Source organism: Spermophilus citellus (genome assembly GCF_964194105.1).
Source record: "Spermophilus citellus genome assembly, chromosome: 1".
In the NCBI taxonomy this organism is placed as follows: domain Eukaryota; kingdom Metazoa; phylum Chordata; class Mammalia; order Rodentia; family Sciuridae; genus Spermophilus; species Spermophilus citellus.
The window spans coordinates 150,079,883-150,151,971 of NC_138182.1; the positions used below are offsets into that span (position 1 = coordinate 150,079,883).

General features: G+C 38.6%; 1 protein-coding gene across 5 annotated transcripts; it reads left to right on the plus strand.

The window, feature by feature from the left end:
* Positions 1-26,607: 26,607 nt before the first annotated feature.
* On the plus strand, positions 26,608-50,610 carry ZFP62 (ZFP62 zinc finger protein). Of its 5 annotated transcripts, XM_081301831.1 has the most exons (4): positions 26,608-27,003; positions 37,438-39,783; positions 48,919-48,988; positions 49,971-50,610. In XM_081301831.1, coding segments are annotated over exons 1-4 (2,427 nt in total). In that variant the 5' UTR covers positions 26,608-27,002; the 3' UTR covers positions 49,981-50,610. The 5 variants fall into 5 exon arrangements, with proteins under 5 accessions (XP_081157957.1, XP_081157954.1, XP_081157953.1 ...); XM_081301828.1 differs by lacking the exons at positions 48,919-48,988; positions 49,971-50,610 and adding an exon at positions 28,437-28,535 and having other exon boundaries at positions 26,612-27,502; positions 37,438-41,469; XM_081301829.1 differs by lacking the exons at positions 48,919-48,988; positions 49,971-50,610 and adding an exon at positions 36,658-36,796 and having other exon boundaries at positions 26,952-27,003; positions 37,438-41,469.
* Positions 50,611-72,089: the final 21,479 nt, after the last annotated feature.

A 72,089-nucleotide genomic window follows, 5' to 3' on the forward strand; every position in this document is an offset into this window, starting at 1 on the left:
TGGTGCATAATCAACAAAAGACAAGTGAGTCCTACATGTAAATACCCAAATAAGTGAAATTTTAAATTTTTAGTTTAATTATTTCTTGTTTTAAATATTTTATAAATAATTATAAAATGTATTTTATCATGCATCTTCAAGAAGAGTCTTATTAAATAAAATGAGCCCATTCAGGATGATCTCTTACCATCTGCTGACATGAAGTAGCAGATCCTGAGGTCCTGCTCCTCACTGTCCAACTCTGAATTTCCCTGCAGTAGAATGGAAACTTTCCCTGCCCACTGACAACTCCACTCCAGAACTTGACTTATGCCTCTCTGTTGAGATCTTCTCTTGCCATTTGGAATAAGTTTATTCAAGGTGGAGGACAGCACCCAGAATATGCCAGGTTCCAACTGATTCCTCAGTTAAAGGTCTGGACCCATTCCCTCCTTTGTTTCTATAATCACAAGCATTCCCAACTCAGCATGTTCACAGCTGGACACATTGTTTTCTCTCAAACATCCTAAAAAGTCAACCAAGTCAGACATGTGGGTGCTCTACTAGAGACCCGCCTGTACTAAACCCCCACAGTTCAGCTGAGACAACATTAAATTTATTCATCTTAACATATTTAGTGTATCCCTTTCCCATTGTCATAGTCTCTCTTCAGCTGTCCACTCTCATTATTTCTGGGCTACCATAATTATTTCCAGAGTGCCTGAGTCCTTCACACTGCCCATCCTCTCAGAGCCCCTGGAATTGGTAGATGCAGCTAGGAGGTAAGGAGAAGCAGAGAGAATACAAATAACAAAGATGCCTTTGTCCCATTGTGCCAATAATCATTGTAGTTGAAGAAATCAAATTGTTCAACAGTATGTGGGTAGAAAGCAGTCCCATATGGATGGCTTACCTGACCCAAACTGGAGGAGACTGAGAGCCAACATGAGCATGAGGTCCATGGAGATTTCTGCCAGATCAAGCTCATGAGACAGCAGGAGGGATGGATGGATGGATTTGAAAGAAGAGAAGATCAGGACAGCAATCCAAGTTTCAGGTGTCATAGTGAGGCTTAGCATAAGTTGATAGAAAACTGCACTATTCTCCTTAGAGTCTCCCTGATACAGACATGACTCGGTCAGGAATGGGAACTGTAGACTGTGAAACTGTACATTTATTGACAGATCATAAGCATCAATCTCAAACTAGAAAAGAAAAGACAGAAAAAAGATGGGTAGGACACAGTGGGGAAGACTTTGTCCTGGGTCTAGACTTTCTATGGACTAAAGTAGCATGGAAATGTCAAATGTAGGGATATTTTCCATCCTAGTCCAGCAGGTTGATCTATACAGGGAATTAAGATCTAGTCCTGAAAGAGAGGTCCTCTAAGTACAAGGTAATGGGTTGTCCAGGCAAACGGTTGGTGCTCCATGAGGAGTAACTAGACACAGGTGAAACCACCATTTCCTGGCATAGTCTGAAGGAATCCCATAAACCCCTCCCCTGTGCTGAGCTCAGGAGTAGGACTCTGATCATAGGGCCAGATTGGAAGGAGTTGCTTTAAAAAGACAGGATCTTGGTCTCCAATAATTCAAGGTATTGGAAAAGGTATCAGGCAGTGATTCAGGCATGAGAAAGGCAAAGACTCATTCATTCAGTCACTAATTTGATATACTAAGTTAGGGCCCTACAATTTCAGAACATGTAATCTTTTTAAAGTATATATGAACTCACAATAAGTAGTCAATCACATCCTAGACCAGAAAGTAATTTTACAGGAGATCCAAGATGGTGGCCTAGAGGGAGGCTGCATTCCTTGTCACTCCATGACCTAGGATTCAAGCACTGGTAATACTGTTTCTCTGCAAGTTATTAGAGGACCCCCTGTGCAGGAATCCTGGCCACCATGCCTGTGCAGGTCTCCTGGTCTCAGCATCTGTGCAGGACCCTTGGCAGTTTGCCAATTTAGGACCCCTGGCCATGACTTCTGTGCAGGATCCCCAGCTGCCACTCCCATGTGTACCCCCATCTACCAATGTGGGGCTCCCAGTTGCCTCCATCTAGGGACACTGCAACTGCTACCTTCATGTGGTAGCCTGCACCTGGGGACACTGGACAGGGTCTGGAGACAGCTGCTAGCTACAACACTTCACACCACAGAGCTGCATCTCTGAACATGCCACCCAATGCCACCATCCAGCCTACCCCAATGCCCCATCTCTGAAAGCAGCCACCTCTATCTTGGGACACCTTTGATGCCACCATTAGCCTTGCTACCACCATTGCCATCTATAGTTGGGGTAACTCCCAGCTTGGGATACCAGCTGGGGCCTAGAAGCAATATCAAGGAACCTATAGTTCCTCAACTCCCCCAGTCCCCATAGCCACTAACTAGGCACAGTGCTTGCATCTGCATGGCCAGTCTGTAGCTTGAAAAGACTGTCCCTCACCTGCCCGATACAAAACAGTTTTCCTCGACAGGTGTACAGGCTTCAGAGGATGCAGCCCACAAGAAATCTGGATTGGGAAGTAGAAAGGGAGGAGTTGAGTGAAATATAGTGAGACTAAATTAGAGACCAGGAATTGTGAGGTCTATAGGTGATATAAGGAGACCAGGTGCCCCCATCACATGATCAGGTCCCAAAGGAGGTCCTTGGGGTGCAGTCTCTCATCAGGGACTGGCAAGTGCTATACCCCACCTCCACCCCCAATACCAAACCTCCCACTCAAATAACCTTCACCAGCCTGAGGGTGGAGATACCAGCAAACAACAGATAACTTTGCCTACTGGATGAGAAGGGAAGCAGGAAAGATGCTGAACTCCAATAGAAACAATCGTTTAATTTTCCTTTAAGATTTCTTTTTCTTTTTCTTTCTCTCTCTTTTCTCGCCCTCACATCCCCAACATTTGTAAAATCAAGTACTTTACATGCATTAGTCTACTGAGGACTGGGATGTCTGAACTGCATATTACAGTTGTGTTGTATATTCTTTTATCTTCTATTTTTACATATTTTCTTTTTCTTAATTTTTATTGTTTGTTTGTTTCTTGAACTCTCTCTATTGTCTTTACACTTACTTGTCTCCCCAAAATATTTTCCTCTCTTTTCTCCTGCTACTAGCCAGCTTCTTTGGATTCCTCTTTCATGCTTCCTAAGATCCAATAATTCTATATCCTCCTACCTCCTTATCATCCCATCCTATACCTCCACTGTCATTCTCTCTTTGTCTACCATTAAAAATTGTAGACTCTTTTGCAAACCTACTGTTTATATTGTAGATAATAATTGAATTTATATTTCTGTATAAGGTGACAAAATTAGGTTTAAGGCTGTATATAGGTTGTGTTGAGCTCTGTTAATATTGATCTCCCCCTTAAAGGAGAGGTATTGGAATGCTGCAGGGACACTATAAGTCTATAGGGCAGAAACAGTAACACCTCAGATCTGCACTGATAGAAAGGAAGAAACATGAGCAACATGAAAAAAACAAGGGAATAAAGTGCCCCCAAATAAACCAGAATACTACATAATTAGAATGCATGTCTAGCACAGCAGAAGAAATATCAGAGAAGGAGTTCAGGAGGTATATAATTTAAATGTTCTGTGAATTAAAGGATGAGATAAGAGAGCAAATATAGGCAGCAAAAGATCATTTTGATAAAGAGCTACATAAGCAAATATAAGAAGCAAAAGATTAATAAGGAGGTAGAGACTCTGAACAAAAAACACTCAGAAATTCTTGAAATGAAGGAAATAATAAACCAAATTAAAAACTCAATAGAAAGCATCACAGACTGATTAGACTACTTGGAAGATAGAACCTCAACAATGAAGAGAAAATATATAATCTTGAAAATAAAGTTGACCACACAGTGAAGATGGTAATAAACCATGAGCAGAAAATCCAAGAATTTTGGGATAACATGAAAAGACTAAATTTAAGAATTATTGGGATAGAGGAAGTCATAACCAAAGGAATAAAAAATCTATCCAATGAATAATATCAGAAAATTTTCAAAACCTGAAGAATGAATTGTAAAATCGATTACAAGAAGCTTAGGACACCAAATGTACAAAATCACAACAGATCTACACCAGGAACATTATAATGAAAATGCTTAGCATACAGAATAAGAAAGTATTTTAAAATCCACAAGAGAAAGGAATCAGGTTACACATAGCGGGAAACCAACTAAGATCTCTGCAGATTTCTCAACTCAGACCCTGAAAGCTAAAAGATCCTGAAATAACATATACCAAGCTCTAAAGGAAAATGGATGCCAACCAAGAATCTTATATCCAGCAAAATTAAGCTTTAAATTTTATGACAAAATAAAAACCTTCCATAATAATCAAGTTAGAAGAATTTGCAACTAGAAAGCCTGAATGACAAAATATCCTTGGCAAAATATTCAATGAGGAGTAAATAAAAATCAACAATGGAACACAGCAAAGGGAGGCATCACACTAAAGGAAAAACTAATCAAAGGAGAAACCAAGTCTAGTTTTAAAACAAAAATTATAGAGAATACAAACCATGTGTCAATAATAGCCCTAAATGTTAATGGCCAAACTCATTAATCAAAAGACATAGATGGGATGATTGGATTTAAAAAAAAAAAAAGACCCAACAATATGCTGCCTTCAAGACACTCATCTCATAGGAGAAGGCATCCACAGACTGAAGGTGAAAGGTTGGGAAAAAACATGCCACTATGTAAATAAGCAGGGGTTTTCATCCTCATATCAAATAAAGCAGACTTCAAGCCAAAGATTTCAAAAGGGATAAAAAAGAACACTACTAATTAAATCAGAGCTGAATAATTAAAATCAGAGCTGAAGTCAATAAAATTGAAACAATTGAAAAAATTGACAAAAGGAAAAGTTAGTTCTTAGAAAAAAATAAACAAAATTAATAAACCCTTAGCCACACTAACAAAGAGAAGGAGAGAGAGAATTAAAATTACTAAAATCCATGATAAAAAGGTAATATCATGACAGACACTACAAAAAGACAGAAGATAATTAGAAACTATTTTGAAAATTTGTACTTCAATAAAATAGAAAATATCAAAGACTTCAACAAATTTCTAGATTTACCCAAACTGAATCAGGACAATATACGCAAATTAAACAGATCAATTTCAAGCAATGAAAAGATGATGTCATCAAAAGCCTACCAACCAAGAAAAGCCCAGGACCAGATGGATTCACAGCTGAGTTCTACAAGACCTTCAAAGAAGAACTAACACCAATACTCCTCAAATTATTTAATGAAATAGAAAAAGAGGGAACGCTTCCAAACTTATTCTATGAAGCCAATGTCACCCTGATTCCAAAACCAGAAAAAGACATATCAAGAAATCAAAACTTCAGACCAATATCTCTAATGAACATAGATGCAAAATTCTCAATAAAATTCTGGCAAATTAAATAGAAAAACATATTAAAAAGATAGAGCACCACGATCAAGTAGGGTTTATCCCAGGGATGCACATTTGTTCAACATATGGAAATCAATAAAAGCAATTCATCAATAGGCTTAAAGATAAGAATCATATGATCATCTCAATAGATGCAGAAAAAGCATTTGACAAAATACAGTTCCCCTTCATGTTTAAAACTCTAGAAACTCTAGAAAGACATATCAAGAAATCAAAACTTCAGACCAATATCTCTAATGAACATAGATGCAAAATTCTCAATAAAATTCTGGCAAATTAAATAGAAAAACATATTAAAAAGATAGAGCACCACGATCAAGTAGGGTTTATCCCAGGGATGCACATTTAAAAGCAATTCATCAATAGGCTTAAAGATAAGAATCATATGATCATCTCAATAGATGCAGAAAAAGCATTTGACAAAATACAGTTCCTCTTCATGTTTAAAACTCTAGAAACACTAGGGATAATAGGAACATATCTCAACATTGTCAAAGCTATCTATGCTAAGCGGAAGGCCAACATCATTCTAAATGGAGAAAAATTGAAAGCATTCTCTTTAAAACCTGGAACAGGACAGGGGGTCCCCTTTTTTACTACTTCTCTTCAACACAGTCCTTGAAACTCTAGTAAGAGCAATTAGACAGATGAAAGAAATTAAAGGGATACAAATAGGAAAAGAAGAACTAAAAACTATCACTATTTTCCCATGGCATGATTGTATACTTAGAGCATCCAAAAAATTCCACCAGACACTTCTAACACTAATAAATGAATTCAGCAAAGGATATAAAATCAATACCCATAAATCAAATGATTTCTGTATATCAGTGACAAATCCTCTGAAAGGCAAACAAGGAAAAGTACCCCATTTATAATAACCTAAAAAAATACTTGGGAATCAACTTAATGAAAAAGGTGAAAGACCTCTACAATGAAAACTACAGAATGCTAAAGAAATTAAAGAAGACATTAGAAGATGGAAAGCTATGATATATCTTGTTCTTGGTTAGGCAAAATTAATATTGTCAAAATGACCATACTACCAAAAGCACCATACAGATTTAATGCAATTCCAATCAAAATCCCAATGACATTCCTCATAGAAATAGAAAAAGCAATCATGAAATTCATCTGGAAAAATAAGAGACTCAGAATATCTAAAGCAATCCTTAGAAAGAAGAGTGAAGCAGGTAGCATCACTATAACAGACCTTAAACTATACTACAGAGCAATAGTAACAAAAACAGCATGATATTTGCAACAAAATAGACTTGTAGACCAAAGGTACAGAATAGAGGACACAGAGACAAACCTACATAAATACAGTTATCTTATATTAGACAGAGGCACCAAAAACATACATTGGTAAAAAGATAACCTCTTCAACAATGGTGCTGGGAAAACTGGAAACCCATATGTAGCAAAATGAAATTAAGCCCCTATCTCTCACCATGTGTAAAAGTTATCTCAAAGTGGATCAAGACCTAGGAATTAAACCAGAGACACTGTGCCTAATAGAAGAAAAAGTAGGCTCAAAACTCTATCATGTCAAATTAGGCCTCCAATTTCCTTAACAAGACTCTTATAGCACAAGAATTAAAATCAAGAATCAATAAATGTGATGTATTCAAACTAAGAAACTTCTAGAGAGTCTACAGAATGGGAGAAAATTTTTACCACATGCACATCAGATCTTTTTACCACACTAATCTACAGGATATATAAAGAACTCAAAAATCTTTACACCAAAAAAACAAATAACCTAATCAATAATGGGCTAAGGAAATGAACAGGCAGTTCTCAGAAGAAGATATATACTCAATCAACAAATATATGAAAAAATGTTTAACATCTCTAGCAATTAGAGAAATGCAAATCAAAACTACTCTTAAGATTTCATTTCTCTTCAGCCAGAATGGCAGTTATTAAGAATATAAGCAACAATAAGTGTTGGTGAGGATGTAGAGAAAAAGGCACATTCATACATTACTGGTGCAACCAATCTGGAAAACAGTATGAAGATTCCTTGGAAAGCTGAGAATGGAACCACCATTTGACCCAGCTATCCCACTCCTCAGTCTATACCTGAAAGACTTAAAACAGCATATCACAGTGACACAGCACAATTCACAATTCACAACAGCTAAATGAACAACCAATTGATAAATGGATAAAGAAACCGTGATACACACACACACACACACACACACACACACACACACACACTGAAATATTATTCAGCATTAAAAGAGAATACTATCATGGCATTTTCAGATAAATGGATGAAGTTGGAGAATACTATGCTAAGTGAAGTAAGCCAAACCAAAACTCCAAAGGCCAAAGATTTTCTCTCTTAAGTGGATGCTGATTCATAATGAAGGTTGGAGGGAGCATGGGAGAAATTGAGGAACTTTTGGATAGAGAAAATGGAAGGGAAGTGAAGGGAGGGGGCATGGGAGTAGGAAAAATGGTGGAAAGAAATGGACATCATTACTCTAAGTACATATATGAAGACACTAAGGGTGTGACTCTACTTTATGTACAAGTAGAGAAGTGAAAAATTGTGCTCCCTGTGTGTACTATGAATCAAAATACATTCTGCTGTAACAAATTAGAACAAAAATAAATAAATATTTTTTTAAAAAAGCAATTTTACAGAGACACCTTTTAAAGGATATTCTCTAATCAAATTCAGATAAATATCAACAGGAAATTCTATACAATTAGAAGTCATTAATGACACAATTTTAAGTAAATCACAGGTAAAAAAAAACATAATAAAATCTAGATAGCATTTAGAGGAGAACAAGAAGGGAAATTACTTCTAGGCTAAACCCCCAAGACAGGGACAAAATCAAGTTCATGAGAAGATGTGAAATGAGTGAAACTTCCATTCACTGTTGATGGGAATGCAAAATGGTACAGCCATTCTGGAAGAGATTTTAGCAGTTTCTAGAAAAGCTAAAATAATCTTACTGTACAATCAGGCATCCTGCCCCTTAGTATTTATTTGAATTAGATGAAAACTCAAGTCCACATGAAAACCTGCATATGGATGTATATAGTAGCTCTATTGTAAATTGCCAAAACTAGAGCAACCCAAATTTTCAATAGGTGAATGGATAAAATATATTATACCCATACAATGGTACATTATTTAGTGATAAGATAAATAACCATAATGCTACAAAAATACATGGAAGAAATTTACATGTTTATTGCTAAATGAAAGAAGACAACCTGGAAAGGCTACTTACTGTATGATTTCAACTATATGACATTCTGGGAAAGAAAAACTGTACAGAGAGTGAAAAGATCAGTAGTTGCAAGGAGTCCAGGGATGAAGGAGCAGAGGAACAGTTGGAGTACAGGGGATGTTTGGGACAGTAAATTATTCTTTGTGATACCACAAGGAGGAACAATGCTGGAAGATTGATGAGGGACATAGTGAAATGTGGTGCTTACCAGTGTGCAAGGTGATGTGGACAGGAGGACAGAGTATGTGGTATTGTCTTACATCAATGGGTACTGGGTCTTGATACTAGGAACAGAAGATGGGTATTTCACATTTTCACAATAGAAATTCCCTTAGAATCAACCTCTCCCCACTAAAAAAACCCCTTACAGTAGGGAGGTCTTCCTAGACTATGAGGATGAGATCATTTCCTTCATTATTCCTCTCCTTCATTATTCCTATCCTACTGGTATAACTGTTCACTCCCAGGAGTGAAGAGGATGATTTATTAGTGTTATGGTTTGGATGTGAGGTATCCACCAAAAGCTCATGTGTGAGACAATACAAGAAGGCTTAAAGGTTAAATGACTGGATTATGGGAGCCTTAACCCAATCAGTAAATTAATCCCCTGATAGGGATTAACTGAGTGGTAACTGAAGATAGAAGAGGGGCATTGCAGTTGTGCCTTTGGGATATATATTTTGTATCTGGCAAGTGGAGTCTGTCTCTGCTTCCTGATGTGATGTCTTGAGCCACTTCCCTCAGCCACACTCTTCCGCCATGATATTCTGCCTCTCATTCAGTCCAGAGGAATAGAGCCACCTATGAACTGAGACCTTTGAAACCATGAGAAATGAAATAAACTTTTCCTCCTAAAATTGTTCTTGTCAGGTAGCTAAAACAAAACAAAACACTTACTAAAACAATAAGCAAAGCTCCCTCTTCTCCATTTGGGGGGCACTGAATAAAGCTTTTCTGTTTCCCCAAAATTCGTCTCTCAGGCATTGATTTTTCATGGATAAACTTTCAAACTTGGGTTCAGTAACACTTTCAGGATTTGGAGAACAAGATACTTGACAGGGGTCCCTTTAGTTCAGCAGGAAGTAATAAAGACAAGACAGGAACAGGCAAAGCATGGAATGGAACAGAGGGGTGCTGACTGGGATTGTTAAGAATAAACTAATCTTCCCCAGGAAGGGTGTGAGATGAAGCTAGGAGAAACTTAGCTTGGGCTGAACTTAGTTCAGAACAACAGTGTGGGTCAGAAAAATACTTTGAGCATCCAAAGAAGAACTTGACTACATAGATAGTGTGCATATAGGTGGTTTTCTGAGTATTTTTTTCAGGATAATTCTTTTCTAATCAAATAACCAGCTGAGCCCTACAGTTGAAAAGAGTCTCTCTTCCTCACCTAATTCCTGATGTATTCTTTCACTTATTGCAAAGAGTGGAAACTGATTTAAGTAGAAGCAAGAAGAGAAATTCCTTAAAGGCTATTGGGTAGATCAAAGCATCTCCAGGTACCAAGAGAACCTAGAGGCTGCACTCTGAGGAACTTACCCCACATGATCTGGAGACAACCCATGGTTGCCATTGATGGTGATGAATCAGTGAAATTCACACAAACAACATGGTTACTGCAATACTTGCCCCATTTCTACACCATCTATTACAAAGTGGCTTACAGTGATAACAGGAGCCAGGTCATATATTCCTGAGAGGACAGTGGGAAATTGGCATTTATATCTTTGCCCATGAGAGATGATCTCTGCCCCAGACATAAAAAAAGGAACCATAGATGTTCCTGTTTGGGTGTGCTGTATGATCTCTATTCCAAGAGAAACACCAAAGCAGTGTTACAGCAGAGTGAGGTTAGGCATGAAGTGAGGAGGAGTTGAAGGTCTGCAGCAGGTAGGTTTAAAAAACAAGAAAGAAAGCCCATCCATGAGTGGGAGGAGTGGAGTCACAGGGATCTCCTGCGGAGAAATGAAACTAAAAGAGGCTCAAGAGAGAGAAGGAAATGTTTCCATTACATTCAAAGATCAGAATGTTTTTATCAATGGTTTACAATGAACGAAAGTGAGAGATAAGGTTAGGAAAGAATGGAAATGGCAGGAGATGATGATAGCTTGATGGGCAGAGGTAGGGAGGAGAGGTCATGAAAAACCAGCCTCTACCTCAGAGCAAAGCCTGTCCAAGGAAGGGACATGGCCTTTTTCCTTGGAAAGACCCACAGAGCACTCCTAGGCACATTCCCACCCTGCTAAGTGGTTTATCTACAAATAACAGGAGAGATCTGCTGTGCCAGGTGTCCCTGACTCAGTCAGGCTAGGTGGAGACCCATAGCAACCCCCTAGCAGCCACCAATCAGCATGAGACAGGGAAATACCTGGGATGCCAGATGACCCTCCCAGTACTTTATGGTTATTGAGAAACCATGTAGTTCAGCACATACACCCCTCTTGGCTTAAATCAATCAGTTCAAATGAATACCCCTTTTGTACTGACCAATCACCCCTACCCAACTTGTTCCCTCCAGTGAATGTGTTAATCATGTTTTAGAGTTGTTACTTGATTTTCCCGCGGTGTGTGATGATTTGCTAAGAGATGCTATGATGTATGTGAAGTCCCTGCCTTCTCCAAAGAATGCATAAAACTGCTGCAAACCCTGGGCTCGGGGCCTCTCAGCGTCACCAGTTGCTGTGTGTGCGCGCGCAGAGGACCAAGCTAGCTTGCAATAAACACCTCTTTGCTGCTTACATCGATCTTGGATCTCTGGTGGTCTTTGGGGGTCCCGAATTCGAGCATAACAGTCACATGGTACAGGCAAATGAATCAGGACTTTGGTCTCCACATTACAGTTTCACCAGCTCACCCTTAGATTCAGACCTACTCTCCATTCCAAGAGAAACACCAAAGAAGTGTTAGGGCAGAGTGAGGTTAGGTTCTGGGTGCAGCTTCAATGTGAAGGTTTGCCCTTTGCTTGATGTTCACATTCTGATCCTTTCACTCCACTTAATCATTCAACAAATAGGCCTATGATAAGACTTCAGAGATTACTAACTCACCTCTCTAATGGAAAAAGGCTCACATACAAACTCAAATAAAAAGCATGTGGCAGATTCTGCAGAGGCACATGGGACCACAAAGGAAGAAGTAATAACAAGAGGTATTAATGAAATGAGTCTGTCAGAGGAGAGACCCTCTGGGTGATGAGAACTGACAGGCAAAGAGGGAATGGGAATTGCTGGCTGTAGGGCTCAGAAGACAGGTCAGAAGCATTTGGAAGATCAAAAGAAAACCCAGTGTGTGTTGAAAGAGGGACCAGGAAATAAAATCAGTGACTGGAATCAGATTATTGAAAGCCTTATATATGGTATCAAAGGGTTGAGCACAGGAGGGTCTTAAGAATTGGGAGTTAGCAAAAGCCTGGTTTAAAAAGTTAAAAGACTGCCACTATAACCTATGAAAAGAGATGAGGCATTGGCAGTGAGAACAAGAGTCAAGCACTTTGATTCCAGGTTTAGAGACCAAATTCATAATATGTGGTGATAAGATGGAGTAATAGAGATGGAAAATTAAGGTTTTTATACATGTAACAGTGTGGTGAAAAACTTATCTATTCATTGAGATAACACTGTTCTCAATCACTTAAGCAACAAGGATTTTTAGAATCATCTTTTGTACAAGTATCTTTAAAACGTGTTTTAGTGGAGGAAAAGTTCTCTCCTTCCCAGCATCCAGAAGGGGAAAGAATATGGAAGAATGTCAATGGGAGGGTCATGTATGCCATGATTTGGTCATGACACACACCAATCTCACTCACAAACCACTGGCCAGAGCTGTCACATGGCCACACTCATCTGTGAGAGAAGATGAGAAATGTGGTCCAGCATATACCAGAAGTAAGAGAGACAACAGAAGCAGCTTTTTCCACAAGCAGAAATGATCCCTTGTGGTAGGTAAAACAATCTGGCCCTAAAGATATCCACATCCTAAACCCCAGAACCCGTGAAGATGTATCTTACATGAAGAAGAGACTTTGGTGATGTAATTAAGGATATATATCTTGAGATGGGAAAATTCTTTCATGATGTAGATGTGCCTAACATAATAATACAAAGCTTAAAAGTACGTTAAAGAGATTAGACTGAAGGAGGAGAGAGGTTCAAAGCTTGAGAAGCACTCAGCCCACATTTTTCAGCTTTGAAGATGCAGAAAGGATTGTAGCCAGTCATGAAATGTGGGCAACCTTAGAAGCTGGAGATGGCCCTGAGCTGGCAGCCACCGTGGAAAAAGGGATTTCTATTCTAAAACTTAAACAAACAGGAAATTATGTCTTCCCCTATAAAAGGAAACACAGCCTTGCCAACACCTTGACTTTAAGTCAATGAGATCTCTGGACAGATTTCTGACCTACAGCACTGTAGTATAATTTCTTTGTGTTGTTTAAGTCACTGTAGTTATAGTGATTTGTTATAGCAGAAAGAAAACTAATGCATCCTTGCTTCAGGCAGGCATGCTTTAAGTAATCACTAAACATTCAGGAACAAATTTCCAGGAAACAGTTGGGAATGTAGATTTGGGAACCATGGTGATTAAACCCACAGAAATGGATGAACTTTCCCAAACAATTTGGATCAGGAAGAGTTGAGAACGAAGAGCTGAACCCTATAGAACAACAGCCTTCAGAGATCCAGTGGGATGACAGAAGTCAGAGGAGTTACCTCCAAGGTGATCACATCAGCAGATCAGCAAAGCATATGTGACGGCTTCCAAAAAGGGAGGGATCTTCGGTGCTAAGTATTATAGGAAGGGAAGCAAATGGGGCCTATGTTCATCCTCCATTCAGCTGCTGTTATTTGCCACATCACTAGTCTCTCCCACTTAGAAGAAAGCTCTTCAACCTATTCCCCTATGGACCAATGGTTTTCCCATCAGTAAGGTGATACCGAGGGGATCAAAGTGTTAGTGCTTTTTCTTTTCCTCAGCTTTAGGCTTCTCGCCAGTGCTTTGGGTACCCCTTCCTCTTAGAAGGTTTCAGAGAGTGAGCATAAGTGTCAGATCCTAAGAGTGGAGACTCGGGTGAACCTGAATTTTCTCTACAACCCGAGATCTGATTGTGGTTCCCAAGATCTGATTTTGGTTCTGTTAAGTCCTAGGAAACTTTTCAGGGAGCTCTCTCTATATACCTAGTGTGCCCCTATTGTTGAATTCTAACAGAAACCAAGAAGCATCATACTAAGTGATAGATTTTCTTTCTTCGAAACACAAAGTGTTCATTTTCAATTCCAGGAAGATGGAGCAGACATACTTTCCTCTATTTCTCCCACTAAATTTTGTGTGTGTCACAAGCCATCCATGGGCTGTGTGTGTGAACTATTGCACATAATAGCCATATGAGAGGATAGGCCTGGCACTGAAAATCCCTGTCAGGGATTGATGGCTTGATGCAGGTGTGCCTCCTCCTCTAGCCCTGCCTAAGACCCCACACAGCACCTAAAGTGGGTGTGACTTGCCAAGATTCAATCAATCTTCGGACCACAAGACATCCAGAAGCAAGACTCTACCCTTGAAACCTTATTCCTGCCTTATTTGGTGAAGAACATTCTATAAAAAATCCTTTGTTAATCCCCCTATAAATAAACAGATCTCAGTTTCTTGTGCTCTTTCCAGTGCTCTCTCTTTCTAGCGTGGAAGCTGACTCCCAAGCTCAAAGAGCCGTCCTGCCCCCATATGAAAATTATGTATGTGTTGCATAATTTCTTGCCACCTTCTTCTTAGCTCAAAGTTGCAGCCAGCTTGTTTAAATTCAGTTTATCTTGTCTAAGCAGATCGTGGTCAAGATATATGAGGGGAAAAAAATCTTCAAGTCAAGAAAACACAGACACACCAATGTATCCAGGGGACGACAGTCAGCATCTCATTAAGGGGTTGCCCAGGATAATCCAAGCCACCCTAAAACTTACAATCTCAAATAAATTAGTGAATAACAAAGCAAAAATACTCAGAAATATATTTACACAAGATGAAGCCCCTGATAGATCTAGTCCACATGGGTTTTGGAACTAGACAAAGGGAAAATGGCCCCGGTGGTTTATTTAACGGGGTACATCAAAGGCAGGGATAAGGTTTCAAGGGTGGAGTCTTGTTTCATGATTTCTTGCACTTGATAGACATCTGGCAGATTGATTGACATCTTGGCAGGTAACACCCATATCAGGTGTTGTGTAGGCCTTGATTGACATCTTGGCAGGTCACACCACAGAGCGGGAAAAAGATTCACATTGTCCCTGAGCACTTGACAAGAGAAAATGTCCATGGTCCTTCCTAGACACAAAATGTCTCTATCCATGAGGCTTCCATGCACGGTGACCCATGTGCAACCCTTGGACAGGTCCTGACACCAAGGATCTCAGGCTCTTAAAGAAGCAATTTAAAAGAAAAAAGAAAGTTGTATAGATACACACAGAAAAATACATAACACAACAAAGCCTTTTCTCTTGAGCCAAGTACCAGGAAAAGAGGAAGTCTATCAAGAGAAAACCTTGAGACAATAAGCTGTATACTCCAGAGAAAACACCAGAGAAAAGTCCATGACCACTCCCACAGCAGCAAAGTCTGAATGAGGATTTTTCTAGACATTCTCATAAGCTCTAATGAGTCCCCTAACCTCTTTGTAATAAGGGCTATCAGGAAAGGCTGGTAATGAATCCTTGCCTTTTAACACACCCCAAGTAGATCCAGGACTTTCACCCACATCCAGCAGTAATGAGGCACTCCTCACCCTCCCTAGGGAGTGAGGGTATTACAAGAGGCTGCTGGAAAGTCAGGACTTTCCCAGAAAGTCAGCATATCCCAGAAATATGAGGCCACTATCTGTGCTTTCAGTGGAGACTACAATGGAAAACAGTAAGAGAGCCAGTATGGCCTAGGTGGATACCTAGTGGGGATCTGCAACTCTTGACACCACCCAATTGTAATGAAAAGCCCATCCCCTCTTGGGTATCAAGGGAGGAACCTGGACTTCCATCTCTACCCTTCAGCAATGATCCAGCACCCCACAGGCCCTCTCTGAGGCCCTTTGAACTTAAGAAAGTTCTATGTGCCCTCATCATTATCAGACTTAGCATTATAAAACCGTGCACCTGCCATTAACCGATGGAAGAATGATTGCTGTAAAAAGTCCAAGGTTGAGCTCCTCCTGCAAACCCCAACTCTCCTCAGATCCTTTTTAACTTTCAGTTTAGAAATGTTCAAACAAAAACAAAATAAAATGTAATGAACCCAGATGCATCCATCACTAGCTTTAAAAATTACCAACTCCTAGCCACTTCATGCTATCCAAGTTCCTACCTACTTCTCCCTACCTACTTCTCCACAGCCCTCCACATGATTTTGAAGCAAATATCAGTCATTCTATTGTTTCACCTATACATATTTCATAGATACATATAAAAGAGGATACTTTGAAAAATAACCACAATACTGTTATAATTTCTTTAAATATGAATAATACTTATGTTGTATCATCAAACATCCAGTAATTGTTCTCTTTTCTACAACTGTCTTACACAGACAATATATGTTTAGTTTGTATGTTTAATCAGCATTCAGATAAATCCCAAACATTATTAATTAATTGATAACTCTGAAGTGATTTTTAATCTACTGTTCTCTCTCCCTTTTCTTGCAATTTTGTGTTGCTGTTGTTGAAGAAATAGAGTCAATTTTCTGGTAGTTTCTCACAATTTTCCTTGTTGCTGGCTGAATCTCTTTTAACATATTCCTCTATCCCTTTATTTCCTTTGGTCTAGAGGTTTGATCAGATTCAGGGACTTCTTTATTTGGTTGGCTGGTTTTGGGTTTTGGTTTTGGTTCTGGTTTTGTTTAGGGAATGACAATGACATCTTTACTCCACTGATTACCAGGAAAGCTTTCATAAAGGAAAAATTGTGTCAAGCATTTGGCAATACTCAGGTTCAGGCTAAGTGCTTTATATTCTTCCTCTTTACTGGTTTACGTAAAAAATTAAAAATGAGGTTATTCCCTAACACCCCCAAATGAGGTAGCTAGCAACATTACGAGTTCATTTATTTAAACATATGAAATTTGTATGTGTCCATTGCAGTTGTAAATCTCACCGAGCCTTCAATCTGCCTCCGAGGAGTCTCTCCTTTTCTCCTGCCAGAACCAGGTGTAGTTGAAGTGTCCTCACTACTGATCAGGAGAAATCTTGTCAAAAATCACTCCCTCCTCAACCCCAAATCTGCCCAGTCTCCTAGACTGGTTCCTCCTGGTTCCTTTGTGTGGCTAATGGGATTTATGTGTCGTTCATGAATATTTACAAGCCTTTGGTTTTTCTGTGCCAAGATTTCAGGACCTAAGAAAATACTAGTCCTCATTCTTCAGAAATTTCAATGTTTCTAATGGGTCACGGTCACACGGGCTCCATGTTTAACTTCGATGTATCCTAAATGAAAGCCACTGCCAGGAGGGCGGCAAGGGGGCCAGAACGAGTGACACCGCATCAGCCCAGGCTTCTGGAGCGGAACGGGCGCTGCGCTGCTGTGGTTCGCCAGCCTTGGTTCTGCGGGTGCCACGCGGAGTAACTGCGGCCGCTGTCGTCTGGGGCTTCGTCTAGCGGCCACGCGAGTGTGGACTTCGGGATCTATTGGCCGAAGTATGGAAGGAACCGCAAGGCGAGAATGCACGCCTCCGCCCTCCAGCTGCGGGGAGAGGAGCAGAGGAGCGGCGGGGATTGCCAGTGACCTTCCAGAGAAGGATGCTTGCCTTGTCCTCTGACGCAAGGCGGGCGCGCTCCCCCTGCGCTGCCTGCGGATCGGCGCCGGGTCGCAACCGAAGGGCAGAAGCCAAATCCCAAATCTTGGCGTCCAGGTAGTGAGAACTTCAGGTCCCTCTCTGCTTCGTCCCCTGGGCAGTCACGCCTGCATTGTGAGCTATATAGTATGTCCTTTTCAGAGAAGACCAATTTCCATGCGGCGGTGTGAAATTCATTTTTCCTGAAAAGTTAGAGAATTCTCTAAGTAGGGCTAAAACAGAATAGATTTGTCAGGCCCTTGGTGCTTCTGGAAATGGCAATCCACGGTGAGGCATAAAGCCTTTTAAGCTCACAGGCAAATCCGGTCCAGCTTGGAAGCATCCCGGGACCTAAAACCTTCATTCTCAAATACTTTACTCCTGTAGCTTCAGCGTTTTCCGGGATATTTTGTCTTTTCATCTTTGAGATTGGTGTTGGGATTCCTAGTAGTTACTAGGAATATATATATATATATATATATATATATATATATATATATATATATATATTTCTATGAAAGAAACAGAAATGGGCTTGAGAGGAGAAAGGATCTCTAAACTTTAATGAAAGATTTCTATCTCACTTCAATTTAGGTTTCACCAGCCCACGCAACAAATGGGGCCACACTGAGCACATTGCTGGAAGAGTCCAGCTTGTGGTGTCAGTTTACTGTGCCCCATGGGGCTTCTTTTCCCATATTTGAGTTTCCCTTGCTATTGAAAGACTATCATTGTCCACCAAATATCCACAAGCTCCTCTTTTTTCTAGCCTCCTTTGCAGTTAGTTAGCATTATGACTTGGTCTGGTCAAAGACATATGGGTGTATCATAAGGTACTTTCAGACCTAGCCCTTAAAAATATTCTATGAAATCTTCCAGCCTTTTCTTCCCCTACAGTGGTAACTCTGAATGCCACACATTTCAGTTATGGCTACCATATAGAAGAATGAAAACTGACTTTTATTGAGGATTATGTAAACAATCAATAAATCTTGGGCCATCAGAATGGAAGGTTTAGTTGTTCCTGAAGCCTACTCTTAACTAATCTTAACTAAATTATTATCCCTTTCCAGTGTTTCTGGGTCTTTTGGGGTATTCTCTAGGGCTACTCCAGGATGTGTGTGTGTCTACATTGCTACATTTCTGTCACCTTCCCTCCAGTTTAGAGTGGATTTTTGTTTGTTGTTTATTTTGCAGTGCTAGGGATTTAACCATAAGCTAATGCTAGGCAAGCACTCTACTACTGAGCTATAACCCAGCCAGTTAGAGTACTTTGTACAGATAGATTACTTCCAGAGTTGTAGGAAACCTGGGACACACCTTGTAGACCCAGATGAAGACTCAAGTCTTTCCTGTAACTTCCCCTAGCCTAGACAAAAGCAAGTCATCATGTTTTCTTAAGACTTTATTATTAGGGGAATAACCCTAGCACTTGCTACTTTTGACACTCACAGGCCCTGGGTGGTTTCATGAGGCCCCTGCAGGGCACTCCATCCCCACCCCTACTATCACTTAACCTCCTCCCTTGAAGTGCTTCTCTGGGCTTTGAGAGAACACTTGACTCAGCCTAAAGCTGCAATTTCAAGTCCTTGGGTCCTGGCTTTCTCTTCCACTCTTTTCAAGAAACCCAAAACCTATAGGAGTGTAACCACAGTGAAAATAGTTAATGTTTATATAATATTTACTCACACTAATTTAATTTTCACAGCAATCCTATGAAATAAGTACTGTTATTATCTATTTTTACAGATGAGGAAATTCGAGACCCAGGAAAGTTAAGTATCAGCCCAAAGTTACATAACTTACCAGTCCTTTAAGAGACACAAGGCCCAGTACTGATTCAAGAGAAATAACTTGTACTAGGTTGCCATTTATTTCCCTACAGCTAAAAATAACTGAATTAGTCCACTTGCATAATGGGAAATTCAATTTTCTTTTTCATTTATACTTTACCAAAAACTAAAATGATAATAAGTACAAGGACAAATGATAAGAAGTAATGGCAAGGATGTGGATAAAAGGAAGCCCTTGCACATAGCCATTATGGAAAAGAGTATGGAAGTTCCTAAAAAGTTAAAGATAGTATTATTATATGATCCAGCAATCTCACTACGGGGTCCATATGAAAAGGAAATGAAATCAGTATGTTGATGAGCCATCTGTACTCCCTTGTTTATTGTAGCTGTATTTGCAAGAGACATTGAATCTCTAAGTGTCCAAAAACTAATAAATGTATAAAGAAAATGTGGTGTTGTGTATGTGTATATGTGTGTGTGTGTGTGTGTGTGTACACAATGGAATGTTTTTCAGCCATAAATAGGATAAAATCCTGTCATTTCTGGCAACATGGACAGAACCAGAAATCATCATTGAGTGAAATAAGGCAGGCACACAAAGGAAAGTACTGTATAATCTCCCTCATTGGTGGATCTAAAAAAGTTGATCTCAGAAAATTTGAGAGTAGAAATGGTGGTTACCAGAGACTAGGAAGAGTAGGAGGGAGGAGAGATGGGGAAAGGTTGATCAGTAGGTACTAAGTTATAATTAGGTAGAATCAAGAAGTTAATTAGGTAGAATCAAGTGTGCTATTACACTACAGGGCAACTACAGATAACAATAAGTATAAAGCTAGAAGAAAGTATGCTAAATGTTTTTACCATAAAAGAAATGATAAATGTTTTAGGATATAAATATATTTATGCTGATTTGAACATTATATAGTGTGTCCATGAATCAAAACATCACATAGTATCCCATAAGTATGTGCAATTTTTACGTTTTTATGTATCAGTTACATAAATTTAAATTAAAAAAAAATTCTTACTGCTTGTGTGCCAACACAACAATCATCTGCTTGGTGCTCTGTGGTCTCCGAGTTATAACTATATTATCTCCAGGAAGAGAAGGAGCAGCTGAGGTTTGATATGCAGGTGCTAAAAACAGAGCATCTCAAAAATACCAAAGACCAAAAAAAAGAAATACACACATACATATGCGCACGTGCACGCGCGCGCGCGCGCGCGCGCGCGCACACACACACACACACACACAGATGTCAAATATCCCAGCTTCAAAACTGCCCAATTGTGTGTCCTTGGACAATTTACTTACTTTCTGTTTCTCCATCTGTAGGAATGGGGATATATATGGTGCTTTCATCATAAAGTTGTGCAGAAGATTCAATATATCAAAATATATAAAGCACTTAATAATAGTACTTGGCACAAAATAAGTCCCCCAAAAGGTCTTGCCATTGCTAATTATCATTTTAGATGAAATTTCCAATCAAGAATTCTGGGAAAAAATAAATCTCCTTTGCATAGAGATCAGAAATGAGGTTGGCAGAAGGGCTGCTTGTTCCTTCTAGATTCCCCCCCAGGGATTGTGATTTATCCCTTAACAGTGTGGATGACTCAAGTTTTTCCAGGTTCATCCTCTCTCCTTTCCAGCTCAAAGCTCAACAGCGCCACCTGCCACACAGATTTTTATGTGAAAGAAATCCACTGTCCACACCAAAGAGCATGCAATAAAGAGGACAGCAACATTCAAAAGGTGAACTTCTTTAATTATATAATATGCTCTCACAGTGATGAAAAACTCCACAAAAGACATCAAGAAAATACTTGATCTCAGATCAGGACAGGCAGTCCCTAGAGGAGATCACTGAGGATTAACAAACAGCAAATGAAAATACATGCTTGGCCTACTCATTTAGAGAAAAAAATAAACCTGTCAAACTTAATCCCCAGGAGGCTTTTTACTTATGGTTGGAGGACCTCATAAATATAATCATTCTCAGGAACAGTTTAACATTCTGAATCAATTTAGGTTTTATTATGTTTAAATTAATTTTTGAATAACTAGTTCATTCTCATGATTGGAAATGCAAGGTATATAAAAAGGACGTGCATTCAAAATTCTCCTTCCCATCCTTCCCTTTCAGCAACCCAGGAACCTCCCCATATTACCATTTAATAAAGAGCCTTCTCTTTATTTTTTATTGCTAAAAGTAGTATAGGGTTGTTGTGCTCTTCCTCAAATTCATATATTTAAGTTCTAACCCAAAATACCCAACAACACGAACTTATTTGTAAATAGGGTCATTTCAGACATAATTAGTAAGTAGAGGTCATCCTGGAGTAGTTTGTGACCCTAATCCAACATAACTCTTTTCTTTGTAAAAGGTAGAAATACGCACATAAACACAAACACAGAGGTGATATGTCCACAAGGAACACCAAAGATTTTTAGCAAACCACCAGAAGCTAGGCAAGATTCTCTCTCACAGCCCTCAGAAGGAACCAACCCGTCTGACTCCTGATTTCGTACTCCAAGCCTCATGGACTGTGAGATAATAAATTTCTCTTTAAGCCACCTAGTTTGTGCTACATGTTACAGCAGCCCTGGCTAAGTAATACAAGTGGATGTACAATAAATCATTTAATCATTTCCCTATTTTGGACTTTTAGGTTTTCCCCAATCCTTTACTTTAAAAATGCTACAGTGAATAAGCTTTCCATGTACCATTTCACAATTACATGTGTGTGAGTTGGCTTTCTGTCACTGTGACAAATCCCTGAGATAATTCAACTTAAAGGTTTATGTAACAGTTTCAGAGATCTCAGTCCATGGTCACTTGACTCTACTGTTTGGGGCCTGTGGCAGCAGAGTACACCATAATGGGAGCATGTGATGAAGGAAAACTGCTTGCCTCACATGGCCATAAAGTAAGGAAGAATAGAGAGGAAGTAGTTGAGGTCCCAAAGTCCTTTTCAAGGGCATATGACCAGTGATCCAACTTCCTAGGCCCCACTTCCTAAGGGTTCTCTATCAGCTCCCAGTAGTGCTGCAGTCTGTCTTTAACTATGGGACTCTCAGGGACATTTCAAATCCAAACTATAGTAGTGTTACTACACCAGCATGGGGAAATTTCTAGAACAGAAATGCCAAGGATACGTGCATGTTAGTCTGTATTGTCCAGTCCCCTGGGTCAGTCTATGCTCCCTACAGCAGGCAGAAGAGTGCTTTCCCTTGTGATATGACTACCACACTGTGTTATCAAATTTTTGAATGCTTGTCATTCTGATAGAAATAGGGTATTTATGTGTAATTTGGATTTAAATTTTTATTGAGTCATTTGTATATACTTTTCTGTGAACCTATTTTTCTAGTGGGTTTTTCATCTTATCAGTTTTGGAGATGACCTTTGTGTATCAGGGAAATTTGCCTATAAAAGGCAAATATTTTTCCTAGGTAGTCATTTGATTTTTTTTTAACTTTGCTTATGGTGGTTTTGCCACAGAGTATTTCATTTTTATTTATTTGAATTGGCTATTCTTTACTTTTACAGTTCCTGGATTTGTTATAGGAAAAACAAGAAAAACAACCTTCTCTATTCCAATATGATCAAAGAATTCACCTGTACACTGGTGATGGTCAACGTATATACATTTCTATTTATCACTTATTTATTTGAGAGGGGGTTTCACCATGTTGCCCAGGCTGCTCTCACTCTCCTGGGCAACAAGCAATCCTCCTGCCTCAACCTTCTGAGTAGCTGGGACTACAGGCACATACTTCTGGCTTGTGTATGGCATTTTACACTTCATTCTTTTATATATATGTAGTTTATCCCAACATAAGGGCTAAGATTTCAATCTAACTTTATTTTTTTAATAAATAAACTTCCCAGTTGTTATATCTTTCTGCCCAAATTCGTCACCTTTATCAGATATACCCATAACCACATAGGTCTATTTTTAGGGTTCACTGATAAGCCTCAGAATTACACCAGCTTAATTATCAATATGCTTATTACCTGAAAATAGGATAGTGATACCCTTGTTTTCCAATATTTACATTCTACATTTTTTTCTTATCCAGTTGCAGGGGGTGTTGGTGAGTAACATCTCTTACTGTTTCTTTAATCTGTTTTCAATATTCCCCCCACTAAGCTTACTAGTGCTTTTAATTCTCCACTGTTGTTATTTTCTTTTGATCCAAGAATTTCTATTTTTGTCAACTATTCCAAGGAAAATATGGGAAGAACTTTGCACAGAATTATTTATTACAACACAGACTTATTTTTTAAGACAATTTTAAAGAATCTCACTGATTAACAACAGGAGAAAAGGAGAGTATAGTTCAATATAAAATTACAGACATAAAAATATTAATATTTTACATTTTCTTCCTACTTAGCTTGAAAATCCAGAGTGAATTTTATATTCACAACATATCTCAGTTCAGACTAGCCACCATGTGCTCAATAGTCAGATGTGAACAGTAGTACCATATTGGACAACTCTAAACACTACAATGATCTGTAAATATTCCAAAGAGACAGTGTTGGAAAAGTGTGTGTGCGCGTGTGTGTGTGTGTGTGTGTGTGTAAGCATAAGGACAAACAAAAGGTGCTGCAGTATTACAAGACTCATGAAGAGAAAAAACATTATCTAAAAATCATCTGAAACAATTTCTTAGGTTTCTCAATGATATCTCTCTCTCTCTCTCTCTCTCTCTCAAACTACCTTTTATTGAGCAAAGCCCTCCAACCTGGACATAAATATTTTAAACTTTGCTGCTGTCTTGGTTGGCAGGCCAGCTTAACGCAGCAGCCTTCAGTCTGAATTTTTCTGAAAGCTTAGAACTGCCCAAAGCTCCTTCTAGGGCTATGCTGTCCAATAACATGGTCACATGAGACTATTTAAATTAAATATAATTAAAACTTCAGATCCTCAGTTGCACTAGCCACATTTCAAGTGCTCAACAGCTACATGTGTCTAGATTACTGGTTAGGGCAGCTCTAGGAGAATCTCCTCCCAATCTTCAACTTGCTTGTGCTCCTATTCAAAACTTCCTGGCCTGAACAGGGTTTAAGGATCTGCTTCCTACTAGAGTTCACCACTGCCTGCTGCTCAAGGACAAAGCAAACCTCCCACTGGCCCAGACTTACTTTTGAGTATGTGGAATTCTGGCATGCAGTCCAAATACAACCAAAGGATTATTGCTACAAACAAAATTCCTATACTGCTATTTAAATGTAACATCACTCCACTGAGTTACTCTGTTTTGACTCAGACCTTCCATAGATACAAAAGAAAACTAAGCATAAAATTGATGCTGAGCCCCAGCTCATTCCAGCCATCAGTACAATTCACCCTAGTATAATTTGAACTTAAAAAAAAAGTTATACTTCCAAAGCATTTAAGTTTTGGTGTAAGAACTGAACATAAGATTTTACAACATACTTACACAGCTTTGTTAATAATAATTAACACTTTAAAGTAAGAAAAAAAATTGTGAAGTAATCATTTCATTATGGAGATGTCTGCTAGAGTGTGTTAAACCAAAATCCTAAACAACCAAGGGATCTATGGAAATAAGAGGGTTTATTGAGCCACTACAGATGCTAACCAGAAAAAGGTCCAACCAGATACTGGGATAATTTCCCCTAACTACCTATAGCAGGGCTATGTAATTGGAAAATTTTCCACCAGCACAGAGCCAAGAGCATTTTTAACTTTGGGGAAAGAAAGGACTCTACCCCACATTAGCTATAGAAAGACTGGTAGGGACAAGGCCAAGCCAGGCATTTTGGGGACAGAAGGATAGCCAGCAAGGAAAAGTACTTGTTGCTTCCTAAGTTTTGAGTTAAGGGTTTAATTATGAAGCCAGAATTATACAGGCAGTCAGTATAGACAGGTAAATGGAGTCAGGTTGGATCAAGGAAGCTAATTTTTTATTTATTTATTTTTATTGGTTGTTCACAACATTACAAAGCTCTTGACATATCATATTTCATACATTAGATTGAAGTGGGTTATGAACTCCCAATTTTACCCCAAAGGTAGCAGAATACAACAATTACTAATAGGGCATTATGTAAAAAGGAAGCTAATTTTGAGTAAGCCCAAGAGTTGGAGCCCTTCCTCCACCCTTATCAAGAAACTGTCCCTGCTCCAACCTGTTGCTGAGGTAAACTGTCCCAGGAATTGCCCCTCCCTACAGGGAGCTACAAGGTTGTTAATTAATAAGTCCTGGGCGGCACCATCCTGCCCTTACCCCTTCAGCCCACCTGTTTCCCACCTTTTGGCCATCCCACCTAGTCACATATGCAGGAAGGAGCAAGATAAGAGGAAGCAGCCTAGGACATATAAAAAGGGCAAACCACCTCTCTTCTTGGGATATCAGAATACCAGCTATGGCCCCCTTCTCCCTCCTGGGAAACGTCTATATTACCCTTTTTTTTATTACCCTTTTTAAATAAACCCTGCTTTATATGCTTGCCTTCACATGCTTCTCCAATGTTCAAACTTCAACATGTGAGAACTCCTCACATAATGGGTGGTATCAATTATACACTCAAGAATGTGAAGCAGTTTAGTGGGTTTTTGTGCGAGTGTTTTGTTTTTGGTCTGAAGCTGTTAGCTAAATAGCTTCTCTGATTTCTCTTCTCCATCCTCTTTCCTGGAACTACATTTTAGGTCATCTCAAGTTTTTTCTTTTATCAGATGAATAATAAAACCCAAAGCAGAAAATATTTAACAGGATAAAATTCAGTGAAGCATGTGGAATAAAAACGTTTTAGATTAGGATAAAAGTCCCCCTGAGAAGCATAAAATAAAAACACAAGTTCAAGGTTAAAAAAAAAATCCCCAATTACAAAAATGTCTGTTAAAAGTGGATGATAGTATCAAATCCTCATGGGTTTTTAGATCTCACTGAATCCAGTTAAATGGAAAAAAAAAAAAGTTAAATGTCAACACTAATAGCATGGGAAGAACACATTCTTTGCAGTTATTTTAAGCTTTGGGTTTTGGAGCCCGCACCAAGACAGGGTGTGGAAAGGCCGGGTAAGTGCGAAAACAGCAAGCCAGCATAGTAAAGGGTCTGGTCTAGAACCCAGGGGTTAGCTCCTTTCCTCACTCCAGCAGGCCCAGAGTGGGGTTCTTTGGGGGTTCTCAACCCAAACAATGGATTTGCACTCTCGGCCAGCTAGGTCCGTGCCCCACTAGGTTCTGGAAACAGCTTACAGGAACCCCAGCCCCAGGTTCTCCTCCGACCCCATCTGGATGCCCCCCACTCCCCAGGTCGTTCTCCTGGCTTCATTCGATAACTATGTGTTCCAGTACATCGGTAGGAAGTTAGGTATTTATCCTACCAATCCACATGCTTATTACTTGTGCTCCCCTCCTACCGCGCGCCCCATTCTATCCCGGAACGTAAAGTCCACGAAAACAGGAAACTCCGCCTGTAATTTCTAGGCCGCGCCCCACGTGCGGACCACAACACCGGTACTAAATAAATAGGAGTTGGAGGATCTTCCCACTCTCCAAGCCTAAGCGGGCCAAAAGGATCCCCGGTCACGTGTCCAAAAGAGGGCATACCATCGAGTCAGTCCTCCAGCTTCCCAGAGAGTCATAGGAAGTGCCCTGGGGTTGGCGCAGGTCTTTCCGGTCGGGCCGTCTGAGCTTTTGTCCCGCTGGCGGCCGGGCTCCCGCGGCGCCGCCACAGCCAGTACGTGAGTCCCGGGCCGCCTGCGCTCCCGCCCCCCTGGCCCTTGCCTGCCACGCCCTTCCCTTCTTGGCCCGGTCCAGGCTGCCCCCTGGGTCTCGGGCGGGACCTGGGAGAAAGCATGCCCTCCCCACACACGTCTCAAGAGGCGGGTTCCTGGGGAGAAAAGGGGAAGGAAAGAAAATCTCAGGCCTGCCAAAGGGTGTAGGGCCCGCCTCTGAAACTGACGGGACTCCAACTCCTGTCATCTGAGCAGGCCAGGGTCTTGTTAGGGCTGCCCCGACTTCCAGGGAAGGACCGTGTCCCGCCCCCCGTGTTCCTTAACTGTTCATTGCTGTCTTGGACGGGGAGGGTAGACAATCCTGAAAATAAGCGCTTTAAAATAACTACCCTGTGGTGCCGCGGTTACAGTTAAGTTTGGCCCTGGGACTTAGGAGGAAATTCTAGCGCCAGAAGGATCCTTAGGGGTGTTCTGATTCGACCTGCCTACTCCTTCTTTTTGGTGAGTGAGTGAGTGGTGTTGAGAGACTCCTGCTGCAGGTGTGGATGGAGCCCCCAGAAAGCGCTTTGTGGCCCCCGGCAAGGGTATGCTTGGGGAAGACGACTTGCCACGGGCCTTCAAATTTGAGGAGTGACTAGTGTAGGGAGAAAGAAGGTGGCAGAGGCTTCTAGGCTGCGGGAAAGCCTGGAGGAAGCCAGGTTGTGGGAATATAAAAGACAAACGTGGGTTGAGAGTAGTCCAGGGCTGGTTGTGTTGTTCTAAGACGTTTAGACTAGGTCACCAGCCCAACTTTTTTTTTTTTAATGAATTTTTGAATATATAATATATTCATATGGTTTCAATAATAAAAACTTAAAAAGTTGGTGAAAAGATTTCCCCCAATCTGCTTAGCTGTTTATCAACCCTCACTTCCTTGGTGACCACTTTTAGTTTGAGTGTATGTCCCAAAATTTATTTAAAAACTGGCAGATATAAATGTAGTTAGTTCTCCCTTTTTTCAAAGATGATACAGTACATTCTGATGCCCTTTGCTTCTTCCACTTAATCTGCTTTACAGATCCCTGCATATTAGAAAACAGTTTTTGTTTTACAGAGCCGTGGTTTTGGATTGGTCGTTGTTTAGATGTTTTGAACGTTCATAATTTGCTTTAGTTCCATTCAGGGAAATTTGGGTTATTTCCAATTTTTTGTTACCCCTAACAATAGTACTGAATGCCATTATATTAGATTAAGGTTTTTAAGGAATGTTTGTTTTACATTAACTCAGCCAGTTATTGGCAGACTGTTAAAATGTCAAAGCAGTATCATAATTACTGTGTAGAGTGTTTAGAGAACAAATAAAACTATATAAAAATGAAGTAGTTTTTCCCTCTGGAGACATGTTTTTCACTGACCTAATAGACACTAATTCTATCCATGACTTTCTTCAAGCCAGTCCCTGCCCCTTTAGCTTCAGGGAATCTCTCAACTTGCTTTTCAAAATCTCCTTTACCTTGTTTCCTGGGCCAATTGGAAATCTATTCTCCATTACCAGGTATGAGTCTGTTCCTTCTTCTTCTTCTTCTTTTTTTTTTTTTTTTTCACCTTTAGAAAAAAATCACCTTTAATCCTTACTGGTGCTTAAAAGCAATAGAAACAAGTCATGTTAACCATTTACAATTCAGATATTCACAAACTAAATGCAAAAATAACTAGACAGCACAAACCATTTTCTCTGTTATCCTTTGCATATCACTTTTCTTTCCTTCTTTGCTCACTCCTTAGTCCCAGCTTTCATTTGTCTGTTTCCTCATTCTAGGTTCTCTTTCTTCTTTGTTAGTAACCATTTTATGGTACATTCTCTCTCATTTTCTTTTTTCTTTCTCCAGTTATCTCCAAGTCAAATATAATCCAAGAACTTAAGGGACAGAATCCCAGTATGACACTTGAGATAGTAGATTGCTTTGTGAAATATTGTTGCCCCTTGGAAATTCAGAGTAGTGATTGATATGTTGTACCTGTTTCTTGTTGCAGTCTGTTATAGGAAAGAATTTTCAGCCCCCAGAGTGAGTCACAGTTATGCTCATGTGAGTTGTCTAGGCTCTTAAGGAGTGGCTCCTGACTCTGGTTGAGAGACAAAAATTGAGTTCACGTTCTTACCATCAGCATGTACTTTTGTTGGTAATGGTAGTAGATCACAAACTATTTGTTGGTACTGGCAGAAATGCCCACAGGTTGTAAGTGATACATAGTTTTGTAAAGAATGGAGAGCATTCTGTGACTGACTTTGACTAATTTAACCAGATATTCAGGGTCATGATCCCTGTTGAAAACTGGTTAGAGAGGGGTTTCCCATCCAGCTATGAGAACTTCTAAGAAATTCGGACTTTTCTGGCCCTCTCTGTGGAAGAGTTGTGATTTTGGAGTAATTCCTTTCTTGTGTCATAGGGGACATATGACAGCCCCACATTAGTCTTCCTGATTTTAATAACCTGCTAGAACTCCAGGTCTTGATTCTCTTCCCTCTTAATCCATGCTCCCACTGCAATTAGTATGAGTGATCTTTCTTTTCAGGATTCTGCTACATTTGTCTCATTTTTGCTTTTTTAAAATTTGTTGAAGTATTTTAAAAGTAAATTTTAGACGCCATGCCATTTTACCCATGCATATTTCAGTTGGCATATTTTTTTTAAATAGGGACCTCTGACAGCTACAATACCATTATCACACCATCCTAAAGTAACTCTGGTTCCTTTATATTATCAAATAGGCAGTAGGTTGGGAAACTACTGGGCCTGTAATCTGTGGGTATGGACTATAAGTTAAGAATGAGTTTTCCCTTTGGGGAGGGTACTGGAGACTAAACCCAAGGGTGCTTTGCTATTCCACTGAGCTACATCCTCAGTTCCCTTTATTTATTTTGAGATAAGGTCTCACTAAGTTGTTAAGAGTCTAGCTAAAGTTGCTGAGGCTGGTCTCAAATTTATTATCTTGCCTCAGCCTCCTGAGTTGTTGGAATTATAGACATAAACCATTGTACCTGACTGATTTTTACATTTTAAAGGATATTAAAAAAAACAATAAGCACCATCCTATATGGCCCACAAAGCTTAAAATATTTGCTCTTTGGTCCTTTACTGAAAATGATCACTAACCTCTGATTTAGTAAAATAAATGATCTTTCAAAATCCTTACATACATTTGCTTTTCCTTTGTTTAAAACTCTTGAGACAAGTCTACTCCTTAGTATGAGTCCGACCCTAGTACAGCCCTTATTTTTGCCCACCTGTCCATCTTTGCCAACTGTCCTGTGTTCCAGATATCTAGTGGGTGGTGAACATCAGTTGTTTTACACTTGCTCTTCCCTCTTACTTACTCTTTTCTTCCCACCCTCTTTCTAGTTCTTCTAGGCAGTCTTTCCTTCCTGTACCCCCCACCCCCACCCATTTCCTATCTGGACTCTTTGTCTCTGTCATTTTTATCTCATTGATTGTTTTCCAGTGAGGCATTCTTTCTCGTCTGCAGGGACCTTGATGGCTAGACCTTGTCTTATCTCTCTTTATTCCTAGGAATAGCTCAAGACCAGGGTAAAGAAAGCAAGGTATGGATCATAATCTAAGTTTCTTGTGCAGCATTCAGCCTCAGAGATAACTAGAATGCATTTTCAGTATTGCTTATGAGCATAAATTAATATTTTGTTACATTCTCTTTAAGGCCTTTAGTTTTTAGCAGCACTTACTCCAGTGCTATCTTGGTGTTCTGCATTTTTGTTTCACATTTTCTTAGTTATGATAGTGATTAATTTGAATTTTGAGCTGTTTTCAGTGAATATGTTGATCTATTTTCATTTTACTCAATAAGAGGAGTGAACTACACCAAGTGATAGACATTGTGCACCTATCCAAACAGAGATGATTAAACAGAACCTGAACCAGGAGATCCCTGGCTTATGACTAGCATAGAGAGATATATAGTTAAGTATTTGTGATTACATGCAGACTAGGCCAGTCAGCAGCCAACCAGATAATCCCGAAGGACATGAAAGGAGCTAAGAATCTGTTAAAAAGTTCAGAGAAAGGGCAGACTTAGAATCAGTGCATGTAGTGGCAATGAGGTGATGAGAGTGGCGAGTGGCGTGGTCTATTTTATGTTCAAAGAATCAGTTTTAAGTGGTTGGATGCAGAAGACTGGCCTGGGAAATGTGTTACTTTGTTTTTTGTTACTCTAACAAAATGTCACAGATTGGGTAATTTATAATGAAGAGAAATTTATTTCTCACAGTTCTGGAGGCTAAGACATCCAAGATCAAGATAAGATCAAGGCACTGGCATCTGGTGAAGGTCTTTATGCTGTGACCTCATGGTGGAAGAAATAACATGGCAGAACAGCAAAGAGAGAGGGGCAGAATGGAGCTGAACTTGCCCTTTCACTTTTTTTTTTTTAAATGAATATTGAACCCAGGGCACTCTACCACTGAACTATATACCTGGCCCCCTTTTTGTTTTTATTTTGAGTCGGGGACTTACAGAGTTGCCCAGGCTGGCAACTTGTTATCCTCCTGCTTCAGCCTCCTGAGCAGCATTCACCACTGTGCCAGGCTTAAGCTTGCCTTTTTATAAATAACACAATCCCAAGATAATAGCATTAATCCATTCATAACAGATGCAGAGCCATCATGACTTTATCACCTCTTAAAAGTCCCACTTCAGTCAGGCTTCTGTGGTGTGCTTTTATAATCCCAGCTACTCAGGAAACTGAGGGAGGAGAATCCCTTGAGCCCAGGAGTTGAAGGCTAGCCTGGGCAACATAGCAAGACACCATCTCAAAAAACAATCAAATAACAACAACAAATGAGAGCCAGACTGTTTGACACACATTTATCATTCCAGCTACTGGGAAGGGTCCAGGCTGACACAGGAGGTTCACAAGTCCCAAGTCAGCCTGAGCAGTTTAGCAACACCCATCTCAAAATTTAAAAGCCAGTGGTGTACCCTGTGTTAGAGTACCCTGTGTTCATTCCCAATACTATAAATAAATAATTTTTCAAAATAATAAAGAAAAAGATGCACCAGGAGTGGTGGCACATGCTTATAATCCCAGGGATTCAGGAGGCCTGAGGCAGAGGATTGCAAGTTTAAGACCAGCCTTGTCAATTTCATGAGGCCCTAAGCAATTTAGGGAGACCCTGTCTCAAAATAAAAAGTCTGGGGATATAACTCAGTGGTAAAGTGCCCCTGGGTTCAATCTCCAGTACCAAGAAAGACAGAGGGAGGTAAAGAAGGAGGAAGAAAATGAAAGGAGGGGAGGGGTAGGGAAGACCCATTTCTTAATGCTGTTGCAATGGTGGCAATTTAATTTCAACATGAGTTTTGGCGGGGACATGCAAACCATAGCAGGGAGTGATCAGGTATGCATTGTATAGAATTCTTAAAAGCTATTGGAAGAAGAAGTGGACAGGCATAAGAATGAAGGCAAAGAGACTATAGTAGCAGCTCAGACGAGAATTTAGAAGGGTTTAAACTAAGGTCTTAGCAGCAAAAATGGAGATGGAGGCAGAGGTGGGAGCTTGAGAACTATTTAAGCAATGGAATCAGCTGGTTTTATGGGCTGTTTTGGAGTAGATTAGGAAAATAAGAGCCCCCCCCCCCTTCTGGTTTAGGCAAAGGGAGGAGCGGGGGTGGATAATTTGGGCTGTAATTAAAGATAATTGTAATCAGGTCTGTAATTGAAGAGAAGGATCTGGGACAGAGATGAATATCTAAGAGACAGCTTATAGGAGTGGTAGGAGTTTTGTCTAGGGGTTAGTATCTAAGTATATAGAGTAAATTGAGAAGATTCAAGATGGAACAAGGAAGCCAGCAGCATCCAAGGGACAGCAGTCTGGGGAGCAAGCACCTGACCTAGAAAAAGCTAATTCAGCATTGTCTGAATAGAAGAAATCAGGTTAATTCCATGGGGCTAGAGGGGAGATGGGACACAAAGACCACTCTATCAAGACACTAGTAGGAAACAGAGTGGTGAAAGTAGTACAAAGAGGAGAATTTTTTTTTATTAATTTACTTTTTGACATTTTATTTGAAAATTATTTCAAACATACAGAAAAATTTCAAGACAAAGCATAATACAAAAACGGTACCCTTTACTCAAATTCACCCCAAGTTATCATTTACTTCATTTTATTGTCTTGCTGTTTCATAGATACAATATTTTTTTCAATCATTTAAGGGTAATTTATAGATATCCTTCTGTGCACCAAACCACTCCTATCCTATCTTCCTGAATGTATATAGTCAAATATTATGTTCCTAAGTTACATGAACTAGTTCTTTGTATTTGTTTCCTCCCTGTGGTTTTGATATTCATGTGAAACACAAATGAGTTCATTTGTTTCTGTTTGCTTTTTGTTTTTGCAGTTTCCCTCTTTCTCATCATTAGGGATTTAATATCATTCTTTGAATATGCAGAACATTATTATACTTTCATGAGTAAAAGCTATATAGATGCTATAGAGTATATTTCTCCCCTGTCCCTTCTGCTGTCTTCTCCCACTCCACCCTTTTAAGTAATGACAATTTTCTGGTATCTTTACTTTCCTTTATTTCTTACACAAACTTTAGCATATATACTCTATTTCACTTTTACTTTATAATACTGTGTATCCTGGAAATTGCTGCATGTCAATAGGATATTCCTCATTATTTTTTAGTACTGCATTTTGCATATGTGCCATAGCATAATCATCTATACTCAAACATTTACGTAGTTTTCCAGATTTTGCAGTCATAAAAATGTTATAATGAAAAAGAAAAAATGACAAAATAAACCAAAAACTAAAAACAACAACAACAACAACAACAAAATATTATAATGAAAAACTTTGTGCTATACTTTTGTTTTATTGGAAGTGTTCTTTTAGTATAAATTCCTAGAACTGGAGTTTTGGAATTAAAGGGGAAATGTGTATGCAGTTTTGTTGGATATCGGCAGATTTTTCTACCCACAGGAGTTGTATCTATTTGTATTCCTAGCAATGTATGAGAATACTTTTTCTTCACAACCTCAATAGAGTATTTTATTGCATTTTGAATATTTGCCAATGTAACAGGTGGAAAATGGTATTTTACTATAGTTCTTATGTTTCTTTCATTAGTGAAGTTGAATATCTTTTCATGTTTAGTATTTCTTTTTGTGAATAATCTGTTCATATCTTTTGCCTGTTTTTCGGTAGGAATTTTAGTCTTATTTTCTTTCACTTTTTGAAAATTCTTTGTATATTAGGATATTGGCCCTTATGTATGTTATGTTGCAAATATTTTCTTCTATTTTGTCTTTTATTTCTCAATTTTGCTTATAGTATTATTACCATAAAATCTTATTATTATGTGGTTAAATTCAGTCTTTATTTTGCATCTTTATAGAAAGCTTTCTCTATACCCAGGTTATAGAGGCATTCACTCATGTTTTGTATAGCTTTTTTATTTAGAGCTATGTTCCATTTGGAGTTTATTCCTATGTATGTTATGAAGAATGGATCTAATATCTTTTTCCAGATGGCTTTGTAGTTGTTAAAACATAAAAGATGGATTTTACCTAGTAATTTGAGATACCATCTTTACCATTGATTTCTATGTGTAGTTGGGGAAGTTTCTGAACTTTCTTCTATTTATGTACCAGTACCACACTATTTTAATTATAGAAGCTTTATAGTATATTTTAATATCTAGTATGACTTGTACCCCCTTAGCCTTTTTGTTCTTTTTTACCCTTAACAATTTTTTGTGGGTTTTTTCTTTTGTATTTTTTTAAAGGAGAAATTTGGCTTTATTACTATAGAAGCATAAACATTTTTCTGTCCTGGAGAGTATAAGTGGAAGGGCCAAAGTTGAAAAGGAAATGAGTGGACCAGGGACCTGATATGTATGGGAACAGCATTCTGAGCACAGATGTATTGCAGCTAATGGTTCTGGAATTATGCCCAAATAGTAGCCCTCACACTTTAAGTGACATGGACCACTTTATCCAAAGTAATAAAAGGAAGGGGAAGTAAGCCATGCCACCATTCCTCAGTGACCTCAGTTGATTCTTACTTAGTATTTAATATTACATAATATTTAATTACATAATAGTCATTTTGTGATATTCTCTCAGCTGAAACACCTTTTGATTTAATGTCTACTGAATGATTGTCTTCCTAGTGATCTCCTGAGTTCCTAACTGCTTCTCCTGTTTTGTAAAATTAAAAAAAAAAAAATTTAGATGTTGATGGACCTTTATTTTATTCGTTTATTTTATATGTAGTACTGAGAATTGAGCCCAGTGCCTCACACATGCTAGGCAAGTGCTGTACCCCTGAGCCACAACCCTAGCCTCCCTATTTTGTAAATTTTAATTTGGAGTCTTTTCTATCCATAAGTTAGATCATGACTGTTTCTTTTACTTTTTCTTTCTTTTAAACGGGGTTTTGCTGTGTTACTGAGGCTGGCCTCAAATTTGCAATCTTCTCTCCTCATCCTCCTGAGTAGGGATTACAGATGTGCTACTGCCCAGCTTGACTGTAATTCTTTATTCATATGTACTCTAAAATATATATTTTACCTTCCTTTTATTGATCCTGTTTCCTCCTAACATTTACTTATAGAGTTTTCATAGTACGATTATCCAAATTTCAAAGTAATTATCCAAGAATCTGATATGCCTTCAGGATAAGAGGAGAAAATACAAAATTAATTAAGTCTAATCGCAAATGTCTCATTGTCTAAGGTTTAGGAGTAACTAGCTTAGAATAATTAGAATAGTATCTTTTCTTCTCAGGACTTAGTATTTTAGTAGGTAGGTACGAATGGAGAACAAATGATATGTAGTATGACTTCAAGGGAATAAAGATCTTAGAATCTGTTTTTGGAATTTTACCTTTTCTGAGTCATGTGCTTTATCACTCAGGTTTAAACCTCAATCCAATAACTCGACTTGAAATAACTCGACTTCATTTTAATAGTCCAACAAATAATTATAACATATAGCACTCACCAAAGAACAGGCACAATTCTCTGTGCTTTTACACATATTATCATTTAATATTTACAACAACTCCATTGCTTTCATTTTACACAGGAGCAAACTGCTGTATAAGGAGATTAAATAACTTTCTCAGGGGCATACAGCTGGGTATTTGAACTTAGGAAGTATTCCATTAATTCTTTGGTTACCAAAAGGAATTGGTTCCAGGACACCCCCACATACACACAGACACCAAAATCTGCTGTAGATGTTCAAGTCTTTATATAAAATGGTATAGTGTTTGCATATAACCAACACACATCCTCCTGTGTACTTTAAGTCATCCTTTGATTATTTATGATACCTATAACACTGTAAATGTTATATAAATCTTTCTCATTCTGTATTTTTTAGGGAATAATGGCAAGAAAAAAGTCTGTACATATTCCATGTGGATGAAATTTTGTTTTTCTGTGTAGTTTTAATTCATTATTGGCTGAATTTGCAGATGCAGAATCTGCAGATATGGTGAGCCAACTGTATTTTCTTTGCTCATTGGTTCATGGTTTTGCATCTAATCTTTGATTTGCCCAATAGTTAGCCTGTTTATAAGTAGGAATAAAAGCTTTATGGCCGGAACATGTTCTTTCATGTAGAGTTCTTCCCTAATCACTTTCCAGGGCCAGTGTTTTCCTTGGAGGGAAAGTCCGGAAGGCCAAACCAACTTCAGGCAGCTGCAGGTTGTTTTCTTTCTAATCTCTGCAGTGATCATCCTCATGATTTCATAACCACAACCACCTCCTTGATACCTCTACACAGGTACTGATTTCTTTAGTTTGCCTGTCCTCTGCTGATTATGTGTAACTTTCATAATTAAAAATAAAAGTTATGCAAGGCACAGTGTCACATGCCTGTAATTGCAGTGACTTAGGAGACTGAGACAGGAGGATTGCAAATTTGAGGCAAGACCTTGTTTTAAAATAAAATACAATTTAAAAAATTTTTTTAAAAAGGACTGGAGATATAGCTTAGTGGTAAAGTACCCAGTACCACCCTCCCCACGCCCCCCCAAAATTATGACTAACCTAACTTTTATCTTAATAATCTTTCTGTCTCCTGTTCTTCAGAGATTTTTTTCCTACCTTCTGTTCATTGTTCCATGACTAGGTTACATTGTTCAAAAATTGATCAGTGTTATCTATTATTCTGTGCATCATTTCAACTTGCTGCCATGCTAAACTGTTATGCAAGAATTGGAAAGCTCTTTGATCTGAAATTCAGGGCTCTGGTTTTAACAGAAATTTTGTCATGACTACAGTTACATCTCCAGTATTTAAAATGGTATCTATGGTGCATGCAGTCAATAAATATTTATCAAGTGAATGAGTGAATTTTAATGTTATTCTTCCATTTTTTTCTAAACAAAGTGAACAGGTATCATTTTCATTTTCTTGGTTTAGTGTCACATTTGAAGACGGGCACTGAGGATGAGGAATCAACTGAAAAATATGAAAATGTTGGAAATGCAGAATCTAAGTGGCCAAAAATGGAAGTTCTTCACAAGGATCATATGCAGGAATCTATTGATAAAACTCATGATTGGGATAGCAAAATAGGGAATCAATTGGAAAAGCCTGAGTGGAAAAGAATGAAGGAAGACAAAAGTGGCATCAGGGAGAAGATTGACAAAACCAAGAACACGACAAATATAAAAACAGAACGAGATGAGGCATCTGAGAAAAGCTTACATCTGAGCTCAAAGCATGTTACACATCAGACTGTCCCTATAGAACAGAAAAGCAGTGAACAAGGTAAATGTGTTGAGAGCATTAATGGAAACTCTCATGCCAGCCTACAGCAGAATACCATTGCTCTTAAGAAATCACATAAATGTGATGAGTGTGGGAAGTCCTTCAAATATAATTCCCGCCTTGTTCAACATAAAATTATGCACACAGGGGAAAAACGCTATGAGTGTGATGACTGTGGAGGAACTTTCCGGAGCAGCTCCAGCCTTCGAGTCCATAAACGGATCCATACTGGGGAGAAACCGTACAAGTGTGATGAATGTGGGAAAGCCTACATGTCCTATTCCAGCCTTATAAACCATAAAAGTACCCATTCTGGGGAGAAGAACTGTAAGTGTGATGAATGTGGGAAGTCCTTCAATTATAGCTCTGTTTTGGACCAGCATAAAAGGATTCATACTGGGGAGAAGCCCTATGAATGTGGTGAGTGTGGGAAGGCCTTCAGGAATAGTTCTGGTCTCAGAGTCCACAAAAGGATCCACACAGGGGAGAAGCCCTATGAATGTGACATCTGTGGAAAGACCTTCAGTAATAGCTCTGGCCTGAGGGTCCACAAAAGAATCCATACAGGTGAGAAACCTTATGAATGTGATGAGTGTGGAAAGGCCTTCATTACTTGCAGAACACTCCTAAATCATAAAAGTATTCACTTTGGAGATAAACCCTACAAATGTGATGAGTGTGAGAAATCTTTTAATTATAGCTCTCTCCTTATTCAACATAAAGTCATCCACACTGGAGAGAAACCTTATGAATGTGATGAATGTGGAAAGGCCTTCAGGAACAGCTCAGGCCTTATAGTTCATAAAAGGATCCACACAGGAGAGAAACCTTACAAGTGTGATGTCTGTGGCAAAGCATTCAGCTATAGCTCTGGCCTTGCAGTTCATAAAAGCATTCACCCAGGAAAAAAAGCTCATGAATGTAAGGAGTGTGGCAAGTCCTTTAGTTATAACTCACTTCTTCTTCAACATAAGACTATTCATACTGGAGAGAGACCTTATGTATGTGATGTGTGTGGGAAAACTTTCAGAAACAATTCAGGCCTCAAGGTCCACAGGCGACTTCATACTGGAGAAAAACCATATAAGTGTGATGTGTGTGGGAAAGCTTATATCTCACGCTCTAGCCTTAAAAATCACAAAGGAATTCATCTAGGGGAGAAACCTTATAAATGTACCTATTGTGAGAAATCCTTCAACTATAGCTCTGCACTTGAACAGCATAAAAGGATTCATACAAGGGAGAAGCCCTTTGGGTGTGATGAGTGTGGCAAAGCCTTCAGAAACAATTCAGGCCTTAAAGTACATAAACGAATCCACACTGGGGAGAGACCTTACAAATGTGAAGAATGTGGGAAAGCCTACATCTCACTTTCAAGCCTTATAAATCATAAAAGTGTACATCCTGGGGAAAAGCCCTTTAAGTGTGATGAGTGTGAGAAAGCTTTCATCACATACCGAACTCTCATAAACCACAAAAAAATTCATCTTGGGGAGAAGCCCTATAAATGTGATGTATGCGAGAAATCTTTTAACTACACCTCACTCCTTTCTCAACACAAAAGAGTCCACACTAGAGAGAAACCCTATGAATGTGACAGATGTGAAAAGGTCTTCAGAAACAACTCAAGCCTTAAAGTTCATAAAAGAATACATACTGGGGAGAAACCCTATGAATGTGATGTGTGTGGAAAAGCCTACATCTCACACTCAAGCCTTATTAACCATAAAAGTACCCATCCTGGTAAGACCCCCTATACATGTGATGAATGCGGAAAAGCTTTTTTCTCTAGCAGAACACTTATAAGCCATAAAAGAGTCCATCTTGGAGAGAAACCCTTCAAATGTGTCGAGTGTGGGAAATCTTTCAGTTACAGCTCACTCCTTTCTCAACATAAGAGGATCCACACAGGGGAAAAACCCTATGTATGTGATAGGTGTGGGAAGGCATTCAGGAACAGCTCAGGCCTCACGGTGCATAGAAGGATCCACACAGGTGAGAAACCCTATGAATGTGATCAATGTGGAAAGGCATATATCTCACACTCGAGTCTAATCAACCATAAAAGTGTCCACCAGGGGAAGCAGCCCTATAATTGTGAATGTGGGAAATCCTTTAATTATAGATCAGTCCTTGACCAACACAAAAGGATTCATACTGGAAAGAAGCCATATCGATGTAATGAGTGTGGGAAGGCATTTAATATCAGATCAAATCTCACCAAGCATAAAAGAATTCATACTGGAGAGGAATCTCTAAATGTGATAAATGTGGAAAGTTATAGTAGCACATCCCAGAAGATAATCTACATGGGTGGGAATGTTCTGGATGGGACCAGGATGAGGATGCCTCTGTGGGAGACAGAGCTTACTAAGTCTCAAAGAACTCAAATAGAAGAAAAACCTTATGAATGTAAGAATTTCTGAGGCCCTTATTCATGGCTTACAAATTTCATAGTATAAGTGAAACCATTTTAGATGATTAAGATCTAAATTACTATGTGATTTTCAATCATAATCAGCAAAGAAGGCTCCAGTGTTAAAGTAGCTGAGCCCTTTTGGAGTGTAAAATAGTCCATTATGGGAATAAAACCTATCAAAAACAATGGGATATTTTTAAATCCTCAAAGTGAGCAGAAATTTCTGGACATAAAAATGTATATGAAGAAAGAACTTCAATTAGAAATCACAAAGTCACCATTAGAAAGTTCATATTTGGGTAAATTTTGTGAATAGAAATGTAGGAAATTCAGGCATAGCTTTGCATCCCAATAAGATTGTATTGGTCCGTGGGAAAAAAAAATCCAAGAAGAGCCTCCAAAGGGCAAATTCAGGGAGAGATAGGCTTCAGGGAATATAAATTTATTTATTAGTAATCATGGATTATTAACAATGTAATTGAATGGTTTGGGGGATAGGATGAGAAAAATTTGGATTTCCTTGTAGTAAAGTAAAAAGCATAGACTTATAAATCTAACAGGAGTAGGAGAGTATTATAAAAATGCAAATTGAGTGAAATGTACTATTGTAATTCAAGAGTTGAATGGGTGAAAATTAAAGTTTCAAATGAACCCCCTCAATAAATGATGACTGTGTGATGAGTGAAAACCTGGTATTCACATATTCTACCATAAAAGGTCCTACAATGGAGAGTATTTTGCCATCTTCAATAACTAATGGAACGTGAATCTTCAACATGAATTTGCACCTTCAGAAAGAATCAATTCAGGGATTCCTGTGAATAGGAATGTTGGGAAGGAGAGCATTTTATTGTGGTAGCTAAAAAACTAAGTAGCTACTAGTAATCGAGAGAGGAAATTCATGTTTCTAAATCTTGTCAAATGTTTGTTTTGGAATGTGTTGTAAAGATTTCATGCACTACATGTGTATATTGTCTGTCGTAAAATGTTATGAATACTTTGTTCAAGGCTCATTCTGCTCTGCCATAAAGACCAGGTAATTGTGGTGAGGTAAGATTGAACTCCAATAAAGAAATTCCTCAAATGTAAACAGGCTGTGACTTACTTTAAATAGAAAAATATACAGAGCCATTTGTGTGTTATATTTTTGTGGAATAAGTTATACCAAATCTAAACCAGAGAGAACATCAGGACACTCATCCTACAACCTGGTAACTTAGATTTTACCTGATGGTGCCTCCACTAGAAGAAGCACAGATAGATTTTGAGGGGACCACAGGTAAGCAATGTGATTCTTATCTTGGGGCCAGATCATAACTTGTGGGAGTAGGCAGGCCATGTGAGAAATCACCCCACAGAAACAGTTTGTTAGGAACAGGTAGAATTTAATATAAAATATTGTTAGCTAGGTAACTCATGGTAAAAGTAAACTCTTCTGAGTTAACTAACTTGCCCAAAAAGACTGTGGGTGGGGCTTATCAATAGAGGCTAAATTCTAAGTCTGGTCTGTGGCTTCAGAATCTGTGTTTATAAGAAAACAATCTCCAGCCAGATTGTTTCCTATCTCATTAGGATTCCTGTCACTGCAGCCAGATAGTTTCCATGCTGCTTTCTAGGAGCACTAGAGAGTACTGTCTTCTAATACCTGTAGGTTTTGATGGATGATATAAAGAAAGGAGGAGATGAAGTATTTCTACCACTCAGTTCCACTTTGAAATGTCATGACCACACTTGATGTATGTCCTTTTCTACATATGACACTAGCAAACCTGACTCTATCCAATATAGACTTGAATTAATTTGCTCAGCAAATACTTGTTAAGAATTTACTAGGCACAATCCACTGTCTAAGCACCAAATATGCAGAGGATAGAAGCAGGAGTACCTGGGAGATAGATATAAATAAGAGAAAAAGATCACAATACCTTTCTATTGAATGTCTGAACTAAGCTAACCTTTGTAGGTATTCAGAGGAAAGTGAGCACAGCCAACAAAGAGGGAGGCATGAAAGACATTGAGTTGGTTTTTCTTTCTTTTTATGGGGAGGAGGAGAAAAGCCTAAATAAAGGCAGCAGCACATGTGTTTAGGCATCTGGCAGGGTTGGTGTTTGGTGAGTGGAGAAAAGGAGGCCTTAGAGTATCCATTCCCAGTAGTTGCTGTGATACAGATTGGCCTTTTATTTGTTGAAGATGAAACCAGCTCTGACTTCTTTAAGACAATTCTGTTACCTGAAGTTTCCATGTGCCCCATGGCCAGGGCAGTCAGGATGCCTGTTATTTGACCACCTCCTGCTCACACACAGTTCCAATTCATTGGATTCCAACCGGACCTAGTACACTGCCTAATTTCAGGGAGGCAGGTTAAGTAATAAACTAGAGGTTGGCCACCTTTCAGATGTGAATCCTAAGCACTCCAGTGCACTGAACATGAGGCATGCACCTACTTCAGCCCCCATCTATTTAGATGCTTGGAAAATGGGCTCCTGGCCTCTTGACCCAGGCCTTAAATAGTTCTAGGGCCAGATAAATTGAGCTTATACAGATACTGAGTATATCTGGGGTCTCTTGGTCTTCAGCTGCCCCAGGTGGACATCAAAGAGCAGATCCAATTAGTTAGGCTAAACCTACTCAAGCCAGTGCAGTAATTTATGGTTGTGAGGAACCACCCCTACCCACTTAAGAACAGAGAACAATATAATATGCAAGGGCATGGAGAGCGAAATTTGCCAACTTATAATTAAATCAAACACTTTTTTTAGTAGGTAAATAAGATATTCATAAAAGCCTAACGTGATTATATTATATGGAAGGGGGAGATCAAGATGATGTTTAACTCTAGATTTCAGAGTCAAATGTACATGGGAAAATGTCATAGGTGAGCATTAAAATGACAAAAATACACTATAAAAATGAATGAAAAACTTTGTAAAGGGAAAAAAGGTGGGGCATTACTTTCTTTTAAAGATAGGCTTTTATTTGGATCAGTTTGGGTATCTTTAAAAGGTAGGTAATTTGCCCTCTTGGTCCATTTAGGTTGCCGTAGCAAAAGACCACAAACTGAGTCATATATATTTTTCAGCTCTGAAGGCTAGCAAGTCTGGGTTATGTGCCTGGTCAGAGTCCATTTCCTGGTTTGTAGATGGGAACTTCTTCCTGCATCCTCACATGTAACAAGATAGAATTTGTTACATACATATATGTACATGCACAAAATATAACAATACAATTTGGCCAATATCACTCCTCAGCATTCCTCTCCCTTCACCCCCTGATCCCTATTTTCTGATTTCTCTTTGTTATTCATGAGATCCCCTTGCTTTTCTTTTCCTTTTTCATGAGGCCTCCTTTAATAAAGGGCACTAATTCAGTTCATAAATGGTGTACCCTTATGACTTAATCACCTCCCAAAGGTGCCAGTTCCTAACACTATCACAGAATTGGCAATTAGGTTTCAACAAACGAATTTGAAACAAATGGACACATTTAGACCATAGCACTGCCCCTCCCTCTCAAAGCATGGAGGCTAAAAAGACTGGTTTTAAAAATGGGGTCCTATAATTAAAGAGGTGAACACCAATACAGCTTTTGTTCTAGACTGCTGATGCTGTTCAATTGATGCTAGATCAGAAGTTCAAGGCCAGGCCCACCCAAAATGATGAATCTTACTAGGTGATCTTTCTGCAGTTGATCTGGGTTCCCAAAATGCTACCCTTTCAAGATAAGATGAATCAGATATGACCCCACTCCCCCAAGTGTGAAGACAATTGCCTTGTTACTGAGCAAACCAGTAGAAGAGAAAGGGGAAGCATTCCTGATGAGTTGTGATCACAGATCTAGACCTTTACTCAGATCCAGGTAAAACAACCTGACACCTGGTAAACACACACACACAAAAAGGATTTCTTCAATTCTAACCTCAGGGCTTATAAATCATTTTAATTTATTTCACCAAACAGTCAAAAGATATGCACATAGAAAAATGGCAACATAAATGAAAACCAAAAGAAAGGAACAGACCCACATAGACTTCCCATACTGAATTATCAGGTATATTTATGAGAACATCTGTGCTTAAAATATTTAAAGATGTATTTGGCAACAGAGTGGGACATGCAGAAAAGGGAATTAATTGAAAGATATGTAAAGATGTCCAGGATGCAGCATGGAAATAGGATAATACAGGAGATGGGGAGGCTTCATTGAGAAGTTTTTAATATGTATTTAGTCATAGTCTTGACACAAGAAAAGGGAAAGACATTGGGCTGAGAATTTTTTACAGTCGATGAAAAATATGCCTACTGATTTCAAACCCCAAAGAACACAAAGCAAGGTAAATTTATGAAAACCACACCTACAGATATCATAGTGTTACTGTAGAAAATTATTTCATATGTCCCATCATTCTATGTAGCATTGAAAGCTTGGGACTTAATGGGTTAAGGAGGAAAAAGGTCTTGGCAAAAGACAAAACGAAAATTACTATCAAAGAAACAACTGTTAGTTTCCTCAGCAATAAAAGCCAAGAGTGGAATTAATTGTAGTATAAAGATAGAAAATAACTCAACCTAGAATGTGGAAAAAATGGAAAAAAATCAAGAATGAGGACAAAATAAGCACAATTTTTTTTAAAAATTTCATTTGAGAAAAGATTTATTTTATTGATCCCTTCAAGGCCCTCACTAAAGGAAATTCTAAAGAACTTACAGAAGAAAGGCAATACCACAAAGAGTTATGAGATGTAAAAATTAAGGAAGAGCAAAGAGTAGGAAATGTGGGCAAATGTAAATGAAAGTTTTACATAAAATAATTATAATCTAGAGTTGTTAAAGTAGACTTAAAACACCAGACAATAACAAATCAAGAAAAATAAAGGATTGAGGTGGTCTAGAAATATAAAGTTTTTGAGTAATCTTGTAATTATAAAATCTAGGGAATCATAAAGTAGAAAGTCTAATTTTGATACTAGTGGATAGAATAAGAGTTTTTTTTTAAATGAAAATCGCAAATGAAAGAAAAGTAACAATTTATAGGACAAAGAAAAAACAGATGGTAAATATTTAAGCCAAAAATATCAGTATTTATATCCAATGTACTTCATCAGGACAAAAATACAAGACCCCACTCTGTGCTGTTTAGAGGAGACTCAAATATAAGGACTGTTTGAAAGTAAAAGGATAGAAAGAAAGTATATAAAGCAAATAGTAGTCAATAGAAAACTGCCATATCTCGACTAACATTAGCTGAAATAGAAACTATGGCACAAACCATTCCTAGAGATAAAGAGAGCCATTGCTTCAAGAAAAAAATTCAGGGGAAATATTAGAAAGATATAGCAGTTTTAAGTTAGTACTTATCGAACGATATGGCTCAAAAGTGGGGAAACATTCACAAAACTCAAAGCAGTTGAAAGATTTTTGACACCTCTCTCAGTAATTAACAGTGCAAGCAGACTAAAAATGAGTAAAGATATGGTTTAAAATCATTTAAAAATATGATTCACAAGCAATCTAATGGATATACATGTACTATTGTATCAAGAATACATATGCTCTTTCAAACACACATGAAACATTTTCAGAAATTGACTATGTGCTGAGACATAAGGTAAATCTCAACAATTTAAAAGGATGGAAATCAGGGTAATTCTGTCATGCATTTAAATGAGAAATTAATAAGAAAGATAACTAGGACATTCCCATTATATTCAGAAATGGACAAATACATGAATAAATCATGGTTCATAGATAAAAAATATTTTAACTGAATGATAATAAAAATGCCACATACCCAAACAGTGGGAAGATGCTTAAGCAGTGCTTAGAAATTTATAGCTTAAAAATATTTTTAGAAAATCAAAAACTTGGTAATCACCTAAGCACCATTCAAAAGGTTAAAACAAATGCCCCCCAAAAATGTTAAAAAGTAATAAAAAGCAGAAATTAACAAAATAGAAAAAATAGGATTAACAAATCCATATGTATGTTTCTTTAGGAAGACTACAAAATTGACATAACTCTCATGAGACTGATCAAGAAAAAAAGAGAAAGCACAAATAACCAAAGTCAGGAATAAAAAGTAGGGGGAAATATACAGCAGGGTAAAATTTCCTTCTCTGAACATACACTGATTCCCTTGCTCCCTGAAACTAAGAGAATACCTCACTTCCTCTAAATTCCTTGAGTCAACAATTCTGAGAACAGGATGTAACCGTCTATGATGAGCCAAATCACAAAGAAATAGCTCATTTTTGTAAAATTACAATACCTATACCTCACCAATGCTCACCAAAACCATAGTGTGCACTGTTGCTTGTGTTTCTTAAAAACTCTCATTCTGGGGCTGGGTTTGTGGCTCAGTGGTAAAGTGCTTGCCTAGCATGCATGAGGCACTGGGTTCGATTCTCAGCACCACATACAAATAAATAAAAGAAAGGTCCATTAACAACTAAAAATATTTAAAACAAACAAACAAAAAAACCCTCTCATTCTGCATAATTGGAAAAACATTCCCTTTGAGAACTTTTCCTGTTACAAAAGTTTCAAGATAGCATTTTTTGGGCATATAAATCTAGGAGAATGTCTTAAGTTTGATGTTACAAAATGCTATCACATTAAAACCATAATTTATGCCAATAAATTAGAAATTTTAGATAAAATGAGAAAATACCTAGAAAAACATAACTTACCAAAATGTACTAAACGGCTTACATCTTGTGGATATGGGGAGTATGAGAAGGAGTATGGAATGTGTTTAGTCCTCTTACAGGAGAGTTAAGAAGAGGATGAGGGAAGAAGAAAAAAGAAATCATGAAGGCAAAACCTGAATAAACAGTGAATATTGAAGAGCCTTGCACAGAAGCACTCATCTCGATTTCTTTTTAAAAAAAATTTTTTTTGTTGTACTTGGTCACAATACTTTTATTTATTTATTTTTTAATTTTTATGTGGTGCTGAGGATCAAACCCAGGGCCTTGCACGAGCTAGGCGAACGCTGTACTGCTGAGCCACAACCCCAGCCCCCACTCATCTCAATTGCTATTAGTGAATTTGTCTAAGATGAAAACCTAAAATGTAATTTTATGTAGTTCATATGTGGGGCTTCTGAGTGGTAAAATGGTACTAAATACTAGCTGTATGATGCAAGGAAACTTTTCCTCATGGGATTAAAAAACATCTGGGGAACACCTGAGGATGAGTTAGCTGAGGCTAGAAAATGGAGACCTGAAGTCTGCATAAGGACGTTAAGAATTTGGAGACAGCTGCCCCCAGGGAAGTTCCTGAGAGGACTCTCCATGGCTCTACTTGCCTCAACTCAGGGACTTAGTCCAGAGACATGTTGAAGAAAATAGAACATTTTTAATTCAACATTTTTAATTCAATTTATCTTCTCACTGAGACACTGTTCCCATTTATACCTCACAGTTCCCAGGCCACGAATAGTATTGGTTTTGCCCAGGTAGCAGTTAGTATTAAATCCATGAAGAAAGTCAACCAAGCACTTAACCACTGAGCCACATCCCAGCCCTTTTTAATTTTTCTTTTGAGACAAGTTTGTTTAAAGCCTCACTAAATTGCCGAGGCTGGCTTTGAACTTATGATCTTCCTGCCTTAGTCTCCTGAGTTGTTAGCATTACAGGTGAGCACCACTGCACCCAGCTCCTATATCTATCTGTGTATTTCTATATCTGTTTGTGTAATTGGTGCATTATAGTTGTAAAGAATGGTAGGATTTGTTGTTACATATTCATTCATGCACACAAACTTTTCTTTCTATGCTTGTATGTCCTCAACCATCTTTTGTCAAGATAATGGAAACAAACTGTTATAATGAGGTTAAAAAGTTAGTATTATTAGAACCCTAAGAAGAATGCCTGCAGTGAGAATTATTTGTTATAAGGATGAATCAGTAAGTCTGGCTGTATAATGGCTCCTGTCCAAGGACATCTAGACATTCAGACAATAGAAGACAATTCCTATCTGAAAGTTAAGAAAACCCTTCCAAAAAATCACTCCATATGCGCATACACTTTGAGAAGAGATGTGAGAAAAAAAATTTTAATATAGTTTCTCAGTGGTATTTTGCTTCTAAGCAAGCAATCTGTTGTTTTTAAGCAAACATGCTTTGTTTCTGTCAAGGGTCAGGGAAAAGAGTCTCCCACTTGAGTCCAGGAATGAAGAGTGCTGGGTGAGGTGAAAGCTGCTACATATATGCTTGCTTCTCTGGCGTAGGCAGCCTTGCCCATTTATGCTGAACACATTTCACTTCTCCCCCGTGTTTTCTTAGAAATCCCCAAATATTCTGGAGCTTACTCAGAAGTGTTGCCAAGAGCCAGGCTTATCCATGGATCATCTTAACCATGGATATTTTTTTTTTTTGAGTGTTCTTTAGGATCTAAAAGGAAGAGGCCCTGGGATGGTAGGCAAAGTTTCTTTGGTCTTGAATGTAAACATTAAGGGAAATATTCCAGTCAATGAAATAATTATGAATTGGTTTCCTGTCCTGTCTATAATTTTTCTGTATGTAAAATTAGAAAATGACTGATGCATAAGTTACTTTAATAATCTGGTTTCTTTTCAGATTGTATAAATCTCTCATATTTTACATAAAGTTATTTATAGGTTAATGAAAAAGAACCCTGTATTTTAATTTTAAAAACTTTGTACAAACATTATTGTTAAATTGACTTAATGATTTGTCTTTTTTTTTTTAAGTTAAAGGAGATAATGAAGACAAGAGCATGAAAACAGGAAACAACACAGTAGAGAAGATCAGCAAAGTCAGGTTAGTATTTTGGAAAGAGGGAAAACCTTTGGTATGAGTGAACAAGAAAAACCAGGAAACCACAAATAATTAAAGAGAAAAATGAAAACTTGGAAAGCACAGCCGATATACTATGAGTTATTTAGAAGTATATTTTTACTGTTCCAAACATATGGGGACTTCCTAAGTTAGATTTTAGTTATTTCATTGTATTTGGAAAACATACTCCATGTGGGGCTGGGGTTGTGGCTCAGTGGTAGAGTGCTTGCCTAGCATGCATGAGGCACTGGGTTCCATCCTCAGCACCACATAAATGTAAAATAAAGATATTATGTCCACCTAAAACTAAAGAATAAATATTTTTAAAAAAACCACTCCATGTGATTGCAATCAAAATTTGTCAAGGTTTGCTTTATGGCCTAGCATGTTTGATCTTAGTGAAAAGGTTCCTGGGCACTTGAAAAGTACATGTGTTTTGCAAATGCTAGGTGCAGTTATCTATATAAAGGCATTAGATTGAGTTTGTAATGGATTAGTCATATCTTCTCTGCTCTTGATGAATTTTTGTCTGCTTATTTATCAATTAATGAGATAATTGTTGAGGTACTTTCTTCTTAGAATTCTGTGAATTTAGATTTATTGAGACCACACAGATAATAGAATTGTTATATCTTCCTAGTCAATTTCAATTTTATCTTTATGAAGCAAAGCTCTATCTCTAGTATAATGCCTTTTGCTTACTTAGTCTCTTTTTTCCTAGTATTAATAACACTGTCTTCTTTTTGATTACTCTTACATGGCTTATCTCTTTCCATTCTTTTACTTTCAACCTTTGTGTACCCTTACGTTTTAGATGTGCCTCTTAGAAATAGCATATAGTTGTTGTTGTTTTAATTTAATCTAATAACTTATTTTAATAAGAGGATTTATATTTTAATATATAATTAATGATGGCTTTGGGTTTAAGTCTTATTAATTCCTTTTACCTACTTTCTTTTTTCAGATTAGATTAAAATTACTACTGATCAGCACAAATCATGGAGCTCCTAGTTTCTAGCATCTTTATCAGGAGGCTTCTTCCTCTAAAAACAGTGACTCAAGCATATTACTACAGAAATGCTACAACAGCAATACTATGATGAAGACTTTTCTTTCTTCGTGTGGTCTTATTACTCCATCTTCCCTCCGCTCCCCCCCAGAAAAAAAGTTTTTTGACTATTAATGTGGAAAAAGTGACACCATTACCCAGTTCCACTCTCACCTCTACCCACATCTGGAAGCTGTTATGATTGGGGCATGGTTTGAGTGTGCCCCCCAAAGATTCCATGTCCTAGAAGTTCAGTGATGGTGTTGAGATGGTGGAATCTTTAAGAGGTAGAGACTAGTGCAAGGCAATTAGATTACTCTTGGGAGGAGTTAATGCTGGTCTCCTGAAATGATTTAGTTTTCAAGAGAGCAGGTTGTAATAAGGTGAGCAACCCCCACCCCACCCCCATGTGCTTGGCTCCTTCTACACATGACTTTCCATTTCTCTGCTATGTTTTGATGCAGTAGAGGCCTGTCACCAGTACATTGGCTCAATGCTATTTGGACCTTCTAGCCACCAAAATTATAAACCAAATAAATCTCTTTGTTTTATAAGATATCAGCCTCAAGCATTTTGTTATAGCAATAGGAAAGAGACTAATACATGGACTGACTGACATTTAGTAGAGCTTTGAAGGGCATCTTCAGGAACTTACTCATCCCCCAGCTCTTCAACTCTCTCTGAAGTTGACTGTCTCATATCAATGCATTTAAGCCCTTGAGCTCACTACTCCCTTGGCTAAGACCTCTCTCCATTGTGCCTAACCAGTTAGTGTAGGGGACAATGGACAAAGGCTATGTCTAGAACTTCTTCACAGAATATGGCCTTGATGACTCAGTTTCTCCATGCGACTTACTATGGGGCCTTGGGGATCCTCAGCTCACTTTTCTTGATTTCCTGACACCTTTCTTCTAGTCAAACTCACAACTGTAGTATTTCAGGTGGGTTGGTGGAAAGGAACCATATACCCATTGCAAATTTAGATTTTCTCATATAACAACAAAATAAAATAAAATAAAAAAGTTCCTCATTATTTAATCAGGAATTAAAAGTCTTACTGTAAGTAAGCTGGTGACTGAGGCAGGCAGAAAACAAACATATTCAGCACGTCACACTGAAGTTCTTTAATGCTGGGGTCCCTAAGTGGGTAGGATCTAACCACATCTGTAACATTCATTTCTTGTGAGGATACAACCATTTTATTTTATTTATACTGGGATCTAACCCAGGGGCTCTTTACCAATGAGATACATCCCCAGTCCTTTTTATTTTTATTTTGGGACAGGATCTTACTAAATTACTGAGGGTCTCGTTAAGTGGATGAGGCTGGCCTCAAACTTGCCATCCTCCTGTCTTGGCCTCCTGAGTCGCTGGAATTAGGCATGCACCACCACTCCCAGCAACACAACTTAAACTCAGGTATTACATAACTGTTCTGGAAGAAATTGAATTAATAATCTTTGCATTTATATTTCAATATAAATTTGTACAGGGGGCAGGCTCTCATGGTTCCAGAACCACTTCAGCATCACCAGGGCAGTCTGTAAGGGGAGTCAAAGCAGCAGTATGGCACTGTTCTTAACAGCTCTCTATACCATGCCTCTAAATAGGCACTTTTGCTTCTAAACATATACTTTTGAGTTTTAACAAAAGGAATCTTGCCATTTGTAAAACAAGTACCTTTACATTTATATAATGGTTCACCTTTCTGTGAAAGTACATATACATCTTTTTGCATTCTTTCTCAGAGTTTCCTAATAACTCACTGTATAGTTATACCATAATTTATTTAATCAGCCCTCTTACTAGGGGCTTGAATAATGCTTATTGTTATAGGAAGTCAATTGCTGTAATAGCCCCTACTCACAGCCTCTGTAAAGAGTAGCCTGCATGTCCACAACCCATCCCTGTTGTCATCATCCATCCCAGTGGTTCTGGAATGACAAAATGGAAATCTTATCATGGCAGTGTGGCCCTTACTTCAGTTTACATGTTCATAAAAAGAAACAGGTAGCCAGACATGGTGGCCCATGCCTGTAATCCCAGTGACTGGGGAGGCCAAAACAAGAGGATTGCTAGAGCTAGTTCAAAGCCAGACTCAGCAACTTAGAGACCCTGTCTCAAATTTAAAAAAAAAATTAAAATGGCTGGCAATGTGGCTCAGTGGATAAGTTCACCTGGGTTCAAGCCCTGGAAAGAAAGAAAAAGGAAGGAAGGAAGGAAGGAGGGAGGGAGGGAGGGAGGAGAAAGGAAGGAAGGAAGGGAGGCAGGAAGGAAGGAGGGAGGAGAAAGGAAGGAAGGAAGGGAGGGAGGGAGGGAGGGAGGAAGGAAGGAAGGAAGGAAGGAAGGAAGGAAGGAAGGAAGGAAGGGAGGGAGGGAAAAGTTTATCACATAGGCTGCTGGGTTCAATTATTATTTCAAGTTTAGAGATGGAAAATGGGTCTGCCTTTACTGATTTCTTTGCAGCTATTTCTCTATTTATAGTTCAGTTGTGTCTGCCCCAAAGATATGTTTAAGTGAACTAATTTGGAAATAGCATCTTTGCAGTTGTATTCAAGTTAAGATGAGGTCACACTGGCTTAAAGTAGGCCTCAAAACCAATTACTGTGTCATCAGGAGAGAGATTTAGAGACATGCAAGGGAAAACTCCATGTAAAGACTAAAGTAGAGAAACAAGTTGTGCTGCCACAGGCAAAGAATGATAAGGATTGCTGGGAACCAGGCAAGCCAGGAAAGGAAAGGAAGCATTCTTCCATAGAACCACCAGAGGGAACTGGTCCTGCTGACACCATAATTTCACACTTATATCCCCAGATCTACGAGAGGATAAACTTTCTATGGTTTAGTTTACTCAGTTAGTGGTACTTTGTTATAAAAGCCCACAGGGAAACTAGTTCAACCTACACTAGCTGAACAACCTTAAATTTTCTTCATTTAGTGTTTCAAGTGTGGTTTTATATTGCATTTGAAATTTGGATCAGAACATCAATTTTATAATGAAACTATTACTGATAAATTGTATGCTCATCTGAAACTGATAAAAATTTGTATCTGAAATGCACATTTGAAAATAATTATTTTTTGAACTGCTAATGATAAATGTTAGGTTTTTATGAGACATACTTTAAATATAGTAGCTCATTTATACCTCACAACATCACTTTGGGTAGAAACTTTCTTATCCATATTTTATGGAAGAGGAGTATTCCCTAAGACCATCCCTCATTTCAATGTCAGGGTCAGACTTGGACCCAGGGCAGTCTGCCTAAAGAACTGAAATTCTTATTTGGCATCATCTGTCATCAAGAATACAGGGCATTACCTGCTCTCCACCAAAAAATGCAGTTTGAAGATGATATAGTTTTAGGACTCAGCTGTGTTTGATGGGGTTTAGGATGAATGTCCTTTATGAAGCCTCTGTAAATATTAAGGCACTCTAGGAATAACTGATATACTCCCAAGAAAATCAAAGTCCAGATACATACAGAGAGCAGGGGAAAATGAGTTTTTAAATATCCTAGAGTGTCTATGCCACCATTTTCTCTTTCTGTTCTCCTCTAACTTCTTAAGTTCTGATTTCAAACATGCTGGGCTTAAGCCCAGTTTGAAAGCAATATTCCCTTCACTCTGTTTCATAATCACACTGGTACTCTATTTCTCTATGTCCTCCATTGTCAAACTTTATGAAACAGTAGATGACAGCATGGGCCTGAGTTTTTTTCCCTCACCTCATTTCCCATGCCACGTTTACAGTCAGAGAAGCCCTGTCTTGGATTTGCTCTCTGATGACCTAAGGTCTCCAGGGTGAGCTCTAAGAACTTCAGGAGAACATCATGGGTTAAGACACTTCCACAGTAGCATAGTTTCAAACAGGTCAAGGCTATGTTCCTAGAATGAGTACTCCAGTACCCCAAGTTCCTGCCTGGGAAAACTCAAAGCTGCCAAATGAAAGAACTGTTTGTTCTAGCACCTAAAAAAGGTACTCAGCTAGCACCCAAAGAAGGTGAAGTTAGGGGCCCTGTGTTCCAGTATGTGTAGGAGAATAGAAACCTTGCTTCCATAAATGCAAGCAAGTTACGGAGGTAAGGGTGATCTGGCTGTGACATCTGTCACCCATTGATCACCAGGGTTGATTCGGCTGATCTGGCTAGCTAGGCTTTTGTCCCCTTCCTCCTCACTGTTCCATGTGCATCCCTCCTGAAGCTATGCGCTTAGATGAAGAAGATGACCTTCCCCCATAGAGGAGGACTGTTCTTTGGTCAAAAGTAGCTGTGCTCCCTTGCTAGAACCTCCAAACAAGCTCTCAAGGTTCATAAATGCCAGTTAGCAAACCCGGATGACCTAATCACATTGGCCAACCCCATTCACTTTTTGTACATTTCCACTTTCCTAATTTTGCTAAACACCACCTCCCCCATTTCTCCCTCCCCACTTCATAATTCTCCCCTTAAAATGCCCAGTTACCTCTCCATATAAATCAGCATTGAGTTCCCTTTGCAACTGTTACTGAATAAAATCTGTTTATGCCACTCTAAGCAGTGGCTCTACTTCATCTTTGACAGAAGGTAGCATTCCATCACCACCCACTCCCTCTACATCAATTCGAATGAAGATTGTCTGCTTTGATACCTTAAATGATGGTGCCTTAAACAAGGTGAAAGTCTGGACCAGAGACTCAGGGCTGACCTGATGTTTCTGTGACCATAAGATCACAGGCTCCCATCATTTTGTTACCCATTCTTCTTCCTTCTAGTAGTCTAAGAAAGATGTCCAGATCCTGTCATCTGGTCTGTATTCCAGTCAGCAAAAGATTCCTGAAGTAGCAAATTTTGCTTGAATCACATATCAGCAGCCCCAACCTGACTTCAGGGAAGCCCTGGAATCAGGTAAGGAGAGTCAAACTCTATTCTTGGGTTAAAGGGAAACCTGAACACCAGAACATCTAGCATCCACACCCCCTAATTAGTACTTTAGAAGGCTTTGGCCAGTGTGAAGGAGAACTTTGGTGGTTCTGGTGTAGAGTAAAGGTCTAACACATCCATTGTGAAGATATTTCATGGGGACAATGTCTGCACTTGAAACAAGATAGAATTTTTCAACTTTGGGATTCTTGATTTTTTTTTTTCACCAAGACCAAGAACTGTTTGGTATGCATGTGGAAGAGGAACTTGGGGTGGGGTGGGAAAGCCAGTGAGCTATCTGGCCAGCAGATTCAGTTACAGCTCAGAGATATAACAAATGCTTTTGGCTAAGTCACTTCATTCTCTCTTTATACCTTGGAAAGCAAATTTCTGTGAAATGGTCTTCAAACGTTTTTTTTAAGCAGAAGAACTTATTTTTTCAGATAAAATTTTTCTTAGACCCCCCACATAGATGAAAGTGGAGCTTTTATATAGATGAAAGTGGAGTGAGGAATTGAAGTATTGACCATTGGTCCGCACAGACTTTCCTGAGTGACTTGAATGACTTCCAAAGCATTAGGTATTGCAAAGACTACTAACTACTCCAAGGCATCCAGTCTCTCCTCCTTCCATAAAGTAACTGCATCTCTTCCACCAGAGTTATGGCAAGAGGCATGCTCAATTTCCCTTTGATCTTCTGTCCAGTGGGATATAAGCAGAAGTGAAAGGAGCTACTTTCTGATGGCTTCCTTAAAAAGAAAGCTTGGCCTTCTTCTTGCTCTGCCCCTTCCTCCTGGCTGGGAAAGGAGACAAGTGGAGCAGCATCTTGGGTCCACAGGTGGATACCATGTATCTATGATGGCAAAGCCAACCTTGGTGCTCAGATGACCTCATGAAACAGTGCAACACCCGCCCCCTCCTCTTGCACTTGCCCACCTCTGAAGAATTACCTGAAAAAGAAAAAGTTGGAGGCCTGTCTTATTGAAAACAGTGAATTTAGGTTTTTTTTTTGTATAATAGCTTAGCCAATTGTCTAACAGGAAAACCAAGGCTGAACAAAAGAATTTCTACATTACCTACTCTAGGCGAACATTTGACTTTGGAAAACAATTTATTATGTCACCTATCCTTAATGTGTCTTAGGACCACTTTAAAATTTCTTCAGCTCTAAGAGAAGAGAAATCTGCATCTTTTTTTGGATGAAAGGATCTAAAAAGTTTCTTCTTCTAATCAATCATATATGTAGATAGTTCTCACTCACAACCCGCATGGGCCAGGGAATGGGTACCCATCAGAGGGGTGGGCTGGCTATGAAATAAAAACTATGAAAGTAATATATCAGAAATAAAGATAAAAGGCAAAAATATTTTTAAATAGGGGTGTGATGGTTGAGCTGACGGGAAGTGTCTGGCTCTAACAAAGAAGAATCCTGGGCTTGCTTCATTTATAGCCGTACAGATCAAAGGGGATGGTTTCACTGTGGGAAAAGCCTTATCTCAGTGCTTGCTTCTTGATGCAGCAGGTTGTATGGTTCTTAGCAAGTCACTCCTATCTCTGGGGCTGTGCTTGAATGTGAGCAGTAAGCTAGAACAGGGCACCAACTTGAATTGGGCATTCTCGAACCCTCAGTGGATTCTTTCTGGGAGTTCCTAAGACCAGGCTTCCCTGCCTAAAGGCTTGAACATCCCTCAGGTCACACAAAACTCATGGATGGCTTCCTGCAGATAGTAATTTATAAACTGATATAGGAACACAGAGCAAATTTGTAGAAAATCAGGTTCTGTTCCCTTTTCTCCTTGTACTTCTTCCTGCCAACTGTTTCTTTATTCTTAACTACTCTTCCTCACTCCTGTGCCCCCTACATTTTTTTCTCTTGTGTGCCTAAATCAATTATTCCAACATGTGGCATTCCATGGATCATCAATGATGACTTATAGAAAGAGAAGTGACAAAGCACGTAAAAGTACAGCAGACTGCTAGCATTCCAAGCACCAGGAGGTGGTGAGACTGTAGAAGAGCAACAGGCAGGGATTTTTTCTTCCTGTTGAATGCTACCAACCCTCAGAGGAAAGATAAAAAAGATTGAAGGTTGCCTGAAAATAAAAAGCAACTATAAAAAAATAGAGTGAAGTGCTCAATAAGCCTTATTTTTAGATTGAAGTCTTAATAATTGCCATAATTTACAAGTCAGACAAGGCATAGGTGTCTTGCAGATGTGATTTCTAAACTTTACAGAATTGCTCAAGGTTAATATTCCCATCTTACAAATGAGGAAACTGGAGTTCAGAGGAATAAGAGGCTTTCCCAACGTCACTCAGGGGATTTGAAACTAGCATTGTTTTTTTCCCCTCCCAAATAGCCCCACCTCCTGCTTTAGATGAGAAAAATGAAGTATTAAAAATTGACTAGCTGGGCATGGTGGCACATGCCTATAACCCCAGCGATTCAGGAGGCTGAGGCAGGCAGGAAGATTGCAACTTCAAGGACAATCATGGCAATTTAGTTAAACTCTGTCTCCAAAAACCAAAACAAAACACTGGGGATATAACCCAGCAGTAGAGAACCACTGGGTTCAATTTTCAGTACCAAAATCAAACAAACAAAAACAAAAACCAAAACAACAACAACAATAAAAATATGCTCTTGAAGGATGTAATATAAAGTTTGATTTTCTTAGTAGTTTTAAACAACAGCATTGTATTATATATCATGAGTTTGTGGGTTAGAAATTTTGAGTGGGCATGACGGGGGATTCCTTAGGTGGCATTTGATGTTTCTCAGGGGTATTCAAGTAGTGGGTGGGCAGCTGTGGGGTGGCCAGGTGGACTTCTCTTTGCACCATGGTGGAGATAGCTAGAAGTCTGGGCTTGGCCTGGGCTGAGGAACAGCAAGCCAATGCCTGATAACTCTAGCATGAGGGTCTATGGGGACTTCCATGGAGGCTGCTTTTCTGAGTGAGCATTCTAGGAAAACCAGACAAGAGTCACCAGTCTTTGCATAACATAGCCTTAAAAATTCCAGAACATCCCTTTCTGTCATATTCTTTTCATGAAGGGAAACAAAGTCTAGCCAAGAATCACACATTAATTTTATGTGTCAGGTTGGTAGAGCCACAGTGCCCAGGTATTTGTTTTTTGTTTTGTTTTTTTAAATAACTTTCTGAAACCCTCACATTAGGAGACTGCCTATTTTTTTAAGAGAGAGAGAGAGAGAGAGAGAGAGAGAGAGAGAGAGAGAGAGAGAATTTTAATATTATTATATTTAATATTTATTTTTTAGTTTTCGGTGGACACAACATCTTTGTTTGTATGTGGTGCTGAGGGTCCAACCTGGGCCGCATGCATGCCAGGCAAGTGCACTACCGCTTGAGCCACATCCCCAGCCCGGTGCCCAGGTATTTGACCAAACATTATCTAGAGGTTTCTGGAAGTTATTTAAAATTTAAATTGGTGGGATTTTTTTTTTGTGTTTGTGGTATTGGGGAGCAAACCCAGGACCTAGCAAGCCCCCTACCCACTGAGTTACACCCCACAGCCATTTTTTAATTTTGAGACAGGGTCTCTTTAAATTACTCAGGCTGGCCTGCAACTTAGATCCTCTTAACTCAGCCTCCCAAGTATTTGGCGTGCACCATTATGCCTGGCAATTTGGTAGGATTTGAGTAAAGTAGACTACCATCTCTGATGTGGTGGACCTCATCCAATTAGTTGAAGGCCTGAATAGACCCAAAAGACTGACTTTGTCCAAGGAAGGAACAGTTCTGCCAGCAGATGTCTTGGAACTTGAACTACCATATTGAGTCTTCTTTGGTCTTTAGTCTGCTGGTCCACCTTCTTTGGGACTTACTAGCCTCCATAATAGTGTGGTTCAATTTTTAAAAATCTCTTTGTATCTATACACATGTCCTACTGGTTCTGTTTCTCTGGCAAACCCAAACTAATACAGAGGAGAAGGCATTATAAAATAGGATAAAAAATGTTATTAGAGGTGAACACTGATATTTTGCAATCTAAAACAGCCAGAGAGAAAGTGAAATTAGTTAATTCACTGTTCTATGCTGCTCTGAACTGCTTTACTGAAACTTAGTAGTTGCTTCATGAATAGCACAGCTATATAAATACTTAAATGAGCCAAAGTAAGAGCTATGTCTCCCAGTGTGTAATCATGCATTTGTGGAAGGGTTACTGTTCCTGAGTTTGTAGGAGGACTGCTTTTCCAAATCTCCTTTGCAGTTAAGGGTGATCATGTCACTGAATTCTGGCCCAAAAGTGGGTGGGTAGAAATGATGAAAGCTACTTCCTGGATTGGCCCTTACAATCACCTGAATCTTTTTGTTCTCTCTCCCACAGTTCCAGTGACCTGGGAGGTTCACATTAAAAATGAGTTGAATAAAAGATGAAAGAGAGTTAGCAGCACCAAATTAGACTTTGCATGAGAACGAAAGAAATTTTTGAGTGCAGAGAGTCACTGAGAATGGAGACTTATTGGTTACCTACTCTTGACTATTCTATCTCGATAAAATATGCAATTAGTCTCTATTGTTTAGAAGAGGCTAGTTTGTTATAATGAAGAAAGTCAACTATACAATGGCTTATAGAGTGCCCAATGGATTATTGTACAAGTTGTTCCCGTGTAATTATTTTCACAAGTGTCTCAGATGATAAATTACATGAGTGCTTACTAAAAGAAAAAAGAACTTTCTTTCTCTTTTGTTTCACAGTCCAAGGTAAGCATCCTTTCCTGGCACTTCTCCTCTCAATTCTTTTTAGTAATTGGTGCACTTCAATGCCTTGTTGTCATTCAGATAGTTAAGCTGGGCTGCTGCCATGCAAACTTATCATCAATGATTTTTTTGATTTTTTTATTCTTCTGATTGTGGTTCTAGACCAAGCACAAAGAGACCAAGGATCCACTTTTTTTCTTTTAATTTCTTATTTTGAGATAATATAGGTTCACAAGCAGTTAGTTATAAGAATACAAAGATCCTTTGTACCCTTTACTTACTTTCCCTCAGTAATATCTTAGAAACCATAGTACAGCATCACAACTAGAATATTGATATTTGTACAAACTGAAGATCTTGTACATACTTCTTCTTTACTTGCATTCTGTGTGTGTTTGTGTATTTAGTTTTACACAATTTTATCGCATGTAGTTTTGCATAACCACTACCACATTTCAGATACAGAACAGCCAAGTTTGGTTTTGCTCACTGTCATTTCTCCAAGGCTTGGCACAATGCCTGGTACAAAGAAGGCACTCAGTAAATACTTGTTGAATGAATGAATGAATGAATGAATGGTGTACCAGCTATGGTTCTAAGGTACCATAACCATGAAGCAAGAAACCAATAGTGTAAGTGTGGCCACGTGTAACAGTTCAGATGTAGGACCAGCAGGACAGCTGTACCAGGTGACTGCTGCTGTCTCATGATTTCCCAAGCTGGTAGGCAGGGGGACCTTGCAGGGCCAGTCCCACAGGGTTAAGGCCTGAAGTTTGTACATATCACATCTTCTCATATCCTATTGGCCAGAACTTAGTTGCAAGTACACACCAAGCTGCAAGAGAGGTTAAGGTAGATTGTATTATTTTCCTGCAATTCTCCCTCCATTCCTCTTTTGGCAGTTCTTCAAGGTGAAGAATACTTCCTCACCCTATTCGTGTTGGGTTTTGGCCAGTGAAATGTGGACAGCAGTGATAGTATGCCAGCTGTGAGGTGACCCTTAAGAGGCCTGTGTTTCTGCTTGCCCTGCCCCACTGACACCACTGCCACCCTCCATGAGAAGGGACTTCACTAAGTTCAGAGCATGAGAGATAAATGGCACAGCCCTAAACTGGTTCAGAGCCTGAAGGAGAGCAATTTTGGTATTTGCTTGCTATGAGCTCAGTCTTAACTGAGGAGTTAGTTTTGCTGTTAAAGAAGGAAGGAATGAACATTTGTGGACTCAAAACATTTTGTAGGTATGAGAGTAGCCCCTTCACCTGCAGGGGACCCTTTAGAAGTTCAGAGCACAGCCTCACCAGCTGAGTTGCATGACAATAACATAAAAAGTACACTCTTCTAGGACTCTGTCATGAGTGTGGGGATGGAGATGGCTTGACTGTCCTGAGGTCAGCCAGGAGACTGAGAGCAGACCAGGAGCACCTATGCCTGGAGGCCCCATGAGAATGAAGGGCAGGCTGAGAGTGGGAAGAACCACAGTAGTGGAAAGCTGGCTCAAAACAAAACAAAAAAACAAAACCAAAAACAAAAACAAAAAACCTAACCCTGGTACATTAACAAAACATGTTGGGGAAGTTTTTCCAGTGAGTGAAGAGGTGGTGCTAATAATAGAAGCTTGAAATAGCTATACACTTTAGTATATTAAATTGTTAATCCATGTTTGTTGCCAATATAGCTATAGAGAATGATGCTTTCCCAATTTGGGAAATGCATGCAAAAGATAATCAAAGCTTCTACCAGATCTATCAAAATTTACCTCTAGAAAATAATTTCTCCACGGTACATTGGTGTCTCAGTATTTCAGCACTCACTGTCTGTGGGTTGAATACAGCTTTTTAAAGAAACTAGCTCTCTACCTGCTGATGATTCTGCCAACAAGAATTTGGGTGTGAAGAAATGACATCATATTTTTCCTACCTGGGAGATTGCTAGAGACATGCAAAATGTAAAAAGCTTGAGAGCACAGCAATTTGGGTGTGAATATACAGTCACAGTGGATAGTGGGAGTTAGTCCCTGATAAAGTAGTGGCTGCTTACACCAAAGTAGTTGAGGAAAATAAAAGTTTAACATCTTTCTTCAAATATGAATACATTCTAAATTTTACTTGATTTTTCTTGGTATTTATCTTTCTATTTAAAAACAATTTTCTGTAGTTGTACATGGACAGAATGCCTTTAATTTATTTGTTTATTTTTATGTGGTGCTGAGGATCAAACCCAGTGTCTCATACCTAGGCAAGCTCTCTGCCACTAAGCTACAGCCCCAGCCCATATCTTTCTATTTTTTATTATGAAAAATTTTGAACACTTAACAATGTCAAGAGAATAGAATCACAAATGCCTTCCACTTAGACTCAATGGTGGTTAATGTTTTACCGTATCCTCTCTCCTCTCTCTCTTCACAAACATGTGGCACATACCATTTTTAAAAATAAATTGTCAATATGAAACCATGATCCCTAGATGCTTTAGTACAAATCTCCTCAGAAGAGACAGTCTCCTATATGATCACCATACCCCCATCATACTTAAGAAATTTAACAATAATCCTATAATCACAACTGATATCCAAGTGGTATTTAAAATTTCCTAATAGTCCTCTAAAAAATTTATGTGCAATTTTCCTACATGATGTGATCAAGGTTCATGAGTTCCATCTGGAGGCTAATCTGAAAAATCTACCCTATTTTTACTTCTATGTGGTTTTAATTTAGGACATTAACTTTTCAAGAATCTGGGCCAACTTACTGAAAGTTGCACATTCTTGGTTTGTCTGATCATTGCCTGATGTTGTCTTTTAACTTCTAGATTTAAGCCTGTATTTGCCTTAAAATGAAGTCCAGGTTGGAGCTTCTTCATGAGGTTTAGGTTGAAAATTGTTTTTTTTTTTCCTTTTTAGAGAGTATTTATTTGGAAGGAAAATGACATCAGAGATCATAGTAGGGTAAAATTTTCCCTCCCCTTACCAGGCTCCTTTTGGTGTGTCCACTGACTTTGAAAGATGGAGTCAATTGCAACCTCTGGAGTTGCAGTATTTGTATGCACCCCACATATTTGTTCAATCAGTCAGCTAATCAGTTGCCACTATACCATCTTTTATCATTCTTGTTTTGCCAGCTTTCCAATGAGATTTCACAGTGTATGTTTTTCCTACTGAACTATCTGTGGTTTACTATTTATTTTCAGTAAATAGTCACTCAATGCCCACCACTATACTGGGCACTGTTTTATGTTTTCATGGTTTTTTTTTTTTGTTTGTTTGTTTTGTGTGTGTGTGTGTGTGCGTGTTTGTATGGTAGTAGGGATTAAACCTAAAGGCACTACCAAGGAGCTACATCCCCACCCATTTTTATTTTCTATTTTGAGACAGGGTCTTGCTAAGTTGCTGAGGCTGACCTTGAACTTGGAATCCTCCTTCCTTGGCCTCCTGAGTAGCTGGAATTACAGGCGGGCCCACTGTGCCTAGTTGATAAGTACTCTTCTAAGTTATAGCAATGCATCAATAATGAGGCAAGCTTCCTGCGTAGTCAGAGCTGAAACCCCCATATAATCATTAATTTCCTGTTTATTATAAGTGTAGGACCAAAAATGCTCATCTTTTCTCCATGTCGCTCTCTGTTTCTACTTTGTCCTTACTTCTGCCTCCAACTATAACTTGATTAGATTCTGAAATTTATATACTGTGAACCCAGAGCTTTTTCTTCTTTGGTATTATTATATATTGTTTTTTTCCCACGGCTTTTGATGTTTGAAATGTCTTCACAAATAACAACATGTTGTTGTTGAACATTTTGTTCACAATTCCTACAGCTTAGAAATATTAGTCACATACAACCAATATCTGGGACTCACAGAGCCACATAACATAATAGCATAAAAGAGCTACCAATGAACTAGTGCTTTGTGCTTTGTCCTTTCAACCAAGCATATATGGATTTTATTCAAATCCCATTGAAAACAATTTTTTCTAGCTTTTTTTTTTTTTGTACTGGTGGTTGAACTTAGGGGCACTTAATCACTGAGCCACATCCCCAGTCCCACTTTTTATATTTTGTCTAGAGACAGGATATCACGGAGTTGCTTAGGGCCTCACCAAGTTACTGAGGCTGACTTTGAACTCACAATACTCCTACCTCCGCCTCCCAAGCCACTGGGATTACAGGCGTGCACCACAGCACCTGGCATGCACTTTAATTTTGATATAACATCCAGAATAATCATTGTGGGACAAAAAATGAAATGTGTCAGTTCTATTTATAATCTACAGCAAAAATTTGCTTAGAGCCAGTAACATTGATGCATACTTATAATCCCAGTCACTCCGGAGGCTGAGGCAGAAGAATTGCAGGTTTGAAGTCAGCCTCAGCAACTTAGTGAGACCTGATCTCAAAATTTTAAAATAAATAAATTAATAGGACTGGGGGATACTCAGTGGTCATGGTTCAATCCCCAGGACAAAAACAAACAAACAAACAAAAAACCCCAAAACAAAAACAAAAAACAACTGCCTAGAATATTACACATGCAATTAAATGTTGGGAGAGTCTCCTACATAGTGAGATCTATATGCATTTAGCAGAGGAAACATCTTCAAAACAAGAAAATACTTTCACAAATTGGAACAAATATTCACAACTGAAAGTAGCACATGCATAATTATATTCCTACCAGTATGTTTAAAACATTTTTCCAACCATGTTTCAGACTTCTTGTATCTCTTTTATATTTTAGTCTGTCTTAGAGTACATAGGTTAAGGTTTTCATCATAAATAATCTTTTGTTCAAGTGAAAAGAATTCATCCTATCTCAGGCACAAGATTCTGAAGCCCCCCTCATCACAAACTCCCTCTGCAGGTCAGCAGGGTGCCATCAGCACTAACAATCATTTTCTATTTCTTTCTAAATATAAACACAAGAATTTCTTGCACAGAGCACCTCACTGACAATTGGATTGCAGTGGGCATTCCCAGATCTTACAGACACCTCACAGCCTTGGATCTCTGCACAAAGGGAGGAACTGTCAAACCAAAAGCTGGCTGGATAAGAAATCTGGTTGTGCAGACGTATTTCACTGTGCATGTTATAATTATCACATAGCCATCATCATCTGACAATATTAACGTTGTCTGACTTTCAGCTTCTCGAAGCCATAAAATCAGTTGGAATTTGGATTTCTACTTGTGTTTAACAGCAAATCAAACATGCAAAGTTTAAAAGCCAGTGCACAAAGAGCCAGGTGTGGTCGCTCATGCCTGTAGTCCCAGCAACTTGGGAAGCTGAGGCAGGAGGATCATATGTTTGAGGCCAGCCTCAGCAGTTTAGCAAGGCCCTAAACAATTTAGTGAGATCCTGCCTCATAATAAAAAATTAAAGAGGTCTGAGGATGTGGCTAAGTGGTTAAGCACACCTGGGTTCAATCCCCAGTACCAAAAAATAAAATAAAATAAAGAAAAGAAAAAAAACAGAAAACAGTACATGAGGGTTAAGAAGTAGCTCAGTAGTACAGCACTTGCCTAGCATATATAAGACTGTATATTTGATCCACAGTGATGCAGAAATAGTGAGGAACTAAATAAATAAAACTAATCCCCAGTGCCACAAAAATAATAAAATAAAACAAAAATTAAAATCAGTAAATGGGGGGGGAAAGTGATATACACTTGGTTGAGTAAATGGGACATATGGGGAGAGCAAACACCCCAGTATTTTCTTTTTAAAAATGAATGTCACTCAGATTACCAATCAAAATAATAAACTATTCCATAGCAGTAGATAATTGTCCTTGTGGTTGTACTACTTTGGTGTTTATGGTAAGAGCTTTAGAATGATCTACAGTATTTTAATGGTAGTATGAAAAAAATTGAGAATGCTCAAAGAAAGGAACAAAGGCAGAAGGAGCCCAGGGGCCACCAACTCTACAGCAAGAGTCACTGAGGTCTCTGCAGGATGCATAGTCTGGGCAGAGGCTAGAGAGAGAACCACACATGCAAGGTGTGGCTCTCAGGCACTGCCTTTCAAAGGCCATGCAAGATGTGGTTTCTCCCCCACTTCTGTATTTAAGCTCTTTAAACATCTACACATCTGGACCTCACAAGTAATTAAAGTAAGGAAAAGTTGAGAAACACAACAGTAGTCATTAAAAGTCTAAGAAACAGCCAGGGGTAGTGGCACATGCCTATAATTCCAGCCAATGGGGAGGCTGAGGAAGGAGGATTAGGTTTGAGGCCAGTCTCAGAATCTTAGTAAGATTTTGTCTTAAAATAAATAATAAAAAGGGCTGGTGAGGTAGCCCAGGGTTAAAACACCCTTGAATTCAATTCCCAGGACAAAAAAAAAAAAAAAAAAGAGTCTAAAGAACTACTTAATGTACTCTAACCATGACTGTATCCCCAAGGATAGGAGGCGCACAACCCCAAGCAAACTTAACTGTAACAGTATTCCATGAACTCACTTATTAATTTATCCCAGCATTTATTCAGCAGGTAGAGGTTATGCTCCAGCTCTGTTGCTAGGATCTGTGATTATTCCAGTGAATGAGATAGATTAATTCCCCTCCTCCATAGTGGGCTGTAGAATGATATGATGTTGGAAATCAGTATAAATGGCCATCTTTTGTGCAATTCCAAAACGTCATAAACATTTTGGCACTTCTTCATTTTGATGACTTGGTCATTTGGTCAAGAAGTATTTAGTGAGTACACATTGTGTGTATTCATTACAATATACTTTGGAAGTGCAGACTTGATCCAGTTCTTGTCTCAACTAAATGAGTTTCAGATTGAATCACATTCCTGATCGTGGGTGGAATATCCCAAGGAACTTTTTTTTTTTTTTTTTTGTGCTGGGAATGGAACTCAGGGCCTTGTGCATGCTAGGTAAGTGCTCTACCACTGAGCCACTTCTCTAGCCCCAAGAAAATGTATCTTTAATGGCTATTGACAGGCACATGGTAAACATTCCAAAAATGTTTTTGTTTTGTTTCTTTGCTTGTGTGAGATGAGTTTTCACTATGTTGTCTAGACTGGCCTTGAACTACCAGGGTTCAAGTGATCCTGTCTCAGTCTCTTGAGCAGCTGGGAACTACAGGATGTACTACTGCCCAGCCACCAAATGTTTATTGAATGCATTTTATTTTATTTTTTTATTGTTGGTTGTTCAAAACATTACATAGTTCTTGATATATCTTATTTCACACTTTGATTCAAGTGGGTTATGAACTCCCATTTTTACCCCGTATACAGATTGCAGAATCACATCAGTTACACTTCCATTGATTTACATATTGACATACTCATGTCTGTTGTATTCTGCTGCCTTTCCTATCCTCTACTATCCCCCCTCCCCTCCCCTCCCCTCCCCTCCTCTCTCTCTACCCCCTCTACTGTAATTCATTCCTCCCCCTTGTATTATTTTTCCCTTTCCCCTCACTTCCTCTTGTATGTAATTTTGTAAAACCCTGAGGGTCTCCTTGCATTTCCATGCAATTTCCCTTCTCTCTCCCTTTCCCTCCCACCTGTCATCCTTGTTTAATGTTGGTCTTCTTCTCATGCTCTTCTTCCCTAGTCTGTTCTAAGTTACTCTCCTTATATCAAAGAAGACATTTGGCATTTGTTTTTTAGGGCTTGGCTAGCTTCACTTAGCATAATCTGCTCTAATGCCATCCATTTCCCTCCAAATTCTATGATTTTGTCATTTTTTCATGCAGAGTAATACTCCATTGTGTATAAATGCCACATTTTTTTTTATCAATTCGTCTATTGAAGGGCATCTAGGTTGGTTCCACAGTCTTGCTATTATGAATTGTTCTGCTATGAACATCGATGTAGCAGTGTCCCTGTAGCATGCTCTTTTTAGCTCTTTAGGGAATAGACCGAGAAGGGGAATAGCTGGGTCAAATGGTGGTTCCATTCCCAGCTTTCCAAGAAATCAACATACTGCTTTCCAAATTGGTTGCACCAATTTGCAGTCCCACCAACAATGTACAAGTGTACCCTTTTCCCCACATCCTCGCCAGCACTTGTTGTTGTTGGACTTTATAATGGCTGCCAATCTTACTGGAGTGAGATGGTATCTTAGGGTGGTTTTGATTTGCATTTCTCTGACTGCTAGAGATGGTGAGCATTTTTCCATGTACTTGTTGATTGATTGTATGTCCTCTGAGAAGTGTCTGTTCAGGTCCTTGTCCCATTTGTTGATTGGGTTATTTGTTATCTTATTGTCTAATTTTTTTAGTTCTTTGTATACTCTGGATATTAGGGCTCTACCTGAAGTGTGAGGAGTAAGATTTGTTCCCATGATGTAGGCTCCCTATTTACCTCTCTTATTGTTTCTTTTGCTGAGAAAAAAACTTTTTAGTTTGAGTAAGTCCCATTTGTTGATTCTAGATGTTAACTCTTGTGCTATGGGTGTCCTATTGAGGAATTTGGAGCCCGACCCCACAGTATGTAGGTCATAGCCAACTTTTTCTTCTATCAAATGCCATGTCTCTGATTTGATATCAAGCTCCTTGATCCATTTTGAGTTAACTTTTGTGCATGGCGAGAGAAAGGGATTCAGTTTCATTTTGTTGCATATGGATTTCCAGTTTTCCCAGCACCATTTGTTGAAGATGCTATCCTTCCTCCATTGCATGCTTTTAGCCCCTTTATCAAATATAAGAAAGTTGTAGTTTTGTGGGTTGGTTTCTGTGTCCTCTATTCTGTACCATTAGTCCACCCACCTGTTTTGGTACCAGTACCATGCTGTTTTTGTTACTATTGCTCTGTAGTATAGTTTGAAGTCTGGTATCGCTATACCACCTGATTCACACTTCCTGCTTAGCATTGTTTTTGCTATTCTGGGTCTTTTATTTTTCCATATGAATTTCATGATTGCTTTCTCTATTTGTACAAGAAATGCCGTTGGGATTTTGATTGGCATTGCATTAAACCTATAGAGAACTTTTGGTAATATCGCCATTTTGATGATGTTAGTTCTGCCTATCCATGAACAGGGTATATTTTTCCATCTTCTAAGATCTTCTTCAATTTCTCTCTTTAGGGTTCTGTAGTTTTCATTGTATAAGTCTTTTACCTCTTTTGTTAGGTTGAGTCCCAAGTATTTTATTGTTTTTGAGGATATTATGAATGGAGTGGTTGTCCTCATTTCCATTTCAGAGGATTTGTTGCTGATATACAGGAATGCCTTTGATTTATGCGTGTTGATTTTATATCCTGCCACTTTGCTGAATTCATTTATTAGCTCTAATAGTTTCTTTGTTGACCCTTTTGGGTCTGCTAGGTATAGAATCATGTCATCTGCAAATAGTGATAATTTAATATCTTCTTTTCCTATTTTTATGCCTTTAATTTCTTTCGTCTGTCTAATTGCTCTGGCCAGTGTTTCGAGAACTGTGTTGAACAGAAGTGGTGAGAGAGGGCATCCCTGTCTTGTTCCAGATTTTAGAGGGAATGCCTTCAATTTTTCTCCATTCAGAATGATGCTAGCCTGAGGCTTAGCGTAGACTGCTTTTACAATGTTGAGGTATGTTCCTGTTATCCCTAGTTTTTCAAGACTTTTGAACATAAAGGGATGCTGTACTTTGTCGAATGCTTTTTCCGCATCTATCGAGATGATCATATGTTTCTTGTCTTTAAGTCTATTGATGTGGTGAATAACATTTATTGATTTCCGTATGTTGAACCAGCCTTGCATCCCAGGGATGAATCCTACTTGATCATGGTGCACAATTTTTTTGATATGTTTTTGTATCCGATTCGCCAGAATTTTATTGAGGATTTTTGCATCTAGGTTCATTAGAGATATTGGTCTGTAGTTTTCTTTCTTTGAAGTGTCTTTGTCTGGTTTAGGAATCAGGGTGATGTTGGCCTCGTAGAATGAATTTGGAAGTTCTCCCTCTTTTTCTATTTCCTGAAATAGCTTGAAAAGTATTGGTATTAGTTCCTCTTTAAAGGTTTTGTAAAACTCTGCTATATACCCATCCGGTCCTGGGCTTTTCTTAGATGGTAATCTTTTGATGGTTTCTTCTATTTCCTCAATTGATATTGGTCTGTTTAGGTTGTCTATATCCTCCTGACTCAATCTGGGCAGATTATATGACTTAAGAAATTTATTGATGCCTTCACTATCTTCTATTTTATTGGAGTATAAGGATTCAAAATAATTTCTGATTATCTTCTGTATTTCTGAAGTGTCTGTTGTGATATTGCCTTTTTCATCCCATATGCTAGTAATTTGAATTCTCTCTCTTCTTCTTTTTGTTAGCATGGCTAAGGGTCTGTCGATTTTATTTATTTTTTCAAAGAACCAACTTTTAGTTTTGTCAATTTTTTCAATTGTTTCTTTTGTTTCGATTTCATTAATTTCAGCTCTGATTTTAATTATTTCTTGCCTTCTACTTCTTTTGCTGTTGTTTTGCTCTTCTTTTTCTAGGATTTTGAGATGAAGTATGAAATCATTTATTTGTTGGTTTTTTCTTTTTTTAAGGAATGAATTCCAAGCAATGAATTTTCCTCTTAGAACTGCTTTCAATGTGTCCCATAGATTCCGATATGTTGTGTCTGTGTTTTCATTTATCTCTAAGAATTTTTAAATTTCCTCCTTAATGTCTTCTATAACCCATTGATCATTCAGTAACCTGTTGTTCATTCTCCAAGTGATGCATAATTTTTCCTTCTTTCTTTTATCATTGATTTTCAGTTTCATTCCATTATGGTCAGATAAGATGCATGGTATTATCTCTACTCCTTTATATTGTCTAAGAGTTGCCCTGTGACATAATATATGATCTATTTTTGAGAAGGATCCATGTGCTGCTGAGAAAAAAGTGTAACTGCTTGATGTTGGGTGGTATATTCTATATATGTCAATTAAGTCTAGGTTGTTAATTGTGTTATTAAGTTCTATAGTTTCCTTATTCAACTTTTGTTTGGAAGATCTGTCCAGTGGTGAGAGAGGTGTGTTGAAGTCTCCCATGATTATTGTATGGTGGTCTATTAGACTCTTGTACTTGAGAAGAGTTTGCTTGATGAACATAGCAGCACCGTTGTTTGGGGCATATATATTTATGATTGTATGTCTTGTTGGTGTATGGTTCTCTTGAGCAGTATGTAGTGTCCCTCTTTATCCCTTTTGATTACCTTTGGCTTGAAATCTATTTTATCTGATATGAGTATGGACACTCCTGCTTGTTTCCGCAGTCCATATGAGTGATATGATTTTTCCCAACCTTTCACCTTCAGTCTATATATATCTTTTCCTATCAAATGCGTCTCCTGTAGGCAGCATATTGTTGGGTCTTGTTTTGTGATCCATTCAACTAGCCTGTGTCTCTTAATTGGTGAGTATAAGCCATTAACATTTAGGGTTATTATTGAGATATGGTTTGTTCTTCCAGCCATATTTGTTTATTAGTGTTACTAAACCTGATTTGTTTTCCTCTTTGATTATTTCCCCCCGTTTACTGTCCTACCTCCCACTGTTGGTTTTCATTGTTATTTTCCATTTCCTCTTCCTGTAATGTTTTGCCAAGGATTTTTTGAAGAGATGGTTTTCTAGCTGCAAATTCTTTTAACTTTTGTTTATCATGGAAGGTTTTAATTTCATCTTCCATCCTGAAGCTTAATTTCGCAGGATACACGATTCTTGGTTGGAACCCATTTTCTTTCAGTGTTTGAAATATGTTATTCCAGGGTCTTCTAGCTTTCAGAGTCTGTGTTGAAAGATCAGCTGTTATCCTGATTGGTTTACCGCTAAATGTAATCTGCTTCCTTTCTCTTGTAGCTTTTAAAATTCTCTCCTAATTCTGTATGCTGGGCATCTTCATTATAATGTGTCTAGGTGTGGATCTCTTATGATTTTGCACATTCGGTGTCCTGTAGGCTTCTAGGATTTGGGATTCTGTCTCATACTTCAAGTCTGGGAAGTTTTCTCATATTATTTCATTGAATAGATTGTTTATTCCTTTGGTTTGGACCTCTATGCCTTCCTGTATCCCAATGACTCTTAAGTTTGGTCTCTTTATGTTATCCCATATTTCTTGGATGTTCTGCTCATGGTTTCTTAACAGTCTTGCTGAGCTGTCTATGTTCTTTTCAAGTTGAAATACTTTGTCTTCATTGTCTGATGTTCTATCTTCTAAGTGTTCTACTCTGCTGGTAGTATTCTCAATTGAGTTTTTAAGTTGGTTTATTGCTTCCTGCATTTCTAGGATTTCTATTTGTTTTTTATTACCTCTATCTCCCTGTGTAATTGATCTTTTGCTTCTTGGATTTGTTTATGTAATTCATTGTCAAAGTGATCTTTCATTGACTGATTTTGCTGTCTCATGTCTTCCTTGAGACTCTAGATCATCTGAAGCATGTATATCCTGAATTCTTCATCTGACATTCCACCTGTTGCAGCTATTACCTC

Bases quoted from the DNA above. Each gene is read 5' to 3' on its own strand.
- ZFP62 (XM_081301828.1), top strand. From the start codon at position 37,524: ATGGAAGTTCTTCACAAGGATCATATGCAGGAATCTATTGATAAAACT.